Source organism: Phascolarctos cinereus, unplaced genomic scaffold, assembly GCF_003287225.1.
Source record: "Phascolarctos cinereus isolate Bilbo 61053 unplaced genomic scaffold, phaCin_HiC Scaffold_9;HRSCAF=440, whole genome shotgun sequence".
NCBI lineage: Eukaryota > Metazoa > Chordata > Mammalia > Diprotodontia > Phascolarctidae > Phascolarctos > Phascolarctos cinereus.
Window position 1 is genome coordinate 24,876,765 of NW_027556402.1, and position 72,089 is coordinate 24,948,853.

Here is a 72,089-nt window from a genome sequence, read left to right on the forward strand (position 1 = left end):
ATTCACAAATAAAAAGCCATTATGACTGAACATTTTCAAATAAATAACCTGGTATTAATTATAAATAACCTGCACAAAATCCATAATTAAGCAAGGAATTATGAGCAAACTTACAGAACAGGAAAAAATGCACCTTTGGAGAAAATGTCTGATAGATGATAGATACAAGATACAGGAAGAGATAGATTTCGGACATAACTCTTGCGTGGATTTGTTTTGCCTCACTTTCTTATATGTTACCAGTTTTTTTTTCTCTCTCAGTTTGAAATTGGAGGGGATATTAAGGGGAAAAGTGTTTAGTAACAGTGATGTTAAAAAAAATACTGTAACTGAAACATCTTTTAATACACAGAAAAGAACAGTCACTCAACAATCATCTATTATTACTTACTATGTGCCAGCTAACATGTGAAGCACTGGGGATAAAAAAAAAGAAAGGCAAAAGACATTTCCTGTCCTCAAGGAGCTCACAATCTAATAGAGGAGAAAGTGAGTAAACAAATATGTACAAACATACAAGATAAATAGGAAATAATTAGCAGAAGAAGGATACTGGAATTAAAGAGGAATTGCAAAAGGTTTCCCATAGAATAAGGAATTTAGTTTAAACATGAAGGAAACCAGAGAAGCTAGGAGACAGAGATGGGGAGGGAGAACCTTCCAGGCACGGGGGGCAGGCAGAGAAAATGTCTGAAACTGATGGAATGTCTTGTTTGTGGAAAAACAAAGAAGCCAATGTCACTGGATTTAGGAACACATGGGGAGATCAGGAGAACAGTGTAAGATATAACAAGACTGGAAAGGGCAGGAAGTGTAAGTTATGTAGGGCTTTGAAAGCTGCAGGATTTTATGTTTTATCCTAGAAGTGATGGGGAACTACTGTAGTTTATTGAGTATGGGGGTGGCATGGTCAGATCTGAACTGGAGGAAAATTACTTTAGTGACTGAATGGATGATAGCTTGGAGATTCGTGGTTGGCAGAGCAACCAACAGGTTATTGCAATAGTCCAGGAGTTAGGCGATGAAAGCTTCCATCAATGTGGTATGGAAGTGTTAGAGGAAAGAAGTGGGGGTTGGGGGAATATTTGAAATGTGCTGCAAAAGTGAAATAGGTACAGCTGGCTAGGTAGATTTGATATTCATCACCATAGTGATGATAATTAAATCCATAGAAACTAATGAGAGCAAGCATCATAGAGAAAAAAAGAAGAGGGCCAAAGATGGAACCCTGTGGAATACCCACAATTAATGCGTGTGACCTGGATGAGCATCTAGAAAAGGAGTTGAGAAGGAGTGGTCAAATACATAAAAGGAAAACCAGGAGAGAGTGGTGCCTTGAAAACTTAAAGAGATTATTAGGGAGAAAAGACTGATTGATAATGTCAGAGGCTACAGAGAGGTCACAAAAATGAGGATTAAGAAAAGCCACTGGATTTGCAATTAAGAGATCATTGATGGGAGCAGCTAGGTGGATCAATCAATAGAGCACTGGCCCTGGAGTCAGGAGGACCTGAGTTCAAATCCAGCCTCTGACCCTTGACACTTACTAGCTGTGTGACCCTGGGGCCAGTCACTTAACCCCATTGCCTAGAAAAGTAATTTAAAAACAAAACAAACAAACAAAAGGAGAGGTCATTGGTAACTTTGGAAAGAATAGTTTCAGGGGAATGATAAGGTCAGAAAACAAATTATAATGGGTTAAAAAGATAGTGAGAGAAAAGAAAGATGAAGTACCTATTGTAGACAACCTTTTTAAGGATGCCACAAAGGGCAGAAGAGATATAGGATGATAGCAGGGAAGGAGGGATAAAGTGAGTATTTTTTTGAAGATAGAGAGACATGAGTATGTTTGTAGGTGGTAGGGAAGAAGAGATTGAAGATAAGTGGGGATGACAGAGGGTGCAATCTATTGGATGAGATGGAATGGAATGTGAACACTTATGCAGATAAAGGAGTTTGCCTTGGTAAGGAATAGGACCATCTGTTTGTGGAAGACAGGCGTGAAAGAGGAAATAGTGTCAGGAAGTATCTGAGTGATATGGGATAAGGAAGAGGCAGATCTTGGTGAATGTGAAAGGCCCCATCTTTTTTTCTACAAAATATGAGGTAAAGTTCTCAGCAGAGAGGGTAGGGGGAGGCAGCACCATGGGATGTTTGAAAAAAACTAAAATGGTCTGGAAGAGCATGGAGAGTGGGATAGTGAGTAAATGAGGGTTGTGCAGAAGAATTGTCTAGCAGCAGTGAGGGATCATTATATAACAGAAATTTCACAGGCAGCTGGTGGTATAGTGGACAGAGTGCAGGACCTAGAGTCAGGAATACTCATCTCCCTGATTTCAAATCTGCCCTCAAACACTTACTAGCTGTGCAACCCTGGGCAAGTCACTTAAACCTATTTGCCTCAGTGTCCTCATCTATGAAATGAACTGAAGAAGAAATGGTAAACTATTCCAGTATCTTTGCCAATAAAACCCAAAATGTAATCATGAAGAGTTGAACATGACTGAAAAACAACAATAACAACAACATAAATTTCAATTCACCTGACCACAATGGTTGGTGATTTTCTCTCTTCATTCAATGGCACATGAGTAGGAGTGCAAGGCAGACGATAGTGGGGGTTATCCCAGGCTGAGGTTTTGTGAGGAGCAATTGGTGAGACAATAAGAGGGTCAAGAACTTAAAGGAAGAGGACATTGTGTAGTTGAAACTATTCACCATAAATTCAAATTGGGAAAAGAGAGGAGAGTGCCTCGTGAAAGGATGATAGCTGAAAGAACTGAGAAGTCAAGGAATTGGAGGCCAAGTGTTGATAAAGAGTAGGGTCTGGTATGGGAAGGCAAAGGGAAAGGCAGAAAGTCAATAGATTGTGGTAGGATAAGGGGATTTCAGAGTTCTTGAATGTGGAGGAGGTACATTTGTGGTATCAGCAAGATCAAGGGTATGAGAATTTTTGTCTATGGCTAAGGTAGGGCAGTTGAGGTCACGGGAAGTGAGTAGGTTGAGGAACTGAGTGTGTTTGAGGGAAAATCAATATGTATGTTGAAGTCTGCTAGAATGAGGGCAGGAGTTGGGGAGGAGAGAAAAACTGTGATCCAAGCACTGAACTCATTGAGAAAGGAGAAGTCAACAGTGGCTAGCATTTTGAGTGGGTACTAAATATGAATTACATGAACCTCAAAGAAGAAGAAGTTACTGAGTGAGTGAAGTAGGGGGAGAAGTGGCAGTAGAGAACAAGGAGTATTCCAACTCCTCTGCCTCAACCAGATAATGAGTGAAAGTACAGCACCTACTGGAAATGGTGACCAGGAAGGCTGTGTCACCTGCGAGGAACTAGGTTTCAATCATAGCTAGAAGATGAAAGGAGTGGGGAAGGGAAAGGTTTAGGCCAAAGGCAAATTTTTATCTATAGAACAGACATTCCATAGGGCACGGTGAAAACTGGGGATGTTTGATGAAAACTTGGGAGTGGGAAGGCATAGGAGCATGAGATTAAGGAATTAGTCAGTGGGGTTGGGAAATAGGGTTTGGATGATGACTTACAGGGTTTCAGAATCACTGGGATATGACCAAGTGGAAGGCACTACTCCTTTTCCCAAAGGAGGATGGAGATCAGACTGAAGACAAGTAGGGCATGAGATGGAAGGCCCACTAATTAGATGGTCAAGTGGGAGATTCCACTTCCTACTTTTCTTCCCTCCAAAGGCTGAAGATTAGGCAGGAAACAGAGCAGCATAAAATCAAAGTGGAAATGAACAGAGGAAAATGCAAGTCCTATGCCTCACTGACTTTTTTCTTCCTCTTTCCTTAGGGGATATGCACAGCAGGAGATAGAAGGCCCAGAGTCAGAGGGAAGGTTGTGCCTTCCCTCTCCTCTTCCACTAGAGGCTGGTGATTAGGCAAGAAGAGTTGGATCAGGGGGAGAAGGAACCATAGACTAGCAGAACAGTTGTAAATATAATACATAGAATTTATTACATACCTTAAATAAACAAGTAAGAAGTATGAGAGTTTCAGTTTCACATAAAACCTTCTTTTTGTGTTTTGGTGTCAGTATGAGAATGCTCTTTTATTTTTATTGTTTAAGTTCAAAATGAAAAAAAAATTAAGAAAAGTTCTGGAAATAAAACAGGCATAGATAAAGGTTTCTGAGAGACCTGACTTTGGTCATCCTGAGGGCTTTAATCACAAAAATTAGATGGGGAAAAAAAACAGAAGAAAATGGAAAAGATATGTCAAGATGCCTACAATGAGGAGTGGGGTACCTGTGGCCTTCTTGGTCCTGAAGCGCAGCCTTTTGACTGAGCCTAAACTTCACAGAACAAATCTCCTTAATAAAAGAATTTGTTCTGTAGAACTTGAACTCAGTCAAAGGGCTGCACCTGAGGACCTAGAGGTCTACACATGGCCTCGAGGCTGCAGATTCCCATCCCTGCCAACAAGCTCTTCTCCACCAATGGCAATGGAGCCACTCTAAAATGATAGTCTCTAATGTACTAATGAGAAAGTTGAAATAATATAAAAGAAAATGAATAAAAACAACTCTGAGGTGCCACCTCATACCTATCAGATTGGCTAATATAACAGAAAAGGAAAATGATAAATGTTGAAGGATATATGGGAAAATTGAGACATTAATGCCTTGTTGGTGGAGTTGTGAATGGATCCAACCATTCTGAAGAGCAATTTGGAACTATGCCCAAAAAGCCATAAAATTGTCCATAAAACTGCCCTTTGATCCAGCAATACCACTGCTAGGTCTATATCCCTAAAAGAGGTGAGGGAAGGATCTACTACAAAAATATTTATAGCAGCTTTTTCAGTGGTGGCAAAGAATTAGAAATTGAGAGAATGTCCATCAATTGGAGAATAGCTGGACAAGTTGTGGTATATGATTGTGATGAAATACTACTGTATTTGAGTAGGCAGATTTCAGAAAACCTGGAACTACTTACATGCACTGATGGAAAATGAAGTGAGCAATACCAGGAGATTACTGTACTGTGCTGTATAATACTGTACACAGTAAAAACAACATTGTATGATGATCTACTATTAACCACTTAGCTATTCCCAGCAGCACATTGATCCAAGACAATTCCAAAAAACTCATTAGGAAAAAATGCTGTTCACATGCAGAGAAAGAACTGATGGAGTCTGAATGCAAATCAAAGCATACTGCTTTCACTTTATTTTTCTTTTTTTTTTAGTCTGTTTCTTCTTTCTCAATATGACTAATATGGAAATATGTTTTACATGATTGTACATATGCAACCTATATCAAATTGCTTACCATCTTAGGGAGGGGGGAGGTGAGGGACGGAGGGAGGAAGAAAATTTTGAACTCAAAATTTTTAAATGGATGTTAAAATTTGTCTTTACACATAATTAGAAAAAAAAATTAGAAAGATTCCATTGTGGTTGTGTTTTTGTTGACTACTTTAAAAGCATTTAACGTAGTAGAACCCAACATTGCCTTTAAGGGAATCCTTCCACAACACCTCTTCTGCCTATGTATCAAAATCATATAAAATGCTTTGAAAGATGTAAAATCAGACCTAAGTGGGAGAATAAGTTCACCGAAGGTTTTTTGCCATTGTCATGGAAGATGTCCAGAGCACAGACTAAATGGATAATATGAGATCCTCCAGATGTTCTTCTTTGCAAGTGATACTGTGTTGATTACATTCGCCTCTGGAATACTTGAGAAGCCATTAAATGAATTTTTTAAATCACTCAAAATGAATTTAACTTAATTATCCACATCAGAAACCCCAAGGGGATGGCCATGATTATTGTCCAAACTATGATAGTGCAGTTGTGGGAGAAAACTATGGAGCTGTTGATCCATTAATATATTTATCTTGGATGGATACTGAAGATGAAAATAAACTGGGTTTGGAACTGGCATAGAAAGTGAGTGGGGTGAATTGCTTCTGGGAAACTTCACAGTGCTTTTAATCACTTCAGAATTCTCCCTGAAACAAAGACCAGTCTTTTCAATGTTAAGATTCTTCTAATGATGCTGCACAGAGGGGAGTCATGGAATACAGTGTCTGAAGAAATTAACTTGTGTATCACCCAAAGGATAATGGAAAGGTACATGATGGGTGAATGTAGGCTGTGCTGCCACATAATACTAACAAAGTATTGGGCAGAAGCATCTGAAAGGATATTGTCAGATGGATGGATGACAGGAAAAAGGAAATAGGCCAGTCATGTTGCAAAAGGGAGGGATAACCAATGAACAGCACACATATTTCAGTGGCACCCCAATGATTTCTTTCTAGTTAAGTGACTTGCCCAAAGTCATGTATATTGTAATTATCTGAGGCTGTATTTGAACTCAGTCCTTCTGACTCCAGAGTCAGTGCTCTGTTTATCCACTGTGCCACCTAGCTGCCCCAAACCAAACTAATTTCAAGAGATGTAGAGGAAGGTCCATCTAATATTGCATGAACCCTCTGCAAAAGATTTGCTGTGGGACGTAAGATGATCACGTGTGTTTAAAAGGCAGAATAGAGTGTGAGTTGCCTTATTGGAAAGACTATCCACAGAGGTAAAATCACAGATCCATGGAAGTAATAAATGTCTAATGCTTATCTACTCTCCCAAAGCCACTACCTAACAGAGAAACTTGTGTGATAACTTTTACCACCACAGCATTCTTTCCTTATGATTCATACGCTTTTTTTTCCCACTGATGAGACATTGGTTTTCAATTAGTTTAGCTTTCAATGACATTTAAAAAAATAATTTTATTAATATATTTTGGTTTTATGTCAGCATTTCCCAGTGCATCCCTTACATCTCCTCCTCCCAGAGAGTCATCTCTCATTACAGTGAATAAAAAAGAGAAGGGATTTGGCTCAGTAAAACCAACCAAGAAAGACACTATCTGCATCCAAAGAAAGAATTGATAGATAGAAGTATTATAGATAATACATACATACATACATGTGTACACATATGTGTGTATACCTATTTGAGTCTAGTGGTAGCCACCTCTAGGGTGAGAGGGGAGGGAAGGAAAAAAAGGGGTAATTAACCTGACAATTTTATTATGTATTTAAAAGGAATAGCAAGTTGTACATTATAGATTTTCAGTTTCATTGCACTCATCTTTTTGATTATATTATGTTATAGAAATGCTTGCTTTATTCAATAAATTTTTAAAAGAAATAAATTTGTATAATCTAGATATAAGAAAGGGGGGAATATGACAAATTCTTAATAATAAAAGATGGTCCTCTGGAAAGAAGGAGGGAGAGAGAAATAAGGGGGAAATTTTGAGATGAAAAACCAAGAGTTGTCATTTAAAACTTCTTTTAAAGTATGACATTATGTGCAATGTTACTCACCAACAGTACCCACCTCTGCAAAGAATGGGATCAAGCTTGGTCATTATAATTTTGGAGGATTCAGTTTCTATCATCTTGCTGGGTTTTTTTTTATCTAAATCATTGGAGTAAATGTTTATATTGCTTTCCTGGTTCTACTTATTTCACTTTGCATCAGTTCATATTCCTTCCCATGCTTCTCTGTATGCATCATATTCAATTAAAAAATATTACAGTACATGCATGTGTCTCTACTTTGATTGGAATTCTTTGCTATCACTAAATATGCTTTGATGTATGCTTTGGTATATAATGGTATATCATTGGCTCATCTGAGGTATCAGTTTGGCAATGGAATCTCTGAATCAAAGAGTATGTTTAAATGAATTTCACTTGTATTGTCATGTTTATTGTAATGATACAACACAGTCATGAGCTCTGGATAGCCCTTCTGTTAAGTTGTTTCTTTTTTTTTAAGGGATATTTTATAATTGTATCTATAAATATTTTAGATGTGTTTTATAAATTCGTTCCCAGGTGTCTTATGCATTTCTTTTCTTTTTCAGTTATTTTGAATGGGACTTCCCTTTCTACTATTCCTCCTGGATTTTGTTATTGCTATATAGAAATGGTATTCATTTTGTGAGTTTATTTTGTAATCTGCTACCTTAGTGAAGCTATTATTACAATCAATTTCTTTGCTGATTCTCTAGGATTTTCTAAGTAAATCTACTGATGCCTTTTTACAGTTATATTTTTTCCCTTCATAGTGGTCTTGTAAAGCTGGGGTCCTTTTCTTGTACTTAGGGAAATATTTTTAGTTTGGACTTGAACAATTTAGTATCATGCTTAATGAGAGCAAGACCTCTCAGCTAGGTAGGATCTGCCCTGTCAAAAACAGCCATCTGAATTTAATTTGTCCATAATTAGTATGAATTGATTGTTTCACTATGTGGAAGATTTACAGTAAAAAACTTAACATTTGGGAAAATTAAGACAAACATAAAACCAGATTCTGATGGAATAGTTGGCCAAGTCCTGTTATGTGATTTAAACTATGTATTAGCCTCTTCAAAAAATTCTCTTCTTTCCCTTCTTTCTTTTTGAATACATATATAAATATATATGAATATATAGTTATATATAATATATTACCTATAAATAGAATACTTTTATATAAATATGTACATATATTTATATAAAATGTGCAATTTTAGAGTAAAAGAGAAGGTAACAGATGATATCTTACCTGCCAAGGAGATCTCTCTCCTTTTTCATAATGACCACACAGAAAAACCCAGGGCAACTCTTACTAAATCTTGGAAAAAAAATAAAATAGAGCAAAAAAAGCAAATATTCTTTTAAAAAAAACAAACTTTTTTTTTAAAAAAACAAACTTTTTTTAAAAAAAAATTTATTTTTAGGCAATTGGGGTTAAGTGACTTGCCTAGAGTCACACAGCTAGTAAGTGTTAAGTGTTTGATCTGAGGCCGAATTTGAACTCAGGTCCTCCTGACTTCCGGCCCGGTGCTCTATCCACTGCACCACCTAGGGAGGAGTCAAAGAAAAGGGGAAGGTCAACTCCAGAAAGCTGTGATATGTATGCATGTTGATCTTTAAGAGGCCAGAAAGTTTAGAGAAGAAAACATTCTGGGCTAGCAACATAAGAATAGAAGCAAAAAGTAGTCATGAAAGGTTAGGTGGTAGAGAGTTTTTTGGGGAGATGGGGAGAGAGTAAGGGCGGGTGGACAGTCACAAGGGAGAAGCTTTGAACTCCAACCCTCAGCTCAGCTCAACCCCTACTCTGCCCACTCTCACGACTCCCTCCGGCGGTCCCCCATATGCTTTATTGCTAAGTGACACTTAGCACCGTTATCTCCTCTTCTGATGCATCTGTTGGGTGCTTCTCATACTCAGCTCTGCTTTCATCTCTTCGCATCTAAACACATTGTTTCCTCTTGTTCTGGTGCCAGGGTGGAAGGGAGCCATCCCACACGGACGCACATTTGGACTGGCAGGGAATGAATGATTGGCAGCGGGCATCCCTGTCAGGACTTTGGCATGCGGCAGAGTAGAAACCCAGTGCTAATGAATGCCATCTACACCTACCAGATGTGCCACCGGGTGACATGCCAGATTCTTTACATAATGCAATTCGGCTGGACACGGAACTGCTGGGCGGGAAGAACAGCTAGGGCAGTTATGATCCGGGAATAAGGGGGTGGGGCGCTAGCTCTTTCTCTTTTTAAGAAATCGCCACTTCCTTTCCCCTCCCGTTTCCTCCCCCATCTCCCCGCACTCCCACTTTCTAATCACCTCCATTCACGGTGGATTAGGTCAGCTGCTGAACGCTTCTCCCATATGCCAAAAATGAAAGGGGGATTTGGAGGCTTTTGATACCTCGGCTCTTTCGGGAGGGTTTGTGCCAGTGTCTGCCCCTTCCCTCCCACCCCCTCACAACCACTTTCCCTTTCCTTAAGCTGTCTTGTTTGCCCCCACACACACACACACATACACACACACACACACACACACACACACACACACACACAAAACCCTTTCTCCGCTCAATTGAACTGAATTTTGAGTTAAAGTTAGGGGAAAACAAATCAGTTATTGAACTGACCTGAAAGAAAAAAGGAGTATGAAAGCCTATCTTCCGCCCCTTTTCTCCTCCCCCGGGCGTTGCTTCCCCCCTTCTGAAATTTCAGTCAAAAAGTGAGCAAAGGTTCTAATAAAGTTTCCACACCTCATCCCTTTGGTCGAATTCCCTCTGGTTTGAACTTCCCTCTTCTGCCCTCCATCGGAAACAGAAGAATATTTACCCTCCAGAGGAATATCCTTTTCCAGAATCTGACTTAATAAAAGACCAATCTATGAAGGCCAAGGCTGGCAGTAACCATGTTCCGCAGAGGGAGCAGAGCATCTTCTGGCTTGGAAAGGCCTGGAGGAAGCTGCCTTGTTGTGGGGAGAGGAGCAGGGTACAGTCATAGAGGAAGAACATGAAGAAGACATTGACTTTGTGTATATGTGCCTGTCTGACCCCCGCCCCACCCACACACACACATATACACACACCTCCCCGTCACTCACCTAGGGGGAGGGGAAGGAAAGGAAGGGTAATAGGTGTACTGACCCCATTCTCTCTTCTCTGGAGGCCGAAAGGTCAGGAAAGGCCTCTCCTTCCCTACGCAGTGTTCTAACTGGGTACCCCGCTTTAAAGACCACACACACATAGGTCCAGGGACACACACGCGCACATTCGCACACAAGCGGGTGCGCGCCCACAGACACACACACACACACACACACTGACCCTTTCCAACTAGCTCACCACTCTAGGCAAACCCCTCCCGAAGCCCTCTGAAGCCCACTCCACCTCCTTCACTTCGCGTTTCTCCCAGTCTAGGAGCCAGGAGAGCTGCAGGCCCTTTCTCTTTCTCCCCCACTCTTCAGCCAGTCCGCTCTGGAGGCTCCAGATGGCGGCTTCTGTAGCTCGGCTGTCGGCCCCCAAGACGCCGCCCGGCAGCAGCCTCCAGTTGCTCCCTCCCAGCTGCTGCAGAAGAGGAAGAGGGGGCCGGGCTCCCGGGAGCAGAGAGAGGAGCAGGCGCTTGTGGAGGCTGCTGCTAGCTGGAGAAGGCAAACTGGAAGGGGAGGATGCTGCGAACATCCCTGGGGTAAGGAGAAGGGTTGACCGTAGGAGGGGGAAAGGGAGGAAAAAGGGAGGGGGGACGTAGTATAACCTTTCCCAGTCTCTCTCTGCATCTTCTTTCCAAGTCTCCAGGGACAGCTCAGTGCTCAGTCCACCTGGGGAGCCGTGGAGTAGAAACAAAGGTACCAGAAGGGGGCGCATTCCAAGCTAGGCAATAGGGCTCTTCCCTCTGGACAACAGTACCTGTGTAGCACCACCCCCAACCAGCGTCCATGAGGCATCTAGTTTGGAATGCACATTCATTCCCTCATCTCTCTCCTTTTCTTGCTCTGCCATTTTTGTAGCTTTTTTCCTTTTTGCAGCTCCCTCTTCCCTCTTTTCATCTTTTCTTTCTTCTTCAACCTTCCTTCTTTTCCTCTCCTCCCTCCTTCCTCCCTTCTTCCCTTCCTTCCTTTTTTCTTCCTCTCTCTTCTTCCCTACTTTCTTTCCTTCCTTCCTCCCTCTATCCTTTCTTTCCTACCTTCTTTCCTCCCTCCCTTCTTTCCTTCCTCCCTTCCTTCTTCCTTTTTTTCTTCCCTTCCTCCTTCCTTTCTTTCTTCCCTCCCTCCCTTACATTTTTACTCCTTTCTTCCCTCAGTTTCCTTCCTCTATCATCCCTCCCTGCCTTCTTTCCTCCCTCCCTCCCTCCATTCTTTCCTTCCTTTCTCCCTTCTTTCCTTCCTTCCTTCTTCTCTTCTTTGCTTCCTTCTTCCCTTCCTTCCTTACCCTGGACACTGTCTTTTCGTTCCCTTTCCGCTCCTATTTAACCTTCGTTAAAAACAAAATTAATAAGCTACACAAAAACTCATGTTCTTCCCTTCTTCTCCACACCAACCCTGAGAGCTCCCACGAGGCTGTCCGCTGGACCACGGATGTGGCAGCCAAATCCCGGTGTTTCCCTCCCTTACTCCCAGACAGGTTTTTGTTCTTTTTCCCCCCCCAAACAGGCACCTGAGTAACAAGGAGTCCTACCCAGGGGAGACGACTGCGAGTGAGAACCCCCAGAAAAACTACGAGAGTTTAATTTTAAATTCTCTCTGTGGAGGAGTGGCTTCATTTTGTCCATCATTTGGCACTTCGCTTGTTATGCTGTATGGGTGATAAATTCTCCAGTGTTTCGTGTTCCATCCGGTGTGTCTCGCTGGTCTCACAGTGGTATTCTTGAGGAGGTGAAATAAATCAGTGCCTTTCTCTCACTGTAAAATACAGAAAAAATTTGTTCATAATCAACCTTACACACACACACACACACACACACACGCACGCACGCACGCACGCACTCACATCACTGCCCCTACAAAAAGGCCCAAAGCTAGCTTCTCCTCTACGGTTAGCTAGCATACAACAAAGCCCAATCTAAAAGCTTCGAGGTTTCAGTAAGATCCCAGTCACTAAAGTCTGAACGTCCTAAAATAACTTGGCCCTTACTGGGCTATTTGATACCTACTATCATCAGCATAATGGCCAGATAGGAATCCACATTTTAACTCCTGTCTGGTCTGCCACGTGCTGCTCTCTCCAAGTTTCAAAGCCATTGGAGGACTAGTTCAGCAAGGACCCACCCTAAATCCCCTAATCTGCATGAATCACAATGGAGAGTGAATACCAAATGGGTCCCTGCGTCCGTCTGCCTCTTAATCCTTAACGAATTCTGAAGAGCAGCATTAGGCAATGCTCCTATTAATTCCATGCGTGAGCAAATGCGATTTCTGACCTACTACATTTATTTTCTGGGTGTTTCCTTAAGAGTTTGGACTGCTTAGAGGAATGTTCAAAGGCAGAAAGAAAACTGTGATAGGGGATCTGTGGCACATGCGTGCAATGTGATGAAAAAACTTCTGTTATGGAATCAAATAACTCAGAGAGTGTGCAATTCTTGACCCCTGGAGGGGGTTGAGGGACTTTGGGAGGAGCGGGACAAGGAGCTGGGGAGTGAGGATGGAGAATGGTTCTCCTCCAACATATCAGACATCTAGAAGGCTCTAAGATTTTCTACAGTCATAATTTCAAAGGCTTCGGGGAAAATTGGCCTAATTTGGGGACTGGCCGGCGGTGACGTTTCTTGGTAGCCTTGGCAGGCCTGAGATCGCCCACCCACCTCGAGGAGGAAGCCCAGGCTTCCAGCTTTCTGCCTGTCCTGGGTAATGCCTAATGATCAACAAGGGGCTGTTTATCGCACTTGAGATTTCATTATCGTGTCATTAACTTAATCATTTCTTCATTTTATTCAAAACAGTCTTCCTGTTCCTCATAATCGTAATTTGCGTCATTGCTTTTTATTTTTATTAATTAGGAGACTGAAAAAGATAACGGAGGCTCGGGACAATAAATTAGCTCTCTGAGCAAACGAAGAGCCAGACTTGTTTAAGGAATGTTTGCATGAGTGGGGGCACTGAGTACAGAGAGGGAGGCATGAAGGCTCCATGATAAAAAGTATGTGTCCAGCATAGGGCACAGCGCCCAGCACACTAGCCTGACGTTAGGATCGCCCTAGAGCCACTACAGGCTAGGGTTAGTCCCTAGTTACCAGGTACTGTTTTCTGTAGTCCTACGTTGCCCCCCTTCCCCCAAAACAAACAACCCCACACACACACACACAGTAAACACACAAAACCCATCTTCGTGCTTGGACTCGTTAGCAGACTAGGTCCCCGCTATCTGACGGTTAGGCTTCCAAGCCAATAACTGGACAGAATTTACATCAGTTTCCCTTTTACTGTTTGAGCCTCTGCCTCCCTTCCAAAAAGGGTAGGCGCAACCCCCTTCAGTGGCCCGCCACACACGCAAAGAGGGACAGGAAGGTCCTGCAACAGTTTGACTCCGTGGAATCGATCAAGTCTCCAGACTGCGAATACAGAACACTTTGCCCCTTTCCATGGTTTTGACTCAACGTCTTTATCTTTCAATTGAAAACCAATTAAAGGTTTCCATAAATCTGCTAGCACCCCTTTTATCTGGAGACCTCTGATGCATGCTATATTGCCCTCAGACGCCTCTTCCTTTTTTTGTTTTACAATTGTTGTATCAATATAATGCTTCCTTTCTTTCCCTGTCTCTATAGATACAGATACACAAGGCAAGCTAAAGGGTTCGAGCGCTATTCAGAGCTTCTCATTTGTCCTGCAGCCCTAACAGTAGCGCCCTTTCTCTTCTGGCTGCTTTTCCCTTCTTCGGGAGCAGCAGTTAGCGCAGAAGCAGATGGCTACTGATTGGGAGAGCTTTGTGGCCTTAATGCTGAATACTTTATGGAAAAGGGCTTTATCATGCTTCGTTGGGCAGAGGAACAACGGGAAGAGATTTATGGCGAGTAAAAATAAATCTTTTTGAAAGTTGCAACTCCTTCTCACTCGTTGTTAACTTTGCCCCGTACTGAAATCCTGGGGAAAAGATTTCCGTTTATCCAGCAATATATAGTGGGAGCGTTAAAAGAATATGGAGTGAAAGAAGGAAATTAAAGTGCTCCTCCGAATCTAACTGGGGGCGGGGGCTGGATTTATCGTCATGAATCAAGTTTTTGTGACGAGATGGGTTTCCCAGTTGCACAGAAATATTAACGTATCTTTTCCAAAGATGTTAGCTTACTTATGAAAAGAATACAGTATAACTGTGCTGGCATTGCACTTGGCAGATATGAAAATAACTGGCAATGTAGCCATTTAAAACCTAAGACGGGGAGGTGAGATGAAGAATTGCAGATTATATTGAGAATACATTCAAGCTATCCGTATTTGAACTGGTGTGTTCAGAGTAATCAGAAACATTGGACTTAGGATTCTTCATCTGCAGTTTGAGCTGCCAAGAGTAATTTCATTAGGTTTACTCTTTCACTGGTAGTCCTTTCCTTTAAATAGTTCTCCTGTCCCCTCTCCTAAAAAAAAAAAAAAAGCCTCTCTCTTACCTTTACTTCTCAGCTCTCAGTTCCACGGCTACTGCCCCGATTTGCAACCTATCACCAATAGAGTCCCCTGCATCTCCTGACTCATTGGCACCTGCTGTGTTTCTGAAGACTTGCCAGTGGTTGAGACATTCTAGCAGCTGTGTGCCAACACCTACACACGTTCATGCATATATTGACACAGAAAGAAACATATGCACATTCAAAGACATACAGCTATCCCTATATATAAAGAAACAAAGGAACATGCTGATCTTGCAAAGACACACTTGGAGGATCACAACCTCCTTTCTCCACCCTCACCCCCCTAAAAAAAGGAAACATAAATTAACACATGTATGTGTTTTCTCTTGTATTCCTTCTCACCCTTACTCTCCCACTCATCACTTCTTAAACCTAAAAATTACATACTTAAATCCTCACCCTCACCTCTCCTATTCTCTAATTCCTGTCCTTTTGCCCCTTTTTCCAGAATGGGTTGAGATGACAGATTGGAGAGACAAGTGTGGTTTCCAAAAATCGCACATAAATCTCCTTTCATTCTTCCCTCCCCTTCCATTCCCCACTCTCCTCCCTGATTTGAAAGTGTCCTTTGTCCACGCTTCTCTCAGGAGAGGAGAAAAAGCAAAGAATGTGAGGGATGAGGTGGAAAGAGAAGGGAAAATGGAATCCTATTGTTTTATCTCTGTTCTGTGGAATTTCCCAGAGGGAGAGAACAGATTCCCCACCCTGGACAGGGGAAGACTTTTCTTTACTGTACTGTAGATATGCAGAATGGCAATCACTGGGTTAGGTCTCCCTCCTGGAACACAGCTGGTCTTCATTTCTCCCAAATAAGTCTTTCTTTGTTGTTGTTACTATTACCTCTTGCAATACTGAGTATAACTAAGTGTAGCCTGAATCCATAACATGTTGGAAATGTAGAGAGGAGAGGCAAAAATAAAAAATATCCTTGCAAGTAATGCAAGAAGGTAGAGTAAGCAATGACACAGAATAGTTCCCTCAGATAATTTCCCTTCTACTTGGCTTCATCCAGGGTGTCAGACAGTTAAGGGGATGAAGGGGAAGGGGAGGACAGTTAAGGAGTTAGAACAAGGAAAATAATATCCACTTCTTTATCCTTCACTTTTCAACATATATTTTCTCTTATTAATTAGTTGTCCAATTTCTCTCTTCATGGAAAACTTCCAATCCCATTACTGCTTAGATCCATCCTCTGACGTCTACACAAATTCTGTCTACAAAACAGGAACTACTCTTTTTCATTCTTTTTTATACTCATCTAGTCCAATGTTTCCAGCAAAAGTACATTTTGAACTTTTTTTTTTAAAGATCATGAGTTTATTTCATGTCATTCTTATTTTTCTAAGTCCAGTTATTGGTTAACTTCTGGCTTTCCTGAAATGTCTGCCTGGAAAAGTTTGTCCAGGAACTGTTCCAGTTCCCCCCCCCTTTGGAACATGATTCCTTAGAAGGGGGTGAAATCAAAGGCCTTGTTTCCATTAGTATCAAATTCCAGTTAACCAAACTTACATATATGTCTAAGCACACAGGCACCTTATGAAATCTACATGTATTTGCATAACTTTCGTGCATGTCGAAAAAGGTATTCTCTAGATCCTAAAACTACCCTGGGGCTTCTTCTGATTGGGACCAAAGAACACTTGTTCTCACTCCATAATTTCCCCAAAGAGAAAAAGGTTTGGCAGTCTTCTGCCAGGCAACTCTCAGAATCATTTGCTAGGCCATTTAAGACTTGCACATCAGTCCTCCCATGCTCACCAAAAGAAGATATCAGCTAACAGCCTTAGACTTGGTGTTGGAGCTAACTAAAAAAATTAAAAGAATAAGTCAAATTCTCTTCCCCACAGAGGGAAAAAAACATTTCTTTCAAACTGTCTTCCATTGCTACTCTTTCTTCTCATTCTGCCCCAAGTTTGTCTGGTAAATATATTGAGATTCAGGGAAATGCTTAAAATCGCACTAGTCATATGCATTTTTGTTAGAGAGAAGCATTCATAATATTTGAAGAATTGATTTATCATGTTTTTTTTTCTCATCTCATATTAGCCTCTTTCTCCTGACTCTGACTTCAAGATATTGAAGTTTTGTTCGATTTGTTCTGTTTTTGTTGTTTTGGTCAGAACTTCTTGTTGCTGAAGACTTATAATAGTCTCAGAATCCTTGGACTGGGGCAGATGAAATCCCACAGCTGTACCATAGTACAGGATTAAAAGAAATTGATTTCTCAGAAAAGGGATATTGATGTGATAAGGATGGCAGGGTTAAAGAACATTGTTTTTCTGTTCTTTTTTTTTTTGGCGGGGGGGAGCCTAGGGTTTATTGGCCTTGAAATCTGTACCACTAACTGCCACATAAAGAGATCTTTGCCTTAGGCCTGGGTATTTGCTGACCTTGACTAGGGCACTATGAGTGTTGGAGATGACTGGGAGGGCAATAACCATGAGACAGTAAATAGTAGGGGTCAGAACCCAGAACTCTAAGGTTCCAGGCCACTATTAGAACCAACTACTCAGTCACTTTTCTCAGGAGTGAAAGTGCTAATTTTCTGGGCAAAAATGTCTATCATAAGCAGAGGAAAGATAAGATGGGCATTGGCATATACCTTGACTGGCTTCAGGACACAGGTTCATCTGCCCTCACACCTGAGTCTGACTCAGAGCCATGCTGATGTAGACAGCATAATCAGCTCCATTCCTCAGGAGGTTAGCCTTTGTGATGTTTTTCAGGCCTCCTTTGAGGATGATCATGCCTGTGTGTTTGGCAAGGATGTCCTGAGCATTCATGAGTTGAATGCTCTCTACAATATCCTGCACCAGCCAAAGGTTCTTATATGAATGGAAAATCACATTCCCCAAGAGAGCTTTCTGTTAGAGCTTGGCCTAGCACTGGGAGGCTGTTCCTCTCTGTTCATTAATACAGACTCAGGATTGTTGATTTTCTTCTCACTTATGTAATCATCTTCAGTGGTGTTCACCTCACCCTTCTGGGTTTTGCTCCAGAACATCTGCTCCAGAATTGGCATCAGTCAGCCCTCAGACCTGTAACAACAATCATTGGGGACAAGCAGGGTTGTACTCTTGCTAATGCCATTTTACCTCAGGTGCTACCCCTTCAGGATAAATTCACCCTGATATCGGGGTGCCATGCACCTGTCCCACCTATAAGGCGGGAGGAGTAGTCTTCTATACCCTAGCCTCCAATATGCAGCAATTGCCTTCATGTTGTGTTGCAGCAGATAGCAAAGAGTCTCTCTAACACCAGAGCTGATGAGTTTTGAAGTACAGCACAGCAAGATAGTGCAGCCGTTTGGTTGCTGCTGGCTCAGGTCTTCAGGGTTCTTCTTCTCCTCCCCTAGAGGCACTTCTTAATCGCAGAGCAAAAGATAGACACAAAAGTGCCACCATCATCTAGGCTGTACTTAAAGTAATAGCCCTGAACCTGGTTGACCCTGTGGGCGGTGCTGAGTTGCGACTTAGGACAGCAGTCAGAGCTTCCCAGAACAGTTATGGATTGTGTGATGGTGTTTTTCTATTCAACTTGGAAGGTTACTAGGATACAGTAGTCTTCAGTTAATGGTAACCTAGAAGTGAGCAGATGTTAGTACTCAATCAAGGGACTGAGAAAGGTAATTACCTGAAGTCTATAGGTCAGAATGTCCCTGAGTGCTTTTCTTTTTAAGACTTTAGTTCTCTGCAAGTGTGTGTGTGTGTGCGTGTGCACCTGTGTCTGTGTGTGTCTGTGTGTCTGTGTTTGTGTGTATATGACTAGGGTTATATGTTGGTAGAAGATGCATGCAATTTTTTGTCATCTTCCTTGCATGTGGCCTTGTAAGCTTAGTCTTAAATATGTGGCTAGTGACTACTTGCTTATCTCCAAATTCCACAGGGGTCCATATAAAGGAGCAGAACCTAGGGACTGGACCTGGGACTTAATTAGTATAGGAGACTCCCAGAGAAGAAAATTCACCCCACTAATTCAGGGGTTTGCCTAGAAAAGTGAGAAGTTAAATGAATAGCTCAATGTCACATAGTTAATATAGATATAGATACAGTTATAGATATGTACATATCTACCTATATCTATTTTTTTCAAAGGGAGAACTTGAACCTAGCTTTTTTTGACTCAACTTTCCATCTACATCCACATTCAATGGCATCTGGATGTCTCTTGCTTTGAATAATAACCCACAAACATATTAAGTCCCCACCAATTACCATGCACTGTGCTATGTGTTGGGCTTACTGAAGTTCCATACTACAGCTGGGAGAAAGGGGACAGGGAAAATACAGTAGATGCCTGGCTGGAAGTCTTTTAAAGAAACAAGAAGGACTGATTTTTTTTTTCATACCAATGAATTCCCTTAATTTTTGACATACTTCTTTGGAGACTCTCAGCCTATAAATATCTCCTTTAAACGAAGAGAGAGAAACTCAGTGACTGGCTTCTAATAGTCCTAACTCTATAGGTTTATGTTCATTTCTTTGTCGGCAGGCCCTCATTTCATTCCACTCTTTTCTGTCAGATGTGCTCACCAGCTTAGTAGAATGCCATTTATCCAGTATTAGTAGTACCTCCAACAATTTTACTTGAGACTGTGCGTTAAGTGGTAGGAGGCACCTTATGCCCCCCAAGAAAAGTGAGAGGCTAAGAATATGTAGAAAAACCTGGTTTTAGGAATATATTTTAGTAATAGAGTTCCTCTCTTGATAAATTCCCTTCTTCCTGCTTACAATATCCAAACCCTTCTCCAACAATGCACAGGGCAAGCTTATATGTCACAAGTACTTCTTAGGGAGAGGTATTTATAGTTACATATATAGTCATTTAAAGTCACAAGAAAGTAAAATGATAGTCTTAAGGGCCCCTCAGTACCAAAAGATGGCTATTTCTGGACACTCCACCAATAGATCTACCCACTCTTGGTCCGCTTTCTAGGACAAATGGAAATCTCTAAATAAATAGGTAAAATGTGTTCATTTCTGAGGCTTTTCTCAACCTTATACTCTAATGGATTCTTTTAACTACAGAATGAGTGAGCAGGAGCTCTGTGTGTGTGTGTGCATATGCGTGCATGTGTGTGTGTGTGTGTGTGTGTGTGTGTGTGTATGGACGTGTGTATGTTCTTGGGTATTTTCTGTCTTACTACAAAGGAGAACTCCCCCTTCCCTTATCCATGGAATCACAGAATTTGAGTCAGAAACAACCTTAGTGCACATTTGTATCATGATGCTAACCCATCATTGTGAGTAATTTATCAGTAATTTATCAGTAATTTTAAACCAAGTCCCATATCATTCTGTAAAACTCACCTCTCCTTTGCGATTGTATTTCACATTTAAATAACTCATGTGGCAATCCATTTTTCCCCAAGGATATGAAAAAATCAAGGCTCAGAGAGGACAAGTGATTTGAACATGGTCACATGCCTAGCAAATACCAGAGGTGGAATCTGATCCCCAGTCTTTCCAGACTTCAGAGGTACTCACCTATTCAATTACCTCTTAGTGATATCCCCAGCTCACACCTATATCTCCCCCTTTCCTTTCTTGATAGCCTGATAATTGGATTTATTTGGCAGGTTATTTTTATCACCCTTTTTAAAAAAGCAAAAACAAACAGACAACACCCCCCCCAAAAAAAAACCCCTCAACTGTGCAAGTCCATGAAATTACACGTAACTGGTAATCATGGAGGGAGCTTTGCAAACACTCAATCAGTTTAATGTGAAATGTGAGCAGTTTTAAAGCCATAGGTAATGCAGTTTGGAATTAAATGTAAATATCCTCTCAGGTCTCTCAGGTAGAAATGGTCTCTATTTTGGTTACTATTTGCTATCCTCACAGATTTCCTCCCTCTCCTCAACCCCCAGTCCCTTTATTTGTCACAATTACTATCATTCTTCAAATGTCTTTCTCCTCAGGGGAGGGGGGGCGGAGCAGGGAATTCAGGCAGGGATCCCAGAGGCTGCTTTCAAGAAAAGAAGTCACATGCCTGTGTGCCCTCTACCTAGAGCCCTTCTCCTAGAAGGGAAAAGCTTTCTTATGAGCTCCCAATCAGTCTAGTTTAACACAGTATAATTCCATGTTTCAGAGGGCTTATGGATTGAGTATAGAAGTATCCACAAGTGTTCATCAGTTTCTTAGTGTATATATATATATATCAAGGAGGCCCTAAACTGGGAATAGGGGCAGGAAGGAGCTGCTAGGCCACATCTAGGGCCACTGATGACCTCTTTGCATTGTCTTATCCCCAACTTGTCTTATCTTAACTTGATTTCCAGAGGGTCAATATGGGAGTTTGCCATGCTAGCTGTGATCTACCCTTTCTTTCCAATCCCTATGCTACCTTTTCCTGGTACACGCAGAACTATGAGGCTTATCAAAGCAAGAAGCAGTAAGGGATTCACTCCTGCAGAGTGACTTCCTATATTTTATTCTTACCATGGAAGAAAAGTGATAGGGGCTGGAGGACATGCTATCCAGAAGAATTGTCTAATCTTAGATTGATTTCACTCCTGTGTTTGAAATTAAGTAGAGGTATTTCTTGTCTTCAATCTGCCTGAGGGAAGGGGTCTGTACTGGGGATCTGAAAGGGATCACCCCCCTCTTCAGCTGAGGCCAGGGAGTTGTGGGAGATAGGAGAATAAATCAGTAATCCTAGCCTCCAAAATCTGCATTCATTTATTCATTCCTCCAATGAGCGTTTATTAAGACGTTATTGTTTGTAAGGTACTATACTAGATGCTGGTGATAGAGATACAATAAATGAATCAGTCCTTGTCTCCCATTCTACCATAGGAAACAACACATACACAGATAGGTCAATACTCGATACATACAAAGATAATACAAATAAATAGGAAGAAGGAAGGAAACAATCATTAATTAAGTTCCTATGATGTGCTAGGCACATAATCTCATTTGATCCTCATAACAGCTCTAGGAGGTTGGTGCTGTTACCCTCATTTTACAGTTGAGGAAACTGAGGCAGACTGAAGTTAAGTGACTTGCCTAGGGTCACTTAATAAGTGCATAAGCCAAAATTTAAACTCAGATCTTCCTTACTACAGGTTCAGGGCTCTATCCACTGTGCCACCTTGATTGCCGCAGTACCACAGCAGTAGAAAGGATAGAAAAAAAACCTTGTAGGAGCTAGCACTTAAGATGGCTGTTGAAGTGAGCTAGGATTCCAGATGGAGGAGCTGAAGAGGGAATATTCCAATGTATAGAGGACATCCTGGCAAACATAAGAAGACAGAATGGAATTTAATGTAAAAAGGGAAGCGCAAGTAGACCCATTTGTCTGGAAATACACTGATAAAGGGTACAAGAAGGAGTGTGTAATAAGTCTGGAAGGATAGACTGAAGCTGGACTGAGACAAATGCTTAAAGACAGACAGAGATGAATGGAGTGGTGAGTGGTCAGCTCTGTGCTTTAGGAATATAACTTTACCCCCCTCTAGCAGCTGTGTGAAGAATAGAGGGAAGCGATTGGAGTCATGTAGACAAGGGCAATTAGGAGATTATGAAAATAGTCCAGGCAAGAGTTGTTGAAGGCCTGGGCTAAGGTGGAAGGGGGACTGGAGAGAACTAGATTGGAGAGATGGATTGGAGTGATGTTGTGAAGGTCAAATTGATGAGGGGTCCAGGATATAAACCTATGTGACTAGAAGAATTACGAAGTTAGAAAAGGGGTAAGTTTGAGATGAGATGTCTGATAGACAGTTCATAGGATCATAGATTTAGAAGATCATGAACTCCAATCCTTTCACTTTGCAGATGAGGTAACTGAGCAGCAGAAATTTTAAATGACTTGACCAAAGTAATGGAAGGTAGTAAGTGGTACTGCTAATGTCAGAGGTGGGATGTGAGTCCAAGTCTGTCCAAATGCTGGGATCCAGAATATTTTTCATTCTGTCTTTCTCGAAATCTGAATTTAATGCATAGGAAAGAGGCTAGACTTATGGCTTAAGACTGTTTTTGAGCAAATGATGCTATAATTTACAGATTTTAATTGGGAGATTTCTGCTTGTGACCCTGGGATTTAGCCTGACAAGATCCATGGAAGGTGAATTTCTGGGTTGCAGCAGCTGCAACAAGGAACTCATTCCCCTGGCATCAATCTTCCTGATTTCTCATGGAAAAATGTTGAACACGCTTTTAAACATCTCACCTACTAAAATTAACTTTTGGGTTTTAGATTTAAAGCTTTAAAACTGGAAGGAAGAGCCATCTACTCAAATACTCTCATTTTATTCATGAAGAAACCAAGGCTTGCAGAAGTAAAAAGTGACTGGCCCCAGCTTACACAGGTAACACAAGAAAGAAGAAGCAGAGTCATGATTTAGACCCAGGTTTTCTACTTCCGCAGCCATCCCTCTTTCCACTTCATCCATCTGCCTCTTCCTAAGATTTCATAAAATCTTACCTAGAATTGTTAAACACCCAAATAATAGTGTCCTCACCCCTCAAAAAAAAAAGACAAAGGTGAACTTCAGGTTGAAAGATTCTTTTAAAATAATACTGATGTGCTCTTATTTTCATCCCACTACACTTCTTAAGCCTCACAGAGGAAGATCTGACGGTGCTTTGAATTAAGACCTCAACCCTTTTTCTGCTGGCTCACTACATCAAAGGACTCTAGTGACTTAGCCAAGTTGGTCACCTCATACACAGCAATGGGAGATGTTTCCAGGGTCACTTGCCATCCTGAGCACTCCCAAGAAGTTCACAGAATCCTCTCTTGTTTTTCCTCCTTTCACATTTGTCTGATCAAGTTTATTCTTGGAAATGTGCCCCATCCCCCTAGTTCCAATGAAGGAAAGCAATTTGTCATTTACTGTCAGTTAAAGCACAAGTAGAATTCTTTTTCCTTCTCTTCCCTCTTTCTTTCACTTGCTCCTTCTTGCCATCCACCTCAGTCTGGAAAGGAAAAGGCATGAAGTTAGCTCCATCCTCATTCCACCTTTCTTTCTCGTTCCTTCCAGGTTGCTTCTGGAAAAGAAAGCCAAAACCTTTGGAAACCAATTCCCTGTTTGTAAGGAGTAGAGGTGATCCTGGAGGGGAGAGGAAGGTAATTTTTTTCAGTGTAGGCATCCTGTAGGGTTTCTATGAAGATCGTCCCACAAGAGTTCATCTTTTATGAACAAGACTGATTTCTTTTCCCCAATACTTATACCAGCTGAGCACAAGAATTCCCACTCTAGTAATCTTAAAACAGTTTTCTCTACTGTTCCTTCTCTCCCTTCCTCTTTTCCCCTTTTTTCAACTTTTCTCCTTCCCTTTGTCCCACTTCAGCAGATTTTTCAACTTATCTTTCTACTTATCCTTTCCAAAAGAAGGCATTAGAAGTAGAATATCCGCTTATCTTTTCAATATCTGGGAAAATCTTTACAGAAATATACACAGGGAATATCCCTCATCCTTGTTCGCTGTTATCCCTTTAACATTTTAATTGGAAATAAAATATCAGGGAAAAGAACCCCAAATATATGCATAAACCTATTGTTCCGTGAGAATTAGATGAAACTATTGACTGAGGTGTGCTTTATAGTCGCTTTTGAGGCTGAATAAATGCACATAAATGTCTTAACAGTGCTTTTAGTATCAGTGAATTTCTATAATTAATAATGTCAGGGCAATTTCAAGTTGGTTTATGTACCGTGCTGTCCCTTAAATTTTGAGAGAAATAAAAATAATTTGTAGATTTTCTTCCCCCCATCCCATTAATGATATTCATTTAGACAATTTATACCACAAAGCAAGAACTGTGCCATTTGAAATACTGAAAGTCTTTCAGGCAGAAATTACTGTCTAAATTTTACATACTCCCATATTTTTAATGTTATGTCAATCTCCTTAATTCAGGTGACAGGTTTGGTGGAATTGGATAAAATAGGTGTCGAAAGTCTACTTAACTCTATTCAAACTAGCACAGTGAAGGCAGGGGGGAAAAAAGATCTGTAAAGGACAAAATAAAGCTTTCTTTTCCTCCACGATGTTCAAAGCCATAGCTTTCCCAAGTTTTTTTGTTTGGAAGGAGAGAGAAAGAGTAAATACCTGGTTTATGTTTTTCCCCATAGAATTAGCAAGAACCCTTTTTGCACTATGTGCAGCCTGAAGAATATGTACAGATAGGGGCATATTTGAAACATGTAACTGATTGACTTGTTAAGGAAAAGACAAGAAGTCCCATTGCTAAAAGATTCATTTATCTTCTTCCTTAAGAAACTTAATTCTGCAGCTATGGTATTCATTGAAGTATTTTCAAGTGGAATCTGTAGAAAAAGTGCCACCTTGATTTGCAATTTTTTTTAGAAGGTCTAGCTCCCCACTCATTAAGTAATTGTACTAGGGCGCAGTTCTCAATCTTTCTGTCCCTAAAAACAAACAAACAAATAAATAAATCAGTGCAATTTAGGACACTCTATACCTTCATTTAACCCACCTGCAATTTCCTGAAAGAGCCTCTGCTGATGTTTGTGAGTCTCCTTTCCCTTATTTCTCCCTTCTTCATCAACCCTCTTCTCTTCCTCACTATTTTCTCATCTACCTGTTTATCTTAATATTTCTGTTCAGACCTAAAGGTTTTCCTGGATTTTCTGCTAAAGTCCTTTAAAATATTATTTTCTTTTGTCTTACTTCTATCAACACCCCCCCCCCAAAGAAACACCTTGGTTTGGACAACAGAGTGCTTTTAATGATTTGTTCCCCTTCTGATTGCTCTTTTAGTCTTTTGGTATTAAATGAATGTTAACAGTACAAAGGATATGAAAGAAACACATCTTTGAAATAAATGGTAAAAGGAAACCTTGGTGGCTCTTCTATAAGGTTCTGTTTGTATCAATCTTGTACTCTCTACCTCTCAGGGATTTGACAGGAAAGCTCTTTGAAAAACTTTCATTGATTTAGAGCAGGAAAGATTGGTCAAAATCATCATTATTATTTCTCAACAGGATGGGTCCTGATCAGTTCAATGAGAAAATATGGGGGATAGGGGTATATGCATTGCTGGGTGCCTTTAATTTCTCTTTAGGAAAGGATGGAGATACTACCAGAAAAGGAGTAGGCATGAGATGAGATGGGAGACACAAATGAGGTGGAAAGAAGAATGTGGGTTTTCAAGTAGTTCAAGAAAGCTTTCTTTAAAGGGGAGGAAATTTAAGACTTTAGGGAGTGTCCTCTGTGCTGCTCTCTCTGGCCTTTGCCACTTTCTGATTTGTAACTCAAATGGAACAGAATGACCACAGAGTCTTTCGTTCGAGGAGAGAAGCTTCCCAGCTCAGTTCCCCTGCAGCACAAAGATGCTGTCTGAACAGAATCAGTCCTGGCCTTGGTAAGCAGATGACTTGGAGCGGGGTGGGGGGGGGAGGAGAGAAGAAATGGGAAATTAGGAAAAGGGAGGCAAAAGGAGGAGAGATCAGGTAATGATCTCTCTTCTACCACATTCTATCAGTCTCCATCATTTCTCTTCAGAAGAAATCCTTTTTTTTTCATCCAAGAGGAGATGAGTTTAATGCCACTCTGACCCAGAAAACTGCCCATGTGTTCAGCTTCAGAGAGAGTCCTAGCAATGCCAGAGAGAGGGACCGAACTAGCACCCTATACAAATCTTCCTCTTAACTGCTTCTTTTCAAGTTTCCGTCCCTATCTCTATTTGCAACTCTATTTTATCAGTGCATATGTATTTGATGCATCTGCACAGTGTATACATTTCATTGACTTCAATGAAATTGACCTATCCTTTCTCTCTGCCACCATCCCCAACAATTACAGGAGAATGGGTTGAACTGAGTGCGACTAAAGGAATGTATTTTGCCCTTAAGTTCTCTACCCAGTCCAAATGACTTGAAAATCTGCCAGTACATGGTCAATTTGAACCAAATATTCTTGCTAGGTGAGAATCTTAAGTGGATTTTTTTTTTTGTAGAGTGTTATAAATGTTGTAGAATGGAGTTATAATATGTGGTCTCCTGAAATTATATGGATAATTGCTGTATGTCTTCATGACTTTTGGCCATAGGCACAATGCTTAAGGAGACCAATTTTATATCAACCAAGTAGCCTATTTTCCTTTAATAGAAGGCTGGAATAGAGAAAGCTTTCAGCCTCTCTCAATAACAGTAAAACTGTGTTGAAGGACAGATTCCATCAGTCCACTTTAAGACTCTTCCAGCACACCACCACCACCACCACCCCAAAGCTATAGGACATGACATTGGAAGGAGGAGGTAGAGAGCAGGTAAGGTGCTCCTGAGATTCCCCATGTGGCTTCTTTTTAGGAATTCAAAGGCCTGGAGAAGCACAGCAGTCTGTGAGCCTTTGAATTAAACTCCTTTTCCCACCCCCCACAGACTTTCAAAGAGTCCATACTACCTTTCAGGAATTCCCAGCTTGACTTCGCAGGGAGTTCTCTCAGTTGATGTTAAGGGCTGGGGGTGGGGGTGGGGTGGGAGCTAGTAATCTGAAGATTTCGTCAATCACTTGAGATCTCTTGCTCTACCCACCTAGAGGAGAGGATGAGCGTCCTTACAAATCCTATTATTCCCACCCCGCTCTCCTTGCAAAGCTTCAGGAATTGTTCCTCTTACCCTCCTGCTCCTCTGGCATAACCCTGTTCTTTCCTCTTCTGTCACCACCCTCAGCGGGTCTGGAAAAGAGGTCCAGAGGCTATGGAAAAGTTGACCTACTGTGTTTTTTTGTTTGTTTTTTAAGTTTATTCCTCCCTCTGAAAATTCGGGACAGTGGATATCTGAGGAATCCTGAGAGAAGAAGTTGGCATTCTTCCTTTTCCTTCCCCAAACCCTAACGTAGCTAGCCTCAGTCAGTGATTTGGGAGCAATTTTGGGCTAACCCAACCCACTCACTCCCTTTCCCTACCCGTCACCCGAGGCCGCCTGTTTCAGATACCCTTGGTGGTACTCTCATCATCTCTGCTGCGGGAGCTTTTTAAGTGCCAACGGGAATACCAATAACCTACTGACACTTTCGACTCCCCTTCCAATTTATTTTTTGGTGATGGTTTTGGTGGGAAGGGTCATTTCCCATAAAATTAATTTATTTCTCTCCTCCTTTCCCTCCCCTCTCCCTCTCCCCCCCAACCCAAAATGATGAAGCTTTGGGAAGAGATGGAATCTAAACACCCACAAGAGGCTTTTCAACTCCTGAAGGGAAGTGCTGGACCTCCAGGTAGCTAGCAGAGCTGGGAGGCGGAAAAAGGAGAGGGGACAACCACAGGGAGAACAGCGCCGAGTAAAGAGTTAAAGGGAGGGGACATGGGCTGTCACGCGTCATTGGGCAGATTATGTGCAGCAAACAAAAAGTGTGTGTCTGTGTGCCAGTCAGTCACTGCATCGGGTCCATCTGTACAACTCTCTCTCTCTCTCTCTCTCTCTCTCTCTCTCTCTCTCTCTCTCTCTCTCTCTCTCTCTCTCTCTCTCTCTCTCTCTCTCTCTCTCTTCCTCCTCCTTTTTTCTCCTCCTTTTCTCTTTTTCTCTCCCCCTTTCGCTTTACAAGGCACACAGGACAGGAAAAGCATCGCCTCCTGACATGGAAATACAATAGATACTTAGGGGTAGGGGGAGACGAGAGTCGATTTTATCCTTTATCCTTTTCGGGTATCCTTGGTTTGGGGATTATATTCTGACCTTATTCCTGGTAAGTCCATTCACGTTGGTGGTGGTTGTCCGTGCTTCTGTGTGTTGGGGTGGGGGGGGTAGACGAGGGGACACAGTAGGAGTGGGTGGGGGAAGTATTTTGTTCCTCCAAATTTCAAGCACTGTAGGGTGGGGATGAGCTGGGGACCTACAACACCAATACGTTTTATACAAAAGGGAGAAAGGGGAAAGAAGCGGTTTGCCACCGAGGTGGTGATTTGGCAACCGGCAGACAATGCCAGGGCCGGTTGAAGAGAAGGGATGGAACCCGACTGCCTTGGAGCGGTTGGCTTTCTCTGCATGGATCTGGTTCCCAGAAAGAGGCTCCGAGAAGGGGGGAAAAAGAGAGAGAGAGAGATCGGAGCGGAGCAGGTTTTTGAGATCTTAATTCATCAGTGGCATAGGGAAGAGTAAGGAAGCTGGCAGGTTGGCGAGCAGGCGGGCAGGCAAGCCCTCTGCTCTTGTCTGCTCTCTTCAGCATACCCACTAGCGGGTTATTGTGATGATTCTGGGCTTGGGGCTTGGCGGGCGGGCGGCGAGATGATTAGCCCGGGTGTTCAGGGGATCCTTTCCCCGTATTGTTAGGTAAAACTGCATTTTAATGACTGCGTCCCTGCTGTTGCCCGAAGTGACGGGGCGACCTCCAGCACAATGAAAGGCTTCTGGGAATGGGACTTGCTAAAAAGAGAGAAAAATTCGAGGTTAAAACGTTGAATTGAAGCAAAATGAAAGGAGAGAATAGAAGTAGGCTTTTTAAGAACAAAAAAAGTTGTGGAGTTGTTTTTTTTAAATTACATTAATTTGTAACCAGATCTCAAAAAACCATAGAGAAATGACGGAGGAAAGAGCTATTGTCCATTTAAAAAAGGAACTTTCTCTTTTAAGGATTCCCCTCCCTATATTTTTCCTGTGGTGGAGGTAACAGTAAAGCAAATGTTAAAAAAAAAAAAAAAAGCAAACCAAATCAAACTTTCAGTCACGGTTGTTAACTACAGGGAAAGGGGGAAAAAAATACATATATATATATATATATATATATATATATATATATATATGTATGTATGTATGTATATATAATCTCCAAACCAAATTGTGAAGTTAATTGGTTAATGAATACTAAGAGGAAATGGACATTAATAATATTAATTCCTAATCAGTGGTTTCTCAGGAGAGAATTAGCCCCCATATCTTCTGCTACTGACATTACAGATATCACTGAGATAATAATTAGGGAAGTGCCAGGTCCAAGGAACCTAAGAACCGCCGAGTATGATAACAATAAAGCAGCACTACTCCAATAGATCTTTAAGATTCAAAACTACCTTTTTCATTTTTCAATGTTTCCAAGATTTCCCTTTTTAAAAATTTTACCTCATTTTATTTTGGCGTGTTCAGAGGGAGAGGGGAGAAATGTTCATATATGACAGCTTAATAGAGAGCTCTCTATCAGTGACTGATTTAAAAGCTCCTAACAGCTGGAGAGCCCACCCTTAAGAGCACAACCGACTTAGAGTTCGACCCAGCCCCCACTCCCACCCCCGCACATCTTTAAAAAAAAAAAAGTGTCCTGTCTGGGGAAGTGAACATTCACAACTCATTGCACAAATTGTATTCCTAGGCTGGGATACTTTGTGTTTGTCTTGTACCTGCACACTTCACAAGTCACATTTGACTGAATCTATCCCCTTGTATAACAAGGTAACTGGGATTCACCCTCATCCATAAATAAGCGTGTCGAGGTAAAAAATAATTACCTCTGCTTGCTGCTTTTAATTAAAGTCTCGGAGGGAAAGTGCTGGATTATGGTAATGAGCAGACATACGTTCCCTCTTGTAGACTAGGCTAAAGGTTAGCTGACATGAAATCAGTGACATTGACAGTCCACTTGAAATCCATTTGCCATGCTCCTCCGCCACAGCCTGTTCTCCAACACTGGATCTCTTTTTGGAATAAAAAGATCAGGTCTCTGGCCCCAGACTTCAAGAAGGACCGAAGGCATACGCCTTCCCTTAACCACTAGAAGTTTTTCTTACTTTGAGAGAATCAATAGGCTATATTAAAATTACGTTACTCAACTCTTATTCTCAACTTCACTTACCTTTTGCTCTGTGTAAGTTAATGTAAATATGACTATTTCTTCCTATGTCCGTCCCTGCACCGCTTCCCTCCTCTCCACCCCCACCCCTTTGCCACTTCAGTTCACATGTTGAAATTCGAAAGTCTCAATTTACTTGAATACATCAAAGTACAACAGGCTTCACTCAAAGGAAACACTTTTTAATTTTATTTTTTAAACAACAGCACCATAAAAGTAGTAGTGGAATCAGATTCTAAGATGTAAGTGGCTATACATTGATTCACGTAGATAACTTTGTGTAACTTTTCTTTTTCTCCTGCTATGCATGTGTCTTAAGCGATGGAGGATACCGGTGTCCAAAGGGGCGTCTGGGATGGAGATGCCAAGGCTGTTCAGCAGTGTCTGACGGATATTTTTACCAGCGTTTACACCACCTGCGACATCCCAGAAAACGCGATATTCGGTCCCTGCGTTCTAAGCCACACTTCCTTGTACGACAGTATAGCTTTTATAGCTCTCAAGTCCACGGACAAGAGAACAGTTCCTTATATATTCCGGGTAAGATTTGACTGCTATTTGATGCATGCATTGGCAATGAGCTGTTAAGCAGGGGCTAAGGAAAGATTTATACCCCTGCCCCTCCCTTAACGTATCAACTCAGCGGGGCCTGTAGTAGCAGTATCTATCCATGCTAAAGTGAAATATTCTTTGCCTTCGTCCTACCTCCCTATCACGTGAAAGTTCTGATAATAAAATATCCAACAACTGATTCAATTATCCATTTCACTTTGAATGTAGAATTGGCTGAGTATTTTCTATTGTTGAGAGGTTTCCTACATGCTGGGACCATTTGTATGTACAGTAATTCTTTTTACCTTTCACTTGGTAACTTCCGAAGTGTCTCTCTCCCCTCAAAAGAAACACCACCACCACCACCAACCACCACCACCACCACCACCACCACCCACACACGTATACTTCTTGGACCTAATGCTCCAAAGGAGATGGACTGGCTGCTGAACAGAGTTTTAAAAGCAGCTTGAATGCTACAGACTTATAACAACCTTTTCCCAACAACAGACAAATCTGGAGGTCATGGGATTTAGAGCTTCAAGGAATCTTCCAGGTCTTTTTGGCCAACTTTTCATTTTACAGATGAGGACACTCAGAACGGTGATGTGGCTTTGCTCCTTCACACAGGGAGTTGATTGTGAACTAAGTTCCTGGCTCCAGATCTGTGGTACACACCTCACTTGGGGTCTAGGCCTATCCTAGGCCCATTTCTTTATCAAACAAAGTACAAATCGCAGAAATTGAAGTCGGGAAAGAACTAATTGAATTAGCCCCTAAATCTTAAACTTAAAAGATAAGTTGTTGGGTTTTTTTGCAGTAAAATTGATTATATAATATTTAAGTTAAATATATAGTGAAACAATGACTTAAAGATTTACTGAAGTTGTTCAATATGCTTTCTGTGAGTCACAAAAATTTGTGCGGGAGAGGGTTTGGATCAAATGCTTGCGAGCCTGAGGGGCAGCGCGTGAGTTCAGTGCACCTGGCCTAGGCTGTGGGGTTGAGGGGAGCAGGTTGGACGCTGCTGACCGACTGCTCGGGGTACATTTAATGCAGGTGGACACGTCAGCAGCAAACGGCTCGTCAGAAGGTCTGATGTGGCTTCGCCTGGTTCAGTCAGCCAGAGATAAAGAAGAGCAGAACCTGGAAGCCTACATCAAAAACGGCCAGTTATTTTACCGATCCCTTCGAAGGATTGCCAAAGACGAGGAGTTGCTTGTCTGGTATGGGAAAGACCTGACTGACCTTCTTTTGCTCTGCTCTTCTAGATCCCACAGCAAAATGAATGGTAGGTTGTCAGTCTACCTAAATCATTGGCCCCTTTGGAGCCTTGGGGAGAGAAACTGGAGGGAGGAGGGAGTCCGTCAACCTTGGAACTCACTTCAGAGCAGCCCACGGCCTCGAAAATGAAGGCTTTTTTGGAAGGTCTGATGTAAGTCCCCAGTGCGAAGTAGCTCTGAATGAAGGTAGGCTGCAGGTGAGGAAGGCTGGCCACGAAGTAGACATTGTAACTTAATTGCTGAATTAAATACTAACTGGGAAGGAAGAGTTAGGCTGGAAGTGGTGTAATCTGATTAGTTTACAGACCTTACTCTCCAGAACCTTAAAAGAGGCATGCGGATATGTGCAAGGGTTAGGACTGCCAGACTGGCACGGGGTGACAAGAGTAACAGCTTCTCTGTGTGTGTGCACATGTGTGTCTGCTTGCTACAGGGTCTCCCCCTTACACATGCCTGGACTGCAGCCAGCGTTTCCAGTTCGAGTTCCCCTACGTGGCGCACCTGCGCTTCCGCTGCCCCAAGAGACTGCACAGCGCTGACACCAGCTCCCATAACGAGCAGGACGGAGGAGGCTGCACAAAGGAACACAGCGGAGGAGGTGGAGGCTGCGGCGACAGCGGCGGAGGCGGCGGCGGTGGCGGCAGCGGCAGCGTGGCCAAGGACCCACAGCAGCAGGAGGCTACTTTGGGACCCGGACCCAAGTATTGCAAACCACCTACCATTGCCATCCACCACTACCAGGCATCCCAGGACAGCAGCAACCCCTCTGCGCCGGGCGCGGGAAGCGGCGTCAAGCCGTCTACGGATTTCCACAACCTTGCCCGAGAGCTGGAAAACTCCCGTGGGGGCCGCAGCTGCTCTCCTCCCCGAAGTCTAGGCAGCCGAGTCAACAGCAGTGGCAGCAGCCACCAGGAGGTGGAGCTGAGCCCGAACAGCAACACCACCTGCGCTCTGCACCCCGCCACACCGAGCGGGGGGAGTGGGGGTGGTGGCGGTGGCGGCGGAGGCGGCAGCAGCATCAAATCGAAGAGAAAATATCCAGAGGAGCTAGAGGAAGGCAGCCGAGGCGGGGTGGTACTGGTGGGGGGCCGAGGCCGCTTTGCTGAGCGGCCCCAGCCGGCCTCCAAGGAGGACCTAGTGTGCACCCCGCAGCAGCAGTACCGCACGACGGGTAGCTACTTCAGCCTAGAGGAAAACGGCCGCCTCTTCGCCCCACCCAGTCCGGAGACTGGCGAGGCCAAGCGCAGCGCCTTCGTGGAGGTGAAAAAGGCCTCTAGGGCCGTCGGGGGAACCTCGGGGCTCCTGCAGGAGGAGGAGGAGGCAGCTGACGGGGCTACGAGCGCCGGAGAGGACAAGGATCTTGGAGCGGGAGCCGGCGGCTTGGCCAGCAATACTTCTTCCCCCGCATCTTCCTCCTCTTCTTCGCCGTCGGGCCCGGAGAAGCTCCTGGGAGCTCGGCCCGGGGGCCCGCTGTCCGCCCGTCTGGATGGAGCCAGCCCGGCCCGGGGCAGCGCCTTCACCACGGTGCCACAGCTCGTCGGTGGCAGCGGGAGCGCGGGCGGAGGAGGATCGGGCACCAGCGCAGGGACCGGCCAGGGCGCGGTCCCCGACGAACGTAAAAGCGCCTTCTCACAACCCGCGCGCACCTTCTCCCAAATGCCTCCCCTAGTTTTGGGCCAGAAGCTGGCCTCGTTGGAGCCATGCCATCCGGGGGACGGCGTGGGCCCCACCAGACTGTACCCTGCAGACCCTCTAGCAGTGAAACTTCAGAGCGCGGCTGCGGACCTCAATGGGGCCCGCGCGCCGCTGCAGAATGGCGGTGGACTTCCCAAACAGAGCCCCTTCTTGTACGCCACTACCTTCTGGCCCAAGAGCTCGGCGGCCGCGGCGGCCGCCGCCGCAGCTGCCGCCGGACCCCTGCAGCTGCAGCTGCCTTCGGCGCTCACGCTGCTGCCTCCATCCTTCACGTCTCTCTGCCTGCCCGCACAGAACTGGTGCGCCAAGTGCAACGCCTCCTTCCGCATGACTTCCGACCTGGTGTACCATATGCGGTCACACCACAAAAAGGAGTATGCGATGGAGCCCCTGGTGAAGAGACGGCGAGAGGAGAAACTCAAGTGCCCCATTTGCAACGAATCCTTCAGGGAGCGCCACCACTTATCAAGGCACATGACCTCGCATAATTGAAATGGAATGGAAGAACCAGTCAGTCAGCGGGATCTCTACGCACATGAGGAAAACCAGCTGCAGGAATGAAACTCACCCCCCCCCCAATCTTCTGCCTCACCTCTTTCCCAGACACACTCTCTCACACACGCACACAGTGTAGGGCAAAAGGGCCACCAAATGGGACTCAGAGACATGATTTGCCATTACTTGCACAAACATCACACCCGGAAATAGACATCTGAGTCGGAGAGGGTGGTGGGTTTTTATTCGGGGGTTTGTTTTGTTTTTGTGGGTTTTTTTAATGCACGCATTTTCACTCCCCCAAAATACATTTTTAAAATGTCATATATTGCAACATATTGATGCATTTGTCATACGTTTCTACTTAAATTATTAAGCACTTACACGATTTAGATGTAATAATTATATGGAAGGGCAAATTTTTATTTTAGATATAAAGTGCACAGAGAAGAATGCAAGGCTTCTGCGTTACGCGATTACAGTTTGTGTTCTTACAAAGCAAACAAGCAAAAAACCAATTGGAAAAATGGGGAGGGGGGATTGGTTTAAGTTTCCAGGGGGAAGTGCATGTGTCATGAAATAGTTACAGGACTTCCATGAAGAATGTCATCGATTCTGTAAATATGTATTTCCTTTTAATACAAAGTGTAATTTTGTGCCAGTGAAACGAAGTATGCATAGTTATGTGTTTTTTTCCCCCCTTCCAAAGATTTATCAAACTTTATAGTTTATCTCGGTATGTTGGATGCTTTGACAATAAATGACTATTTTCTTCAAAGCACTTGGGTGTGGCTAAGTACTCATTTGGAAAGTGCTTCTGTTCTGTTTGTGGAGTCTGGTTACTGAGATTTAAGAGGGTAAAATACCCACATTCGTTACAGCTGCAGTTTGGAGTGGATGAGGATGAAGGAAAAAGCGGGGAAGTAAAAACGAAGAAGAAAATCCAGGAATAACGGAAGTTGCATTTTCCCTCCCCATTAACAACGTGTTAAGTGGCGGCAAACGTGCAGGAACAGGTAGACAGATCCATCTGACGATCGTGTGGGAAATCTTGCGTTATCTTATTGGGTTTCTGTTCAAAAGATGTGCCATTTGCGTAAACACGCAGCTTATCCCGGAAGGTCAGCTTTCTTACTAGTCGCAAGGTAATTAGCTTCTTTAAGAGTGCTTGTAGACAAACAATTTAGGGGCCGAATCCACCAGATACAATGATTCTCTTCTCCTTCCCTCATCCTCAAGCCCCTCACCTCAGATCTTTCACCTAAAAATGTTTAGGCGCTAACGCGGGCGAGGTGACCACGGATTTGAAAGCAGTCTACGTGTTGAAAAGTCCCTTGCAAAGGAAGTAAAAACGGCACTGATCCAAAATAATGATAATGGCTATGACAATAAGAAGAGCAACAATAAAAATAAAGTGCTGGCACTTGCCACTGTTTCCACACCCTTGAAGAAACGGAAGGAGAATTTCGGTGATACCGTTTCTTCCTTTCACTTCTACTGCAGGACCGATTCCTTACATTTTTCTGGGGCTAACAAAGTCTTTTGAAATGCCCTGTGCTTCTACCTTTCCCAAACAACCTGACTCAGAAAAGATTACCTTTAAAAGGCTTTTCATACATAATCTCTTTAAGCCACAATAGGCAGGTGCTTACCCTGGATAAGTCTCATCACTTGAATTTCTTCCTCTGGTAAAATGGCATTGGTCTGAATGGCTTCTAAATTTGCAGTTCTAAATATGATCTCCATTTTACAGATGAGTACAGCTGACGCTCAGAGAGCATCATCAGTTTGTTAGCACAAAGCTAACAAGTGTCAGAGGTGAGATTTAATCCTGTACTTCTGTCCCTCACATTATCCCAACGCACTTGTCTGTCACAGCATATTGCTTCTTTTGTCATGACTGCCTCAGAAATGTTAGTTTTAATATTTTAATCAGGCTATTTACAGCTCGATGTTTACCCTACCCTTCTTCTCCCCTTCCCCGCCCCCCCATCATCTACGCTTGGGGATATACATGTGTTAGAAACAGAGTGATAGGACTTTCTTCCCAAGGACCTGAAATGATTGGCATTATTTGGAGTGAGATATCACTGCTCACTTTTTCTTGGCTTTTCCCTACTTCTGGAAATTGAGTTAAGTTAGAGGTACTATATTGAAGAGAGAAAGGTTTCTGTTTATAGGCCTTGGCTTTGAACCAAGCTGAAGAGAAACTAGGATTTTTCTATGCTTATCCAGTGCCCCATACACCCCCCCCCCTTCCAATATGCCCCATTGTCCTAGACTCGATATTTTCCAAGGTCATATCTGATAATCTCATCCATACTAATATGTCAAGGGAAAGGGATTTGTCTTTCCTCCAAGGACCACATTTTACCTGGGGAAGTCTAGAGAAGAGCTGGTATGTCAATGTGGTTTACATTAAAGTTTATATTAAAGAAGTGCATTTAAAGGTGAGGATTTGCCTGGGTGATAAGAGTGAATAGAGTTTTGTTTCCTCTTTAAAGCACAATGTGTGAAATATAGCCTAAATTAGGTATGTTTAAGAGATGGTGATTTGGGATTAACTGGGTGGAAATTCCTAGAAATACCCTCAGACCTCTTCTTTCTGTAAATATTCATTCCTTTTTGGATAAAAAAATCCCTTAACATGCTTCTAAATATTGTCTTCTTATTTGTCATGTCTTTTCCTGGAATAACTGGAACTGAGGCTTTTTAAAATTCAAATTCAATAAATATTTATTGGGCATCACCAATGAGCTATGCACTATGCTAGGTACTTGAGATGCAAAGAAAAAAATGGCACATTCTCTTAGATATGGAGAAATATGGAAGTTAGTGCCCTGCTGTGGGAGCAGTCATTCTCAGATTCTAGATTTAGATTTTGACACAAGAGCTGCTTCAGAAGCCCAGACATCGCTTCCCATATCGTTCTGTAGATTTTTTTCTTGACCTGATCCACCTGGCCAAAAAGAACTCTGGAAGCCTTCAAGTTAAATTAAAAGTAAATTTATCTGTCAACTGTGTAGGTCTGTGTACTTAAGTCTTTTCACAAGAACTTTTTTTTTAAATAAGAGGAAAGTGAGAGGAAAGCATTCAAAACTAAGTGTTACCAATGCCCAAATATTTAAACAAAGAAGATATTCCAAGGGTTTTTTAAATGTTTCTCTTTTTTTTCTAGCCTAGGCAGTTTGCCACAACAGGTACCTGTGTCCAACATCTTGAATCTGAACTTTCTAGAATTCTACATTTTTCCTGCCCAAGTATCCTCCACTACCCAAATTCAGCTTTCTTCTTAGACTTGCAAACAGATTGAAAGAGAGTCAAGATTTTTGTGAAAAGTTTTTTTTTTGTTTGGTTTGGTTTTCTTTTAGAGGAGGGAGGCTGAGGATGATACTGGTTGGGAAGTAAAGGTAAAATATTTGCAAACTAAAGAGATGAAAACATCCCATTAAGTTTGTGCAGCTGCCAGACTTGACTTGCTGTAATCGGTTTGTACTGCTTGGCCTGAAATACTGTCCTAAGGAATGGTGGTAGGTTTGAGTCAGTCAGTCAATAAATATTGATTAAACACCTACTGCGTGTCAAGTACTGTGCTAAGCATGGGGATACATAGAAAGGTAAAAGATATTCCTTGTCCTGAAGGAGCTCACAATCTAATAAAGTCTGAGATATAGAGGATGGGGGAATCAATGTATGACAACTCAGTAGCTACAAGGTGGGGATTGTAACAAGGACTGGGATGCTGGGAGACTCTTACCTCCAAATAGCTTCATTTTTCACGAAGACTGATCACTTAAGTAGTGGAAAACCTGTGGCTATCTAGGTCATTGAGTGCAACCTTTTGACTGAATCCAAGTTTTACAGAGCAACTCCTTTTATTTATTCAGTCAAAGGGCCACTTGAGGACCTAGAGGGCCACAGGTTCCCCACCCCTGAACCCTTACATCAGTCTTCAGAGGATGACAGTCCCTTTGTATTATTCCTCTAATTCCCCAAATCTGACCACAATAATTACTAACATATACATACTGCCTAAAGGTTCACCAACTGCTTAATAGTAGAAGGTAGTTTTATTTCATGTGTTCTGTTTGTAATGTTGAGCATTCTCCCACACAAATACATACAGGAACAAGAGAGATGGGGGGAAGTTTGCACATTCAGCAGTAATTCAAAGGCATTTGTGAACTGAGACTGAAATAAGGAACACCATGGAACCACTCATCCCTTCCACCCCAACCCCATCCCTTGAGACTTTCCATGTTTTCATTCCATCCTATGGTCTATCTCTCTGGTACTTCCCTGTGAAATATAGTGGAGCCTAACTGTGGTCCTGACAGAGTTCCAGTCCCAAAACGTCTATAAATCATGATCCCCATCGACCTTGTTAGGACACTTGAACTTTTCCTTAGACCCAGCAGACTGCAGTGACTACTCTTCCTTTGAAAAGCTAGCCCCCTGGAGCAGTTAGGTGGTACAGTGGATAAAGCACTTGCCCTGGAGTCAGGAGGACCTGAGTTCAATTCCAGCCTCAGACACTTGACACTAGCTACGTGACCCTGGGCAAGTCACTTAACTCCATTGCCAAACAAACAAACAAAAAAAGCTAGCCCCAATTTGGATGGACACAACTGAGAGGAGAGACTTTGGCCTGGAGATAGGACAGGGACACAGAACCCCTGGACACAAACGCAGATCTAGGTGAAAAAAGTACCTAGCCCCAAATTCACTTACCCACTCATGAGACAGTTTCCTTTATTGAATATCACATTGTCTTCAATTTTAAAAGTATTAAATTCCTACTATGTTCAAGGTATCAAGGAATGCATTCCCTGCTTATATTTTACTGAGGATACAAAAAAAAATAGGCAGATAAGTAAATTCAAGGTAATTTCAGGAAATAATTATGACTAGTAGTAATCAGAAAAGGCTTCCTGTTTCCAGTGTTACAGAAGCTGAAACTGGAAGGTAGAGAGGCATTCAAAAGGGCAGGGATAAAGCAGGAAGTACATTTCAGGCATGGGAAGAAGCATATTCAAAGGCACAGTAGAAGCTACATCCAAGTTAGGGGAAAATAAGTGGTACTATTTGAACAAGATGGAATATTTGAAGATATGGAATAAAATGAAATAAGCATGGACAGGTAGACTGGATGTGGACTGTGAAAATGTCAAACTGAGGAGTTTGCAGAGGTGAGTGACATCCTTTGTACAGGTAAGTGATATAGCCAAGCTTGTACCTTAGCAAGATTATTTTTGAACTTGTGTGCAGGTTGGATTGAAGAGGAAAGACACTGGAAGCAGGTAGACCATTTAGGAGGCTATTATAATGAATAATTCAAAGGAGAGGTATTAAGGCCCTAAACTAGTTGGTGGCCAATATAAGTAGACAGAAGAGGCAGATGTTAGCTATCTTGTGGTGGTACACCTAGCACCAATTGAATAAGGAGGAATGAGAAAAGAGGGGGAAATAATGGTTCTGAAATTGGAATTTGAGTCACTGGCAAAATGGTGGTATCCTTAACAGAAACAGAGAAGTTTAGAGGGAACAAGGCTTAGTGGGGAAGATAATGAGCGATGTCTTGGACATGTTAAGTTTGAAATACCCATGGGATATGAAGATAGCAATCTCTCACGGTCAGTGATCCCAATAGAGCTAGCACAGCAAAAGTAGACTATGCCAGACTAACCTCAATTCTCTTTTGACAGAGTTATCAACCCAATAGGTCGGAAAAAGTGTTATAGATACAGGTAACCTACATCACAGTAAAATATTCGATAATGCATTGCATTCTAACCTTTTGGGCAAGTTGGAGACAGGTGGCCTAAATGCATCCAAAACTTGCTGAATTCATTCAAAGGCTAGCCATTAATATTTTGATGTCAACTAGGTGGGAGGTCTAGAGTAGAGTGCATAAAGGATCTGGCATTTGTCCTGTGTTATTGTTGTTATGTTTAAATAAAGATTTGGCTAAACATAGATGGCATCTTCACCAAATTTGCAGATGACAAAGATGGAGAGATCGCTGACATACTCACTGACAGAGGTTAGATCCAATGACAGGCTGGAACAGTAAATGCAAAGTCTCATACTTGAGGTCAAAAACCTAATTTCACAAGATTATGGCAATGTGGTTAGCAAACTCTGTGAAAAAGATATGGGTGTTGGAGAAGATCTTAAGATCAATGTGAGTTACCAAGGTGCTATGCCAGCCCAAAACTCTAAAGTGATTTTGGATTGCAATGGAGATGAGATGATCACCTTCCCAGAAAGAGATGTCTCTTTGACCTTGATACTGGCCAGACCACATCTGCATAGCATGATCAGTTATGAATAACATAGTTTAAGGAGGGTGTAGATAAGCTGGAGACTATTCCTGTGATCAAAGAGGGTAATCAAAATGATTGTGGGGGCAGCTGGGTGATAGAGGCAGGAAGTCACTTAACCCTGTTTGCCTTCATTTCTTCATCTGTAAGATGAGCTGGAGAAGGAAATGGCAAACCACTCCAGTATCTTTGCCAAGAAAACCCTGAGTGGGGTCATGAAAAGCTAGACACAACTGAACAACAACAACAGAAAAAAAATGAAGGGCCTCAAGTCCATGTGGATGTGTTGAAGAAATTGGGGACCTTTAGCTTGGTGATGACTCAGGGTGCAGGATATTTCCTTTCAAGCATTTGAAGAGTTTGTTATGTCAAAAAAAGATTAGATTTGTTTTATTTGGCCTAGAAAATAAAACTAGGAGGAATAGGTAGAAGTTGGAAAGAGACAAATTCAGGCTTACTCTTGGGAAAAATCTGCTAATTAGAGCTGGTTTAAAATGGGATGGGCTGCCTGGGGAGGTAGTGAGTTCCTAGTCATAGATGATCAGGTATGTTCTAGGGGAAATTTGTGGAATGGTTGGACAAGATGGTCACTGTGTCTTCCAACTCTGAAATTCTGTGATTCTGTGATTTTGTGGAGCTCAGGATAGAAATTAGGGCTGGATATTTCAATTTGGAAGTCTTGCTATTACCAATAAAGAGAATGGAGAGGGAGAAGAGACAAACTTCCAGAAGATATCCTAAAGACTAGGATAAGAAACAGTTTAAATGCATAGAAGGAAAACCAAGAGGAAGAAACTTTAAAGAAGCTAAAAGAATAGAGTATGAAGGAGCAGTGGGTTTGAAGCAGAGCTTCAAAAACAGCAAGAGGGTCAAAAATTTAGCAATAAAGTGATCCTTGGTAACCCTGAATATCCAGGTCTCAGTAGAATAGTGAGGAGAGAAGCCAGATTTCAAGCGCTTAAGGAATAGAGTGGGAGATGAAGAAATGGAGAAAGTTAAAGTAAATTGCTTTTACTAGTTTGGTTATTAAAAAAAGAGAGAGAAAAGCATAAGAAGATAGATTAGTGGAGGGAAAGAATCAAGTGAAGGGGTTTTTTATGTATGGGGAAGAGCTGGGTGTATCTCTAAGCAACAGAGGAGGAGTCTGTAGATCTGGAGAGACTGAAGATAGAGGTGCAGGGAAAGTCTTAAATAAGGTGGGATGGAATGGGATAAGGTCAAATAGCAGGTAGGCCATTGGCAAAGAGAAGGGTCACATCTTTATCAGAGACTGAAGCAATGAAGGGAATAGTTTAAAGGAGGTTTGAAGAGTGGTGGAGAAGAGGAAATGAGGGCATTTAGAACAAATGGCCCAATTTTGCTTCTGTAAGTCTTTTCAGGACTTATAAAGCAATTGTTTTCCCTTGAGAGACTTCATCACAGTTTTCCTCTGATTTTTCATATCTGTCCATGTAGTTTGCTCAGTTCCACAGATCCGTTCTCTCAAAATCATTTCTTTTAGGAACTTTACTCCTTTGCTTGCAGACTTCCCATACAGAAAATGGCCTCAACAACAATTCATCTTTATTAGGCCAGTTATCCACCATTGTGGCCTAAAAAAGGACAAAGAATGTTCCTCATCTAACAGAGTAGGTCCTCTTTAATATCCCCAAGTCCATGACACAATACACTTCTAACTAACTATTGTTAAAAATGACTCAGATTGGTGTTTAAACTTCACCTGCAACCCCCTAGTTTCTTAGTGTTGAAAGCCCACCCGCACTTGAGAACCCTTTCCATTTCTATTCCATAGAAGTAGCATTAGGATAAGCCCTATACCTGATCTCAATAGGATACAGCACATTTTCCAATCAAATCTAAGGGTCGGAAACCATACTTCCACATCAAAAAGCCTATGCTTGCCACTCCCAGTATGGCTATTTTCACATGTGGTGTTACAAGTTCCATCAGCTGCCTCTTAGCTATTATGGCAGTGTGTGAAAACTATGAGTTCTACCTAGAATAGCTAGCTGAATGTGCTAGACAAATTTACTTGTAACTTTCTTATGCTGGTGATCTAGCTCCACCAGTATGGTTAGTAATAACTCTGACTCACTGATTTAATTATTTAACCCTTTACCTGTTTATCATCTATCTATCTGTCTGTCTGTGTTTATTTATGGAATAAAACAAGCATTTCCATAACATACTATAATTAAAAAAAAAGATGATTGCACTTGAAATTGCAAGTCTATTGTGTACAACTTGCTATTACTTTTAAATATATAATAAAATTATCATGTAAATTTCTTTCCCCCACCCCCACCCCTGCCCTGGAGATGGCTACCATTAGACACAAATAGGGGTGTGTGTGTGTGTGTGTGTGTGGATACACACACACACACACACACACATATATATATATATATATATATATATATATATATGCATATATATGTAAAATTAATCTATATATACTTCTATTTACCATTTCTTTCTCTAGAAGCAGATAGCATCTTTCTTCATATGTCCTTTATAGTTTATTTGGGTATTTATAATAGTTAAAATAACCTATTCACTCTAAGTCATTCTTAAACCAATATTGCTGTTACTGTATACGGAGTTCTCTTGGTTCTGTTCATTTCACTCTTCATTATTTCATGCAAGGCTTTCCATGTTTTATCTAATATCATTGAGCATTTATCATTTCTTAGAGCACAGCCCTTCTGTCAGCCTCATTTAGTGCCCATTGAGTTCACTGCTTAGTTCTAGTGGGCATCTTCTCTCTGTTCCATGGAGACCACTCTTCAAAGGGAACCAGAGAGGCCCTCAATACAGTGGGCTGAATTGGAATATCTAGAAAGCTGAGTTTTCCATTTTCTGCATTTGCATCACCTTCCCTGCCCCTCTCCCATTCCCTGCCACATTCAACCATGATGAAGTTGGCCATGACATCAACTACTAACTCTGCCAAGTGTAATAATGGGCTACGAGTTTGGAATCGGAATGAACTGAGGCACTCATAGGTCATTCAACAATGAATAAAGGGAAGTTTACTTAGCCATAGCATGGAAAGGATGCAGTGTTTATGTATGGTAGATACTGTCTTGCCTCCCACCTACCCACCTCTCCTTGCCATAGAGACAGAAAGGGGTCTGGTCAGCAAAGTAATTGGTGTGGTAGCTTTCACAGATCTCAGACATCTGCCAAATTTGAAGGGCCCCTACTCTACCTGGTCAAGCCTTTTTTATGCCCTCAGGTGACCAGGAAGCCACATAAGATGCTGAAAACTAGGTTAAGCTTCATGATCAGGGGTCTTAAGAAAAGTTATCCCAGTCTCCAAGACCGGTATATCCAGGAGAAATTATTGCTTCCATCATATCCTCACTCATCTTTGCCATTGTTTGACCAGAAAAATAGAAATGGTAGTAATGATGAGGAGGGTGGATATACATGTATGTGTGTATGCATATATGCATGTATATACACAAACATATACATATGTGTAGGTATGCATATATATATATATATATATGCATATGTGTATTTATGTGTATATGTACATGTGTATGGGATGATTTCTTTCCCTTGTCTCCTAAATTCACAAATGTGTGCCATAGGCTGAAAAAGATAGCAGAAGCACAATGATATGCATTTTCTTTGAACAGAACATTTATGATTATTTGTTGGAAAAGAAAATGCTCCTATGAGAGAAGAGGTCTTGTCTACAATTGACTTGAGACTCTCTGCTCCAGAAAAGTATAGGTAATAGTTTCTACTTAACCCTGAGGCCCACATGACAAACAGGCCCTTATTCCAAAAGGCCAACTAATGATTTGTGAACTTCTGTTGGCCATGATTGGTACCTCACCTTGTTTCTTGTTATCTTATTTGTCTATCTCTTTTAATATTCTTGGTTTTTTTTTTCTTCTTTTCCTCTAGATTGTCTTTTACTTCTGTATTTGCACACCGAATTCATTGTTCTCTCTTTTGTTTCTTGGTGAAGCTTGCCATTGAAGGTTCAAGTTTTTCTATTTTGTTCATTATTTTTGCTGTGTAGGACAGAGATTTTGTTCTAATAATTCTCATTTCTCTTTTAAACCATTCATGCTGTGGTTTCATATTCTCCTCAAATTCTTCTCATCAAGCATTGGATGTTGGATTATTTTCCTGTTTTTTTTTCCTGTTTCTATCTTTTTTTTTCCTGCAGTATTTGTTCATAGCTGCCTGAATTCACTTACTAGATCTGAGGACCATATTTCCTTCTGTTGTGACTGTTTTTCCTGCTGATTTATCTTTCCTTGGGGGTTAGATCTCAAAGCATCTCAGCATCTTCTCACATTGGGCAATTCACGGTTCACCAACCTAGGTCTCTACCCCAACTAACTTTTGGTTGGTCATAACTAGACCCTGGTGGATTCTGTACTCTGCCCTCAGGCTTGATAGAGTGTGCACAGCTCCCCACATGCAGTGTCCTATCCTGGTGACTTGTACCACTCCCTTTGTTACTTAATTCTCTGGCCCAGAACTGGAAGTTCAGTATATGTTTTCTCCAGCACTGACTGTTCAGAGCTTTTCAGTGTTGGTGCTCCTGGGTTTCAGCCCCCAGCAGGCTATGCCAAACTATTTGTCAGGGCCCAAAGAAACTTCTGCGGCTTGGAACTGGGATCCCTATAGCACTGGAAAGAGGGGGGGGGTCCTGAAGTATAGAGATGGGTTGTGAAATAAGCCCGTATTGTATCCTTGTATCTGCTGGTGGGACCTCACTGCCAATAGCGAGATGGAATGCTGAGTGAGTCTAATTAGGATCAGTGAGCATCAGTTCTTCCAGGGCTTTTTTTTTTTTAATCTTTTTTGTGGATTCTTAGTGTCCTAGACCACGCAGACAACAGAAGTTGCTTTATCTTTGACATATACTTTCTGTATTGGAAGGTTTTGAGAGGTCATGAAGTTTGAGAAAAAAAATTCTAGTTCACCATTTTGTTGCTCACATGACCCCAAAGTCCCTTACTCATCTTATCTGTCTTATAATTTATTATAGACTTCTTCTTAACAGAACCCCTCTCTTTTTTGGGGGGGATGGGGTTAGGCAATGGGGTTAAGTGACTTGCTCAGGGTCACACCACTCCTAAGTGTTATGTGTCTGAGGGCAGATTTGAACTCAGGTCCTCCTGAATCCAGGGCTAGTGCTCTATCCACTGTGCCATTTAGCTGCCCCCCAAAACCCCTCTCTTCAAAGAATATTAGGTACTTAAAGTCGAAAAGGACCTGTAGAGATCACTCTAATGCAATTCTTCATTTCATAGATTACTAAAATGAAACTCATAGGTGAAACAGCTTCTGTCAGAATACTCAGGCCCTTGACTCTCAGACCTGTATGTTTTTATCCCACAAAGCTGCAAGGTCTATATTGTCATGTGTGCCTGAAAAATATTTCTTAAAAAGGAGCTTTCAAAATCTTAAAACAGACAAACTTTACATGGAAAGAAAGCTCCTTGGGAAGGCAAAATCAGCTCCACTGGGGAGCTGAATGGGCTGTGCCTTACCCAGGCACTGCCCTTCCCACTCCTAATAAATCTACCACAGTCTCCTTTAGCCAGAGCTGGTGGGGCCTGAATTCTCCCCAGTCACAGGAGAATGCTACAAGGGCAGTGTGTCCTCTAGCCTCCAAAGCTGCTTCTGTTGAAAGTTGAAAGTGTAGGAGGAAAGAGCTCCCCTGTTCTGCATCTAATGGTCTTGTTAACAAATACTACTTCCTGAGAGGCTGCTGCTCTGGGAATTACCCATCCCAGGGTGCTCTGGACTATGTTGCTCATTCTTCTTTTCTTTCTTCTTCCTTTTCTGCTCAGCATCTTCTTTCTTCCTCTCATGATCTCAATCAGATGGAGTTTCTGGGGGGACAGGATTTTGGGTGCAAGGTTGAAATTGAGGGTAGATCACTGTGACTTAGTCTGTCTCCCCCCCACTCCCATCTCTTTAAATTAATATTTGGAAGTCTTTGTATCTCAGTTTTCTGAGGAGTATCACTTTTGTAAGCGAGAGAAATGAAATTTGATTCCTTCAAAAATGGTGCAAGGAGTGTGGGGAGGAGGACACCTACCATGTGCTAAGCACTTTACAAATATTATCTCATTTGCGAATCAAAGAGTAGAGAGATCAATTTACCTGTTCTCCTTATTTCCCTCTCCCTGTTTCCATCTTTTTCCTTTTCTAGGGAAACTTGGAGCAATCAGCTCCAGCAAAGGCAATTGTTCCTTTCCAGGGCTAAAGATCACCCCCTCCCAAGATCTCAGCACTTCAGAGCCATGTGCATATTGGCAAGGGAGTTGAAATTAAGATAAGATAACCAGGAATGTATTTGTTCTTGAATCCCTGTGTCTGTATTACAAACTTGGTAATTCACTTTAAATCCCCCTTCTTTCTGTTCCATTGATTTCTGTGTAAATATTTAAAGCCTTTTTTAAAAGTGAGTTGGAGGGAGGAGGTATAAGTGTGTGTGTGTGTGTGTGTGTGTGTGTGTGTGTGTGTGTGTGTGTTTTCTTTTCCATCTGCAGCCAGCTAAAGAAAACCAGACCAGGTTCTCCCTGAGGCAGGACACATTTGCACTGGGAGAAACTCAAACATAGCTAAACAGTGACACCCAGCCCAGGAAAAGGTGTAAATCACTCTATTGAGAAAATCATTGTGGCCCCGGATTGTAGGATCTAGATTCATGACTAGTAGAGGAGGTGAAAAGGTATAAGCAGAAGCAAAGTGAACTTGGGAAAGAGGATTTTTGTTCCCCTTCCCCCAAAATTGGAGGCCACAAATTGCACATTGTATCTCCTCTGAAGAACAGTGAAAATAAGTTTTCTTTTTTGAGGCTTTTGGTATGTTTTCTATTTTAGTAGGGCCGTGACAGGCCTGCTAGTTTTCATTGTCATTGCTCTACTCAGTGAGGCCCCTCTCTACTCCAATTTCTTCATTCAACAATTATTAACTTCCAAATGTGTGCAAAGCACTTCACATGCAGAGGCATAAAACACAGTCCTTGGTCTCAAAGAATTTTCAAAATTATGGTGGATGGGGGTGGAGAGAGACAAGAAACACACAGATATCTGTGGTACAAGAAAGAGTGAGCTGAGTACGGAAGAGGGAACCAAACAAAGTATACTAGACCGCTTTACCAGGTTGGGGATGGGGGGGAGGCTGAGAAGAGCTCATGAAGGAGCTGGCATCTCAGTCTGATCTTGACAAAATCCTCAATCAATAGAGATAAGGAGTGGGGAGAAACTTTAAGTCAGAATGAAGAGTGTTAATAGAGACTCAGAAACAGAAGAGGCAGGGAAAGAAGGCAGATAGAGAGCTATTCAGTTGGGCTGGAATATAGGCAATGGGAAGGGCAGTTGTAGTGTATGATAAGATTAAAAAAGTAAGCGGAGGCCCCTTGTTGGCAATATCAAGTTTATACTATGTTTGGTAGACAACTCAATTCCATAAGTGTTCACATTCAGGAAGACTCATGTTCAATTCTGCCTCATATGCTCTATGATCCTGGCCAAGACACTCATCCACTGAATGCCTCAGTTTCCTCATTTGTAACAGGGCTTTTAATTTTTTTTTAGGTAATTGGGGTTAAGTGACTTGCCCAGGGTCATGGTAAAATCCAGTTATTTCTGAGGTAGCATTGAGAACCCCTGGAAAATAGGTAGTTTTGAGTAAAGATTTTGAGGATGGCAGTCCAACATGTCTGCATTGGATTGAAGATGACTCTCATTCAAACAAGGGTGATGAACTGCTACCTAGAACTGTAGCCACAAAGATCCAATGACAATCAGCTTTATAACATAAAATAATCTAAGGTTTAGTAATGCAGAACTATTGACTGATGTAAGGATGATAATAATAGGCCTATACAATCAATGAACTTGGGTACTAATGTAGAAAAGTCAGTAGGTCACAAAAGAACTAAAATGATCCAACCTGTGACTCTGCCGACATATGATCCTACAGAAGAAACAGAAGTGGTTACCCATGAAGCCAAATGTGGTTCATTTGCCAAACACATACATAATGTTGCTTTGTAATTGATACTTAAATAATTATATGTATTAAAGTAACTTTCGTTATACAATGCAGTATTGCTATTTTATTGTGATACATACATACAGATATACATGCATAAAAGCATACATACATGTTTATTTGAAGTTTGTATGCAGTGTTTATACATGTATGTACACTCATAGTGTGGGATCCCTCGAGGTTGGCTAATTCTTAGGATTCTGGAGGCAACTTTGCTTCTCATATTCTGTCTTGAGCCGACATATATGAGCTCTCCATTAACAATCAGCCAGTTGACTCAATTAGCTTTTACAAAAAGGTAACACAGGCAGAATAATCAATACAAAACACCTTCCCTTCATCACCCTTAAAAACAAAACCCAAAACCTGGATCATACTTTTGCACAAGTACCTATGACATCCATGGAGAAAGGAATCTCAAACTCAAAGAGCAATGTTAGTGAGAAAGATATGTAGAGAACATATGTGGCAAAGAGGTACCTTTCAACTCCTAGCCATAGAAGTCCTTTTTTCTCTTTGTGGAATCTTTACAGTTTTCCGTAGCTGTTGCTGTCTGCTGGGCTACGGGGGTATGTGTCTTTCTGCAGTCCATAGTCAGCACTTCTCTCCACCACAGAGTCACACACCTTGAAGCCATCCATCTTCAGGGTTATTCTGTGCTCCAAATGCAGATGATTCCTTTGTCTTAGCTGCTATTATGCCAGTAGATTAAGACTACTGTAACTGCAAACATCTATAGCTTTTGAATTTTACCAGGCTGAAACCTGAACGCCTCCATCTTGGGATATTTGTTTACCTAAGGTCAGGAAATAAAAATACAAGGAGACAGAGGAGCATGGATACACACACACACACACACACACACACACACACACACACACATATACCTCTGGGGAGGTATTAGTCTTTTCTAATTGGTCATTATGAAAGAAAAAGAGCAATCTGGTGAGTTCTGGCTCTACAACCTCCGAATAATGAATTCTTCTAGATCAGCAGCTGATTAGAACACTCTTCATTATCACACAGCACAAGCCCCTCTATCACACATGAGCAGAGGGCCTTCAAGTTCCATGTGATGCAGTAGGACAAGACAAGGAATATCTGCACATGGTCTGTATAACTCATGAGGAATTGTGAGGCTAAGTATGTCCCATGTCTGTTGTGTTCACATTCATTAATATCACTATTGCAATTGTTTCAGTTTTCCTTACTTTTTAGAAACACTTAGATGATGCAGTGGCTAGAACTCTGGACCTGGAGTCAGGAAGACTTGAATTCAAATCCAGCTTCAGACACTAACTGTGTAACTCTCGGCAAGTCATTTAACACAAGTTCTTTCTGCCTCAGTTTTGTCAACTGTAAAACTAGTATAATAATAGCACCTGCCTCCCAGGATCTTTGTGAGGATCAAATGAGACAAAATTTGTAAACTTAGCACACAGCTTGGTACTTAGTAGGAACTTTATAAATGCTGTTTTCCCTTTCCCTTTGCTATTTATGATTATTTGATTATTGATTTTTCTCTTATGGATATGTATCACTATTGTGATATGTACATATATCATGTCTCACATCAAATTTGGATATAAGGATATTGAAACAGCCTGACAAATAGTGATTTGCATCGAGATATGTCTACTGCATATAATATTAATGTAGATTTGATATACCCCAAGTGATTTTTAGAGGCTGAAGAATTTTGACCACAGGGGAAAAAATTAACCCCAGTTTAAATAGCTCCACTTAAAGGAGACTTTGATTATCTTTAAGAGAAAAGGAAATTAGAACCTTGGGGAGGGATAGTTACCTAACATGCTTTGAGAGACTGAGATTAAATTAACTATTACCTTTGAAAGAGTCTATGAGGATTGAGAAAGGTGCTGAATTTTTAATAATTTATGAGGATGTATCAACATTGCCTTTGATTGCTTTTGAAGATGATGTGAGAGAATTAGTAAAATAATAAATGAAACAAGTAGCAGGCTGAAAGTGGAGGGTGACTTGGTATGTTTGTACATAAAAGTACCTGAAAGTGTTGCTTTTTTTATTTTTAAAGCTTTTAAGTGCCTATTATGTGTCAGGCACATATTAAGTAATGTAGAGATAGTATCTCAGTTGATACTCAGAACAACCTTGCAAGGTAGGTTCTACTATGACACCCATTTTATAGTTGAGAAAACTGAGGCAGAGAGTGGAACATGGATTTCAACTCATGTATTCCTGACTCTGGGCCAATCACTCTATCCATTGTGCCATCTACCTTCTCTCTCCTTCTAATACATTCTCACATCCATTGAATTGTTACTGCTGGATGATATGAGATCTATTGTAGATGTGAGTTGAGGCATGAAATGGAAACAGTACTGGCACAGTGGTGTGAAGAATGGATTGGAATTAGGAAAATTTGTTAAGAGGATAGTGAAGTAAATTATAAAGAAATTAATTTGGTTTGCAGTGGGAATAGAAAGAACAGGAGGAGTGGGAGGTAGAATCCAGTGGATCTGGTACTTGGTTGGCTGCAGTAAGAAAGAGAAAAAGGAAAGATAACTTCAAGGGTGCAAGCCTAGACTGTATTTGTCTTGAAGATACTTTCATGGAAACTACAGATAAGCTTATAACCCAATCTTCTTATTCAATTATAAAAAGCCATTATTTATACTGGTGAATTATGCTCTGGAAATGCCACTGATCAATTAGTTCCCTGGTCAGTATGGTGAAGCTACTCTTGAGAGTTGAGAGAAATGATTATTAATAACTAATAATTTGGGAAGATCCAGAGTTCTCCTCTTCTTCTAAAATTCTGATTTTACAAATTAAAAAGTTCAGTCTCTTGAAGGACATTGCTGATAATGAGACTGGACTAACTTTCTTGTTCAAAACCCCACCCTGGTGGACGCTCTTGCGTTTGATTCAGCTTTGGGTGGGATATGCATTTTTTGAATAGATAGCCCATAGCTCACCTTCCTGTGTATTATCCAATCAGGGTTGATTGCCACCCCTCAGGAACACTTCCTCTTTGAAGGGAATATGAACTATGAGCCTGCCCGCATGGATGTCTTTGGTCTAAGAGAGATGCTGAATGACCATCCTTTTATTAATAACTGCTGGCCTTATTAATTCAATGATTAAATTATCCAGAAAATATATCTCTTCAACTTTTTTAATTGTTACAGAGTCCGAGAAATAGTGAGGCATGGGGTTGTTGCTGGACCTATTTTAAACTATTATAATGATTAGCTTGACAGAGAGAAGATTGGAGCAACATTTTTTTGTGTGTTCTCATGGCTCAAAATGGCAAGAGATACTGAAGCAGATAAGAAATACCTTACCTGCTGGAAATATGTTAGTGCACTTGGTGCCAACCACTAAAATAATAAAAAATTAAATGCATATGAAATGTATGGAAAACATCAATACTTTTTTTTTTTTATCATGAACTAGTACTAAATCATGACCAAACTGAAAATATCTTGCCAGTTATAGGCAAGGGCTTAATACAGCTTTTTGCCCATGGTACCCTTAACAACAAATCATCTACCAATTTACTGCAGACCAATGCAAGACACTTGTAAAAACAAAACAAAACATAACACTTATCAATGTTAATTCTGAGCCAAGTTTGGATGAAAATTTTATTAGCTGAAAACAAGAAGACATTATAATCTGAAGGAGGAAAAAATAAAGAACCTGAGATCATCAGAAATTTTAACTTAATGCAAAATCCAGAAATTCTACCCAATAATGAAACTGGTTACTAAACTATACTTATTTCAACCAATTTTGAAGAGGAGATGATTATACTTTCTCTAGAATTTTTCAAAGCCTTTTTAACTTGAATGGCTCAAGTCTAACCAATGGACCAACTCTATAGAAACAAGGTAATTTTAAAAAGCTAGCATTTACTATGATCATCATGAATGAGTAAATTCTCCAAAACATTTCAGGGCTATTGAACAAGAGCATATGTGACATCTATTCCCTAGGTGAGAATCATAGGTGAAAAAGTAGTGTTATCAAGGAAAATACCCAAGGACAAGCATCAAATACCACTATTGCAGAAGTGACTTGAAAAAGCTATTGAAGATCAGCAGAAAGGCAGTGGGAGATTATATCACTACTTAACTGGTATGCACAGTAGAAATATTGAACACCATAGCACTCAGTTAAAAAATAATCTAAAAAAGTGAAATGTGAAAAGGAATCCTAGAAATAAAAGCATATTAGAAACATCTATATTTCTTTAATCATTGTTCATTCATTCAGTTGTATATGACTCTTCATGAACCATAGACCATAGCATTAATTAGTAATTGAAAGTAAAAGTTAGAAAGTAAGGCACTGCAAGGAGCCAGAGTAGTAAAGAACACAATAATCAACCCAACACAAAACATCTATTAGGGTTTTGAATGCAAAACAAACAAACAAACAAAGAAAACACAGAGACTTTGAAGGAGAATGTCAGAAATTTCTGGCCATCTATATAATCCCAAGAAGTCTAACAAAATGAAAATCTAATGGGATCAAATTGAAAACAGAAAGCTTGTTCATCATTCATGTAAAGAATGACAGAACAGTTATATTATTGGATTTCTAGCCTCTCTAAAAAACTAGAAAATAGTAGGGTCATTAAGACTCTTAATTGGTTCATGTGTTCCACAGTGGCACAGGAATTACTAGTGCAATACCTGTTTCACTAGAAACTTCCACAGAGATTACAAATACTTTTACTGTAACTTTGAGTCAAATGGAATGTTCAGAAATAGCCATTTTAACTATTTGTTTGGAGAGATCAGGGGTGGGGAACCTTTGGCCTTCAGGCCACATGTAGCTTTCTAGGTCCTTAAGTGTGGCCTTTTGACTGAATCCAATTTTTTTTTTCCATACTGACTTAGAAGGCCTGAAGGTCACAGGTTCCCCACCCCTGGGAGAAACTGTTCAGTGATGGTTTCACAGTATTTAACTATACCATTTTCCTGTCAGAGTTGGAAAGGAGCTGAAGAAGAGAGAAAGAAGATGGAGAGGTCACTTTTCTTAACGGAATTATTTTTAACCTTTATCTTATCAAGAGGATTAAGAGAATTTTCACAAAGAATCTTTATTTGTCATTCCAAATTAACTAAATGGGGTCACTGTTCTCTGAAGAGAAGAGAAGGCATCTGCCATTCCCTTAAGGATTTGAGAAGAGTGGTTGTGATCATTCTCACAGCTAAAATGTAAATAATTGCTGGGCTTTGTTTTGCTTTATATTTCATTCTTAGCAAATTGTATATTCGTTACAATTTAATCCTGTGAGATAAAGGTATAGATAGGTGCAAGTGCTATTTTGAAAAGAGATTTCTCTAGTTCATTAAATAAATAATATTTGATAAACTGGTTTTGGTTCTGAGCTTAGTTTATTGAGAGATACATTGAAATATTTTTAATTAGTGAGGAAATATACAAACGTATTCCTGGATTACCTTAAAGTTTGGGATGACAAAATTAACAATAAGAATGAGTCCAGTAGTAGGGTAAGGATGACCTAAGTGTATCTCCTGTAACCCTCTTACACATAGGGGTCATTCTCCTATGTGTATATCCTACCCTAATAAATTACTTCGCCAGCTTCCTTTCAGGTGCAAGCCTGATCCCAGCCTTCTTATCAGAAGCCATCATATATCTACTACCAAAAGATGAAAGCATCAGCTACTCCAACAGAAACCCAAGTTCCAAAGCCCATTGGAATGGGAATCTTTCCTCATTGGTAGAGATCAATGCTCTGCACCTGTATTAGAGGTGGGGCAGAGTTGGTAAGCTGAGATGAGTCTTTCCAGGTCTCTTGGAGTCTCTTGAGTCTCTTTGGACTCTGTAGTTGCTTCTGGTGCTACTGACTTCCAACTTTGAGAGAGAAGAAGGAAGATGCCAAGTGCACCTCGGGTTGCTGAAGGAAAAAAAAAAACTCTGGGAAGAGAGGAAATGGCAGACTCCATTATGTCCTTATTGCAGATTGCTGCATTAAAGCCTTTATGGAACTTTCTCTTGGGTGAGATGTAGGACTCTCTCTCAGTTAAGCTGAGTTATCTCACTCCCAATGGGAGAGGTCCTTCACTCTGTATTTTCTGATATATACTTTCTTTGATTTCTGTTTTTGCTATTGACTTGGATAAATGGCTTTCTTTGTAACTTGTTATATATGTTCATTGTGGAACTGACAATTGATATGTGCGTGGGTGGGGAGGCATCTAACCCTTAGATACAAAGCTTGGGGTCCTCCATTCCCCATAAGGAAATAATGATTGGAATTTTAGCTTGAACCAGAAAATCCTACCCCCTAGCTTAACAGTATTTGAGACAGCAGATAAAATGTAATCTGAGCCCAGTACCCTGCCTGTCTCTGAAGAGAGCAGAATAGTCAGTCTTCTCATCTCAGCTTCCTACTTTCTCATCCCAATTTCCTACTTTCTTTCTTGGCAGGAATTAAAGTCTCCCTTGGAAAAGAGCAGGAGGAGAAGAGGCTAGAGATGTATATTCTACCTCCCTTCGAGCCACACAATGACACCTCCATGCTAGATGTGGGGGACAACCTTCACTACACTACAAACATAAATCAATTATATCCTTGTGTTTTTATAAAAAGCATTCACAGCTTCTATCACTTGGAAAAGAAAAAAAAAGAAATGTATAATAAGGAGCAAAAAAGTTATATCCAAAAGTCCCAGCCAGGTAAAATGTAACACACTGTTGATTTAGTAATTGCAATTTACCTGAAAGTCTCATAATGCTTACACTTCCTTGATTGATTATTGATAAGCCTTTGACTCAATTTCTCACTCATGGCATAGTCATATATTGCAAATAAGTAGAAAGTAAACCCAAGTGTAGTGTAAATGCTAGGATATTTGCTGTCCATATGGAAGATTGTTCTCTATTTGAAACACAACACCAACACCATGATATAAAGAAAAATTGGCATGAAATATGTTGTCATTCAGAGATAGTTTAAATTCTGTATAATTCTGCTTAGCCTTAAGCCCATTATCATTTTTCTCCTAAATATAACTGAATATGGCTTCCAAGTTAAAGGAATCATATAAAAACATCTAATTAGTCACAATGTACATGGGTGATATCAAGTTACAAAGCTTCACCAAAACACAAGCATACATTAGACAGCTTCTCCATTTTGTGGAATATTTCTCCAATGATATATAAATTGCAATCCAAGGAGATATAGAGGCCAAAGGCTTTGAGCTTGAATCCAGAGGTCAGTGATCCAATGGACATTGACAATATTTACAAATAGCTTGGCTTCCTCCTTTAGTTATGCTCCACTAAACATAAACCTACCAAGGAGAAAGCAGTTGCTATATACTTCAAGAGACTTGCTGGCATCCTGAAATCAAAGTTCAATAGGAAAACCGTGTATAAGGAATTAACAAATTTGCAATCCTAGTCTAAATGGACACTTTCAGAACTGGAAAAAAAAAAGGATTATAAAAGATTTAGACCATAAAAGCCCACACAATACTAACCAAACATATAAGGGGATATTAACTAAGGCAATTAATATTTCTTCATTAAAAAGGAGCAATAAGATTGATAGACCTTCTCAGAGCAAATGATATACAGGTTTTTTGTTTTTTAGTCACTTGTGACCCCATGGACCTTATCACACCAATACCGTCTGTGAGGTTTTCTTGGCAAAGATACTGGAGCAGTTTGCCATTTTCATCTCCAGTAGCTTAAGGCAGAGGTTAAGTGACTTGCCCAGGGTCACACAGCTAATAAATACATATCTGAGGTCAAATTTGAACTCATATCTTTCTGACTCCAGGCCCACTCTATCCATTGAACCACCTAGTGGCCTCTGATATACAGGTGAGCAACTTACAAAAATAATTTTGGGACAAGTAGACATAACTTCACCAAATAATAGTATAACCTGACAGTAGAGACACATCATTAAATTGATGAATCTAACTTAAAATGGTTTACCTTCAGATGGAACCTATTAAACAAAACTGTAATCAGAAGACCCTAGGTGAGTGACATCCACTTCAAGTTGACCAATAACATGTCAACAAAGGAGCCTCATGAGGATTTGTTCATAGAAAGGGAGAGATTTATGATAGCAATTCTGGACAACGTCATCCTCACCAAAAATTGCATGTAGATTATCTTTAAGAAATCTACACTTGCAGATTATGCAAGGACATAGCAGAAACTGCACGATACATCATGTTAGGTTGCAAAAATGTAGCACCTACCAAATATCTAGCGTGGCATAACCTGATAGTTAAAATTGTCTGTCAGAAGCTCACTTTCAGAAACTAATAGATGAGAAGTGCCCATATTACAACTACAGAGGGAAAATATCCTTGAAAATTCAACCAATAAATTACACTGGTCCAGAACTACATTATCTACAATTTTGTGGACATAGCGTTGACACTTGAAAATATCAGAGCAATGCTTGTAACAGATATCCATTCCAAATAATCATAATCTCTATACTATTTGAAACAAAAAGTTCTCAAAATGTAGATCTGTAGCAGAAGAAATCAAAATTGTGTGGAAAGAGGGACATATATCTAGCATTCTGTCTGCTCCTGCAATTGTCCAGAAGAAATGTTCAGTGATTCTCCTGAAGATGACCTGAAATTACAAACTTTTATTCATTTTCAAAATGCATTAACTGTGTCTGCCTGTGCAATAGTTTACAGAAAATTAAATATAAAAGAAAAGAGCAGCATAACAACTTATTCCAGCACTATTTCTATCTGAATTCCATAGAAAATGATGAAAATGAGATAAGTAATTACAATAATAATAAATGGCTGCCATTTATATAGTGTGTTGAGTTTAAAAATTGCATAATGTAAATTATCTCATTTCATTATAACAACAGTAAGTGCTGCAGGCAGCATTATCTCCATGAAAAAACTGATGTCAAGATGGCTGACTCAAATGATACAGCTCAGCTCTATTCCACCTTGAAACAACCTGATTAATAAACAATTCCCCCCTTAAAGAAGAAAGAAATGTAATCCAGATCCCCTTAGGGATAAAAGTCAAAGACTTCAGACATCAACTAGAAGAAATCACTTGAGGGAGAAAAGCCAAAGTGAAAAACCAAAAACCTCAAATGACAGTCAGGGTCCTGAGGGACTGAGATCAAACTGACAGACATTTAAGGTTAAAACACACACACACACACACACACACACACACACACACACACACACACACACACTCCAAAACAAAAGAACTTTACTAAGGAAATACCTCTGTATAAAGGAAAAACTCTGAACTCAGGCTTACAGTGGATCAAAAAAAAAAAAAGGTGCTCAACTGCCCTCACCAGGAAGAAATCCCTTGAGCAATTAGTGGGAACTGGCAGATTTCACTCACTAAGGAAAATGTTGCAACTAGGCTTCTTCCACCTGACGACAGTATCCTTGGATTTAACTGCAGTTGAAAGAGAAGACCTCTCATTCTTTGCTCTCTTCATTCAAAGGAAGGGACTTCGGCAAGGCTGAATACTAGGGAGGATACCTTTGGTGTCCATTGTAAAGAAAAAGACTAACAAAAAAAACTGTTGGAAGAAAGCTCCTCAATTTGATTTGATCCTTAAAGTAGGGAAGACCTCTAATAGACATCAGCCCCTGAGGTCTCACCAGGAAAAATTAAGAAAGTAAAATAAAGGACTTACATAATGCCAGGCACAAACCCAGAAGAGGAGAATAACTCCAAAATATCTAACTTCAAAGAAAAAAATGCCTTGCACCACAGGAAGAGTTAGAATTCTTGGAAGCAATCGTGTAAGAGTTTTATTGTTATTACTACTACTACTACTACTGATTATTATTATTATTATTATTATTACAAAAGAATAGAGGGGAGAATTTTTTTAAAAGGACCAACAGCTTAAGAGAAGTACAGCATAAAACTTTACATTAAAAACAAGCTTCCTACTAATCATTTAATATAATTACTTTGGGAGACAAGAATTCTTAAAATAAAGTGAAAAGAATGAGAAAGTTAAGGAAAATGTAACATATTTCATATAAAAAACAATTCACCTGGAAAACAGATAAAGAAGAAAAAAGCTAAGATTCATATGATTACCTGAATCCCATGACCCTAAAAGTACCTGGGTATCACGTTTTAAGAAATCATTAAAGAAAATTGCCCAGACATGTTAGAACAAGAGGGATATAGGAAAATAGAGACCCCACTGACCAGCTTCTGAAAGAAACTCCAAAATGCAAACTCACTTAGGAATGTCATTGCCAAAATCCATAATATCCAGACAAAAGAAAAAATACTACCAATAGCCAATAAGAAAGAATTCAAATATTGAAGAACCACGGTCAGGATTGCACAAAATTCATTAGGCATCACTTTTGACAGAAAATAAAAGTCTATAGCCCAAAATAACTTACCCAGCTAAATTGTGTATTAACCTACAAGGGAAAAAATGAATTGTCAATAAAATAGAGGATTTTTAAAAAATTCCTGATGAAAAACCAGAGTTGAAAGGGAAATTTGAAATATAAAATAGGAAGTCATGAGAAAAAGATAATTACAAGTGAATAATCACAAAGGACTTTATAAGAATGAAATGTTCATATTTTAATAGAGAAAATGTATATATGTTCAATTGTTTCAGTTGTGTCTGACTATTCTTGATCCTATTTGTGTGTTTTTGTTTTTTGTTTTTTTAGCAAAGATACTGGAGTGGTTTGACATTTCCTTCTCCAGACCATTTTATGGATGAGGAAACTGAAGCAAACAGGGTGAGGTGACTTGTAGAGGGTTATATAGCTAGTAAGTATCTGAGGAGTAGATAGTGGGGAGGAGAGAAAATAGATTTCTGTTCATTTAAAAAAAGAACAGAGAAGTGGAAAGGTGCTACAAAATTACTTAACTGGATTTATTACAAGAGACCTCTCAACAAAGGGGGAGAGATCTGTAAATATTTGTAAAGTAAAAAGAAAACATCAGTAAAATTGAAAGTGTAAAATTGGGGAAAACAAAGTTATAGTGAAAATGGATTCTGTTTTGTATAGAATTTTCATTTGAGGAATTGGCAGGTATTCAAATGATGATATCTATCTGGGCAATGGAACTTAGGAAGTGGAGTTCCCCAGAATTTAGGACAAATGTGGGAGTCATCTGAATAATAATTGATGCCTTGGGGATGGAAGACATCATCAAAGGAGAGACTTTTGAGTGAGAAGGCCAAGTACAGACCACTCACACGTATATATACTTTTGGGGAAGGAGTAAATTACTTCATTGTTATTCCCAACTGCCTTCCTTGTCCCAGTCCAGGCAAAATGACGGGCTAGATATTTAAGGCCTCTTTTAAGGTCTGAGATAAGAATAGAAAATCCTGAAATCCCTTTGGGATCTGATATTAACTATTGAATGAGTTGTCAGCTTGTTATGTCTTCCAGGACCTTAGTGTTTTAAGGCTTATATCTAATTGTGGAATGAAAGCTCTATGTTCTGTTAAAGAAATTTAAGGCATCTCCAGCAGGTGAGGTATCAGTGAAATACTACTACTGGAGAATGCATGGTTTATACATTCTAGGTCTGGGAATTATCTGAAGTGTCTAAACTACATGAAGTCAGCATCTCTGGAAGTGTCTGATTCCAGGTCAATTGCAAGGAGCTAATGAAACATCTAGACATGTCTAAACATAAAACCAGGGCGAAGTTGACACCAGAAAAATCTGGTTTCCAAAAAAAGCTCATTCCATGCATAGTAAGGATAATTAGCATGGTGAAACAAGTCTCTTCAAGTCCCACAATTAACAGACCACTCACATCTGAATATCTTCTACCTTGTTAATATTCAAAATCCTTTTGGTACGATTTCCCAATATCTCTGAAGTATATATTCTGGTTCTTAGCTAAAGCTTCTGATTTTCACTCTTGTGGGGAAGATAATTATCTTCAGATTGGAAGGGTAATTAGAAGAGCAATTTTAAATGTAGGGTGTGGACCTCTGAGTGCCTAATACAACAGTAAACTTTATTATATTTACAGCACTATATTAAATGATTGTGATGTATATGAAACTCTGCTGGGGTGCTAGTAGGCATGCCCTAGTGAATATTTCATAATCTTAGGGGAAGGGAAAAATGAGAATGGACTAAATAGAAGTTAATGACTCTATGAAACAAGAACTAGTAATAAAATCAAAATATTTTTTAAAATATAAGAAAGTGTATGTTATCTCATATCAAAAATAACTGTCCTGAAAACACATCAAGGAGAGATCATTTCAGGATCTTTGCACATAAAATCAGCAGCCAACAATATAAAGGAGTAGAGAGCTTAGAATATGATATTCCAGAAGGCAAAAGATATAGACTTATAACTAAGAATAGCTTAGTTAGCAAAACTGAGTATTAATCCTACAGGTGAAATAGTGGGTTTTTAATGAAATAAAAGACTTCTAAAACTTCCTGACAAAAAGATAAAAGCTGCATAAAAACCTCAAAAAGCAAACACAGGATTCAAGAGAAACATTAAAAAAAATAAATGTGTGAGCTCATAAGGACTAAACAAAGATGAACCCCTTATGTTCCAATGATACATATGTCGTCCAGAACCCTATTATCATTAGGATCATAAAGGGAGCGTAAGATAGAAGGCCTAGGCGTGTTTTTTTTTCCTTTAATGTTCTGATGATCTTAAAAAAATGGAAAGGGGGATAGTGACATATTAGATGGCATTCCCACCCACATAAGTGGCCTTCTTATGGAGTTTGGCCATGAAAGAGAAGACTGACATAAGACAATAGCTAGAGGAGATGGATTGATCAAGTGAGGGTTTTTTAAAGATGGGGGAAATATAGGGAAAGACTGAAGACAGGGAAAGAATGAAGATTAGTGAGATTGAAGTTGAAGATAGAGAGGGCGATCTATTATAGAAGACAGGATGGAAAGGGATGTGTATGTAGAGACATAAGCACTGCCAAAATGGAGCAAATACAGAAGATTTTTGAATGATGTGAAATGAGGAAGAGGGGAAAAAGGGGAGCTCTTTGCAAATGGCCTCAATTTTTTCAGCAAAATGTGAGGAAAGGTTCTCAACTGATGGAAGAGAAAGGGTACCAATTAGAGAGATATAAAAGAATTATTTTGCTGTAGTGGGGACCCACTTGAATTTATTTTATCTAAATTTGTAGTCAACCCAGTCAGCATGGTTTTGTGATTTTCTCCAGCTTTATTTAGTAGTACATGGATTGATTGCATTACTAGTTCTTGTTTCATGGCATCATTCATTTCTATTTAGTCTGTTCTAATTTTTTGGGTAAGGTTTTGTACTTCTTGCGTCAAAATGCTAATTCTCTTCCCAATTCTTTCCTATACATCTCTCATTTCTTTCCTGATTTCCCTCTAGTACCTTCATATCTTTTCCAACTGTTTCCTGTGATACTCTCATTTCATTTTTAAAAAATACATTTTGTTCTTAAATAAACAAACCTCTTACTTTATGTCTTTTATGAATTATACTTGTACTTGTGCCCAACTGTGTTTGTCTTTGAAGCTTTTTAAAGAAGGTATTTTGGAGTCATGGTCTCCTGGGCTTGTGTCTTCATCATCCTTGTCACTCTAACAGCTCTTTATTGTAGGATTTTGTTGTTGTTTGTTCATTCTTTCAGTTGCACTTTCTGACTTAGGACTTTATTTTAGGGACAGGCTCTACACTCTTCTGGAAGGACTACCTAGACCATACTTGCCTCTGTTTTATGTCCTCTGGATTCCTGCTTGTCCTTTCTTGGAATATCAAGGATTTCATTATTCCAGGCTCTCAGGGATAGCTCAAGCTCTGGTCCTACAAAATTTCAGTGCTGCCAAAGCAGTCTGATCCAGGGTGAAGTCTGACTATTGCCCTCCTGTTTCAAACACTACAAGTTTCTGAGCTTGGTTGTGGTCTGAGCAGCACAACTGTAGACTCACTCATTGCAGTAGATGACTACGGACTCTGCCACTGCCAGCCGGCGAGGAAGCTCTGTAGGTTCAGAATGACAGAATGGCAGGTTCCTCTTTAGTCTGGCCCACATGGCCCAAATAATTCTGCTACAGGCTTCAGACTAAGGCTTTAGAGGAGCTAGATCTAAGACACTGCTCTGCTCCCAGCATCAAAACCACACAGCTACTGCTCGCTTCTGTATTTGATCTTTGCTCAGTACAAAGATTAGAGCCTAAGACTGCATGTTGCTCTGGACCAGCATCTCTACGGACAGGTACCCTTCCTAGTTCACACTGGATCTGTGACCATAGTAGTTGGCAAAACACCCAGGTAGCGCCTATTCCTGCTGCCAGCTCAAAGCCAGTGATCTCTGTGATAGATCAGGGATCTCTTCTTGTCCTGGTCATCCCCTCTCTCCCTCTGCCTTGCAATCCTAAACCCTGTTCTTCATCTTCTCTGTGCCTTCCAGTCTCTTGATCCCTCAATTCTTTCCTAGGCTATTACCCCTACACTTGCCACACTCTTCTCCCTTCACCATTGTAAACCCTTGGTGAACCAGTTCAACACTAAATTCTCCTCTTTTCTCTAATTCCTTGCCTATTTGTCCTATTGTCAGTTATGCCTGTCAAGCCTCAACCTTGAATGATTCCCAACATCTGCTGCCTTTTCTCCTACCGATGTCCTGGAGAAAGTCATGAAGCCTACGTGTTTATGTCACATAATATTAACTGGGGATCCGCTATGGAAAGGAAATCCTGTAACACCTTCCCAATTAACTCATTTTCTTACTCACCAAAGTAGCTGTTCCAAACCTTTTCATTCCTTATCAAACTTTCTAAGGCTTCTCCTCCCACCTCCCTTTCTCAGTTGAGAACCTTACTTCACATTTCACTGCAAAAACTGAGGCCATTTGCCAACTACTCTTCCTCGTCTCACATCATCTGGAAGCCTTTGGCAACTATCTTTCTTTCCTTCTCACTGATGAAGGTGAAGAGGTGGTGTTATTCTTTATCGAGGCAAATGCTTCTTTATGCACAAGTGACCCCATTCCATACCATCTTCTCCAGCAGATTGTCCCTTCTGCTATCTCCACTATCTCACTTATCTTCAATCTCTCCCTGTCCACTGACTGTTCACATATTGCCTACAAATACGTCCATGTCTCCCCTTCCTCAAAAAACCCTCGTGTAATCCTTTCATTGTCTTTAACAATTGTCCAATACCTCTTCTGCCCTTTATTGCTAAACTCCTTGAGAAGGCCATCTATACTAGATCCCTCCACTTCTGCTCTTTTCACTCTCTTCACCTCCTATAATCCGGCTTCTGACCTCACCATTCCACTGAAACTGCTCTCTTTAATGTCAACAATGATTTTTTAATTACCAACCCTGATGGCCTTTTCTCAATCCTCATCCTCTTTAAACTCTATATGATCTTTGACACTGTTGATCACCCTGTTTTCCTTGATACCCTTTTCTTCCGTGGCCCTGATCTTTCCTTATTCTCTTCCTACCTGCCTTGGTCAGTCTCTATGACTGGATCTTCATTGAGGTCACACTCACCAAAGGTATATATCTCCCATGACTCTGTCCTGGGCCCTCTTCTATTCTCTCCCAAAAATATTTCATTTGGTGATCTCATCAGTTTCCATGAATTTAATTATCATCTCTTTGTTGATGATTTTCAGATCCACTTACACAGCCCTCCCTCCTCTCTCTTCCAACCTCCAGACTCACATTTCCAACTGTTTATTGGATATTTTAAACTGGATATCTTATAGCCATCTTAAACTCAACATGTCCAAATCTAAACTCATTGTCTTTCCCACTATGACTTCCTTTCTTCCTAAGTTTTCTTTACTGTTGAGAGCACCGTCATCCTCCCAGTCATCTAGGCTCAAAACCTAGGTATCATTTTAGGCTTCTTATTTTCTCTTGCCCCTTCCATATCCAATAGGTTACCAAGGTCTATCAGTTTTTGTCTTCATAGCCTCTCTCATGTAATCCTTTTCTTTTCTGACATGTGTTGCCAAGTCCTGTCAAGTTTTGCCTTCAAAACATCTTTCCTTGGGGCAGCTAGGTGGTACGGTGGGTAGAGTGCTGGGCCTATAGTCAGGAAGACCTGAATTCAAATCTGTCTTTAGATACTTGCTAGCTGCATGACCCTGGGAAAGTCACTTAACCCTGTTTGCCTCAGTTTTTTATCTGTAAAATGAGCTGGAGAAGGAAATGGAAAACCATACCAGTATCTTTGCCAAGAAAATCCTAAGTGGCGTCATGAAAAGGTGGATACTACTGAAACACCAAATAACAACATCTCTCACATATATATATATATATATATATATATATATATATATATATATATATATATATATATATATATATATCCCCTTCTCTTCTCCGACAATGTCACCACCTTGGTACAAGCTCTCATCACTTCACACCTAGACTAAGATTATGTGAGTTGGTCTTCCTGCCTCAATTCTCCTCCCACCCTAGGCCATCTTCCACTCAGCAGTCAACATAATCTTCTCAAAGTATAGGTCTAATCAGGTTTCCTCCCTTTTCAGTAATCTCTAGTGATTCCTATCACTTTCAAGTCAAATATAAAATCTACCAGTGGCATTCAAAGAGCTTCACAACCTGGCCCCCTCCTACCTTCCCATTCTTTTTATACTTGCCTCCCCACCAACCCACCCCCTCCCACATTCTGCAATTCACTGCCACTAGACTCCTTGCCATTTTTCACTTAAGATACCCTATCTCTAGCTGGGAATTTTTACTGATTGTCCCCTATGTCTGCAATGTTCTCCCTCCTCTTTTCTTCTTCCTGGTTTCCTTCAAGCCACAGATAAAATCCCACCCACTACAAGAAGATTTTTCCCATCTCCCTTAATTCTAGACCTTTCCTCCCATAGATTATCTCCAATGTATCTTGTATAATATCTTTTTTGTGCATAGATAGTGCATGTTGTCTCCCCTATTAAACTGTCGGTTCCTCAAGAGTAAGAATTCTTTTCTGCTTTTCTTTGCATTCTCAATATTTAGCACATTACTTGTTACACAGTAGTTGCTTAATAAATGCAGTTAGGTTACACAGTAGATAGGAGTGCTGGACTTTGATTCAGAAAGACCCGAGTTCAGTCCTGCTTTGGATATTTACTAGCTGTGTGACCCTGGGCAAGTCACTTACCCTCTCCTAGCCTCAGTTTCTTCATCTGTAAAATGACAATAAGAATAGCACCTACCTCCCAGGGTTGTTGTGAGGATAAAATAAGATAATGCTTTTTAAAAGTGCTTTGCAAAACTGAAAGCATCATATAAATGCTAGTTATTATTGAGTGCCTGATTATCTCTCACATAGTCCTTGTTCAGACCCTCCTGGTTCTGTGCTAGTCCCCAATGTCTGCAGGCCTTTCTCCCTGTCTCACTAAACCAACCTGGGATGGAAAAATAATTCACTGTGATTTTTTTTCCCCTCAGATTTCCAGGTCAGTGTATTATCTAGCTCTTTGTGGTAGCATTATGAGGGAAAGCTATCTTTTTGAACTGCTTCCTTCTACTCTGCTATCTTGTTTGGTTTCTCCTAAAGAGCCTCCTGACTGTTTTTCCTGCCTCAAGTCTCTTCCCTCTCCAGTTGCTAAAAGGGCTTCCTAAAGAGAAAGTTTTAACATGTAAACACTGCCCCCACACACACACACACACACACACACACACACACACACACACTCCACACTCAATAAGCTCCGATGACTTCCTGTTACACCTAGATCAAATATAATCTCTTCTGTTTTTTCATTTAAAACCCTTCACAACCCGTCGCCTTTTCAGTCTATCTACATATTACATTGGATAAGAGTTCCTGAATTGTGGTTTGAATAAATGCTACTCCATATTGTTCAATTACAGGTTTTTGGAGCCCATGTGCAAGGGAGCCTGAACTATGGAAGAAAACAAAGTATTGGAAAAGAGCCAGCCACTTGTCACTGAGGGAAGCTAGGTGGTACAGTGGAGAGAGTGCTGGGCTGGAATCAGGAAGACTCATCTTTCTGAGTTCAAATCTGGCCTCAGACACTTACTAGCTGTGTGACCCAGGGCAAGTCACTTAACCATGCTTGCCTCAGTTCCTAGTCTGCAAAATGAGCTGGAGAGAGGAAATTACACACCACTCCAAGATCTTTGCCAAGAAAACCCCAAATGGGGTCATGAAGAGTCAGATGCAACTAAAATGACCGAACACAACAACTTGTCAGTGAGCAACGTTCTCTAAAAGAGACAGAGGTATTTCCCCCCTCAGGTCCAGCTGTATTCCTCTCTTAGTTGTTCCAACAGGAAGCTTTGGATTCCAGAGGCCCATGTCAGGCATTCCTCTCCTTCTCAGCTTCTTCTATTCTTTACAGTCACTCAGCAATAGTGCCAAATCCCTCTCTGGACTCCAATCTTTGTGTGTTTTCAGCTTCTTGTCCAGATCACAGAGGGGACACTTCTAGATCCCCACCTAACAGAGCTCCAGAGTAGGATTTCCAACATTCCTACCAAGCTCTGGTTCCAAAAACTTTTGCCTAGAATGTAGAATCCTATTGTTTTCCAACCTAAAGAAAGGCCCTGTCACTAACATCATCCTCACATTCGTGAAATCCTTTACCCCTGTGACCCCAGGAAGGATTGTTCTTCCTGGTTTCATTTCTCATTCTTTGGGGAGCCAATAAAACAGTTCAATTTCTACCCAAATATCTAAGTGCGCCAGAATCCCTCTTAGACAAGTGGGCGGAATTATTTAAATGCCCTGTAAATTTTTAGCAAACTCTACCATTTATTAAAGAATAAGAAGACACTAAGTAGTTACTATGTGTAGAGAATTCTGCTAAACCTGGAGAATACAAGTAGACAAGTCCTTCCTTTCAAGGAGTTCACATTTTAATGGGGTGACAACAACCCAGGTGTTGTCTAAGGTTTCAGCTACAAGTCAGATGGAAAAGTCCTTAGAGTGCCATAGAAAAGCAGATGGTAATTCAACTTCCTTAATGTCATTTCCATTAATAAAACCGTATCTGTTTCTGATGTGGAGCCATGTGACAGTGCCAAAGACTTTGTTGGAAAGACTCCTTTTTTCCTGGGGCTTCAGTAGTTGTGGTTGTTCAAGAATTAGGGACTGCAAATGTTTCTCTGGATCATGGCTCTGGGGGCAGGACTGGTAGGATGGGGTACCAGTATTCCTGGGGTTCTTGGGCTCAGGGGCCTGGGCTATCTCCACTTCTACAGTGTATTCTCCAAATAACCAGAATGCATTTCCTTAAGCCTCCCCTTCAGCTTAGATGGCAGGGAGGAAAAAGTCCCAGCTTTCTCAATATGAAAGTAATTTCTTTTTTATTCATAAAGTTACATCTTTTTTTTGAAATAAGAAATTGTGGGTTTTTTTTTTTTTACTGGAAGGGAAGCAGCATGTATCCAATGGCCTAATTTTCCTTCATTAAAGGCCTTCTCCAGTAACCAGTGGTGATATAAGGGTGATTTTGGGGCTCCATATGATAGAGAAGTGCAGGCTCTGGGAGCTTCTGTCAAGCTGGGATAGCTTCTATTATGGGCCTGGTAAGAACTTCTGTCTAAATACCAGCTTACCTAATTTTGGACATGGTCATCATTAGAAGGTTCGCTACTATATGATGAATTTTTTTTTTCATATTCTCAATTAGCTAATGCTTTACCCATACAGCAATTCATGAAGCTATCTACGAAGACCTGGAAAGGCTGCCATCCCTCCTACTCTCAGAAATTAATAGCAAATAGACCAAAACTTCAATGAAAACAAATCATTGACAAAGTTCGATGTCATCATATAAGAAGGTGCCTTTTAGCTATATGATTCTGTGATCTAATCTAAATTTTAATGACGAGTTTACTTGTGTGAAACCGATTTTAATTTGAATTATAATACTAGTTCCCTAGACACAAATGACCACAGATCCTTATCACACACCCCCCAAATTCCCATGTTACTTTCTTGGGGTTCCCTTGATCTCTTTATTAATCAGGCTTTCTCGGTGGGAAAGACTATATCATGCTCAGGGAAAAAAAAAGTTGTCTCTAAAGAAAAAGACATATTGCCACCTAGTGGAAGATAGGTAGAGTTGTCTGATTGTAATTTTTAAAAACTACATTATGCTTATTATTAAAATACATGTTTAAATTAAACTACTTCTGAAAAGAAAGTGATGTAGATACACAAATACATGCATATATACACAATATACATATACATATTGCTGACACATACATATATAAATATATTTTTGTTCAGTTGTTTTTCAGTCCTGTCTGACTCTTTGTGACCCTCATTTGGGGTTTTCTTGGCAAAGATACTGGAATGGTTTGCCATGCAGATTCAGTCAAAGGGCCACACTTGAGAACCTAGAGGGCCACATGTGACCTCGAGGCTGCAGGTTCCCCACCCCTGTCCTAGATATTGAAGATCCAGTCTACCTTTCAAGTTCTTTGATTCATATGTTTTTAGTGCATAGAATCAGAATCTGATTATCTATTACCTGGGGAACTGTTTCTACAAATTATATAGAAGATAAGCATTATTGGGCATATTTTTTCCTTTGTCAAATGTGATAATATTTATAAAGTGCTTAGCACTGTGCCTGGCACATAGTAGGTACTATGTAAGTGCTTTCCCCCTTCTCCTTCACCTTGATTCTTCTATGAAGTAGCATTGCAGCATACAAAGTAGATGCCATATAAATGCTTCTACCTTTCCCCTTATGCTTCTTTGGAGCAGTGTTTCAGCACACATAGTAGGTGTCATATAAATGCTTCTACCTTTCCCCTTTACGCTTCTTTGGAGCAGTGTTTCAGCACACATAATAGGTGTCATATAAATGCTTCTACCCTTCCCCTTTATGCTTTTGTGGAGTAACATTTCAGCACGCATAGTAGGGGTAGTGTAAATGTTAATTCCCTTCCCCCATTTCCCCTTTATGCTTCTGTGGAGTAGTGTTTCATCAGGGTATAGAGGAAGGCTTCTTAATGGGAAGGGAGTTCTTATCTATTTACTTGGTTGCCAGGTTCCCAGGGTCTTTTTCACAAGAGTAAGGTGACCTGGCTAATTTTAACTCTGGTAATTACATTCCATTCAGCTAACTTATCCTTCCAATTTCAGTTCTGATGTCTAGTCCTTTATTGTTTCCTGTCTTAAACTTGTTGGGGAAGTTGGTATTAACTGACTTATAGTTCTTGCTCTTTATAGTACTAGAGGATGATATGATCTAGTTGGTAAATCCTATAAAAGCCTTTCTTACCATGGGTCACATTGGGAAAAGACAGTTTAAACATGCTTCCTTTTTAATTGTACTTGGTAAGTGCAAAGAAATTCTCAGTCCATAATTAGTTAATCATATTATGTGTGTACCTCGTGCAAAGGCTCTATTTCAGGTGGTGTAACACAAGGAGCTTAAGTTATCAACTTCCTTTTGACCCCAAGCATCAGATAGGAGTTAGAAGGGCCTGAAGACCTAATGGACTAAACTCATGGAGGCACTGAAAATTCACTTCCTACAATCCCTTGCCTTTGGAATGAATAATTGAAAGCAATCAATCTGCTTAAATAAAAAGTGGGTTGGAAGCAGGGATGTGTTGGAGCTATCCTGAACTGGCTTATAAGAGCTAATTGTTAATTTTAGTGTGAGAGAAATAATTATTAATAATTAATGATTAGGAGAGATTCAGGGTTCCCTTTTTTTCATTTTTCAAGACCTCAGTCACTGAATGTTGAGTTAACCTTCTCTTCTATCTGACCCCACTCAACCTTACAAGGAATCTCTAGTCTAAGATAAATTCCATTCAATCAAGATTCTGGAGACAGACTTTTGTCTAAATCCGGTGGATTTAGGCTCTTTTGTCTAAATTGCCCAAGGCTAGAGGTCCACTGAGCATAGAGATAGTCTCTCTGTCCAAGGGTGACACTATGCCACTGTCAGCCCTCACTGTAATATTCATTCTGTTACTAATTGTTAACCAATCAGGGTTGAATCCCACCCTCTCTTCAAAGGGTATATGAACTGTGGACTCACCATGGCTCACACTTGAGCATGTAAACCTCAGAAACTGACCAACACTACAAATTATGTCTTAGCTTACTGTTTTATTGATTGTCTAGATTTAAGAAAACATGGAGAAAAATGTTAATAATGCAGATTAAACTGAAAGGCATGTCTGTGTAATTTGGGGTTTTTTTGGCAAGTTGGTTGTTAAATATTTACTAGCGTACCCCTGGTTGAAGACTACTGACCATTTGTGTAGTGTTTAATGACTTCTGAAAGACTATCATAGATTTGCACTTCATCAAGATGAAGGAGCTAAATGTCAGTGATTAACCCAAGATCATGAAGCTAAGGATTGGCCTACAGTTGAGATTGGAAACCAGTGGAGTTTTAAACATTAAGTCCAGAGTCCTTGCTAATGTGACACTTGGTCTCTCAGTCGGAAACAATTTGAAGTAGTATTTGGAGGCTTTGTCCTGAATTAGGACACAGAGGAATATTGATTATCACCTTCCTACAACCCAAGAAGAGAGTGAAAGATGGTTGTTTCTTGCTAATGTCACTAACAGCTAGGGATGCAAAGATGAAAAACTTATTTTTTCCTCATAGTAACTACTTTTTGTATGCTACCAACCTTCAACTCTTGTGGTCATCTTGATATGCCTCCCACACACACCTATTTTCTTTGTCCTCCATTTAAATCAGCAAAACAAAGCAGAAAACTAAATCTTCAAGGTTCATTAGTTTGGTACATTCAATATTTTCAGAGTTTTCAGAGGGGACTATTACTAAGAGTGTTCCATTTTAATTCTCCTCTTTTATTCTGAATGCCAGCAGTGTTTCCAAAATTAGTTCATTATAATAAAAGTTCTTCCTACTTTGAATAAGGGGAAATGCCTGAAATTTAATTAAATAGTTTTGCTGATTTTGTCCCTTTTTCATTCTTTAAAAGTATTATTTATTATATGGGGTAGCTCTTTGGAA

General features: G+C 40.6%; 1 protein-coding gene across 2 annotated transcripts; it reads left to right on the plus strand.

The window, feature by feature from the left end:
- Positions 1-10,369: 10,369 nt before the first annotated feature.
- PRDM8 (PR/SET domain 8) lies at positions 10,370-35,505 on the plus strand. 2 transcript variants are annotated; one of them, XM_020988360.2, is made up of 4 exons: positions 10,370-11,017; positions 31,019-31,239; positions 32,311-32,542; positions 32,968-35,505. In XM_020988360.2, exons 2-4 carry the CDS (start codon positions 31,021-31,023, stop codon positions 34,719-34,721), a joined length of 2,205 nt encoding a protein of 734 aa, XP_020844019.1. In that variant the 5' UTR covers positions 10,370-11,017; positions 31,019-31,020; the 3' UTR covers positions 34,722-35,505. The 2 variants fall into 2 exon arrangements, with proteins under 2 accessions (XP_020844019.1, XP_020844018.1); XM_020988359.2 differs by lacking the exon at positions 10,370-11,017 and adding an exon at positions 28,315-28,605.
- The last annotated feature ends 36,584 nt before the right edge of the window (positions 35,506-72,089 follow it).

What these genes read in the sequence shown, in the direction of transcription:
- PRDM8 (XM_020988360.2), top strand. Translation starts at nt 31,021, where the DNA reads ATGGAGGATACCGGTGTCCAAAGGGGCGTCTGGGATGGAGATGCCAAG. An exon ending in CAGTTCCTTATATATTCCGG is followed by an intron (nt 31,240 to 32,310) that starts GTAAGATTTGAC and finishes CATTTAATGCAG; the next exon opens with GTGGACACGTCAGCAGCAAA. An exon ending in ATCCCACAGCAAAATGAATG is followed by an intron (nt 32,543 to 32,967) that starts GTAGGTTGTCAG and finishes TGCTTGCTACAG; the next exon opens with GGTCTCCCCCTTACACATGC.